Consider the following 72,089-nt stretch of genomic DNA (forward strand, 5'->3'; position numbering starts at 1 on the left):
TTTCTTTTAATGGAGCATCGTATAGTTGGTACTCCTGGATCTCCTAGTTTCTTAGGTATTCCACCTTTAAAAGTATAATTGAAAAGCATAGTGGAAATTTCAGCTTCCGGTATCTTTCTTTTATTTGTAACAATATCTTTCATATACTTAGTATAAGGATTCATTTTAAGCATATCAGTCAAACGCATACACAAAAAGATAGGTCTAATAATCTCAGCAAAGCGCTCAAAATCCTCATCATCCTTTTTCTTGGATGGTTTAGGAGGAAAAGGCATAGGTTTCTAAACCCATGGTTCTCTTTCTTTGCCATGCTTCCTAGCAACGAAGTCTCTCTTATCATAACATTGATTCTTTGATTGTGGGTTATCAACATCAAAAACAGGTTCAATCTCTACATCATTGTTATTGCTAGGTTGATCATCATCATGAACATCATCATTAACATTATCACTAGGTTCATGTTCATTACCAGATTGTGTTTCAGCATCAGAAATAGAAATATCATTGGGATTCTCAGGTGTGTCAACAATAGGTTCACTAGAAGCATGCAAAGTCCTATCATTTTTCTTTTTCTTCTTCTTAGAAGGACTAGGTGCATCAACATTAGTTCTCTGAGAATCTTTCTCGACTCTCTTAGGGTGGCCCTCAGGATATAAAGGTTCCCGAGTCATTTTACCCCCTCTAGTCACAACTCTAACAGCATTATCATTTTTCTTATTATTTAATTCATTGAGCAAATCATCTTATGATTTAAGCACTTGTTCTATTTGAGTGGTAACCATAGAAGCATGTTTACTAATAAGTTTAAGGTCGCCTTTAACTCTAGACATATAATCACTCAAGTGTTCAATCATATAAGCATTACGTTTCAATTGTCTAACAACATAAGCATTTAAGTTTTCTTGTTTAACAATAAAATTACCAAACTCATCCAAGCATTGGCTAGCAGACTTATAACGAGGAATATCACCTTCATCAAATCTATAGAGAGAATTTACCTTTACTACCTGTCGTGGAATTATCACGGCAGATGTCCTAGTGAAAGGACTTAGTCGTGGAGCCATCGCAACTAGGAAGCTTAAAGGGGTTAATCGGGATAAAGGACACGAGAGGTTTATACTAGTTCAGCCCCTTGCGGTGAAGGTAAAGCCTAGTCTAGTTGATGTGGTATTGCTAGGTTTCGATGACCAAGGAGCGAATACGCTTGCTTGGCTCTTGATCTGTTGTTTCCTGCCCTAAGCCGCCGCTGGGTCGTCCCCTTATATACATGGGTTGACGCCCTGCGGCCTACAGAGTCCTGGCCGGCTCATACAACGTGTCCGGCTTGGTGACAACTCTTACATGCCTTACTTTACAAGTCTTATTCATACATGGCGGTTTATACTTACGGGCCTTAATCCACCTCTAGGCTTGGACCTATTATAAGCTTTATCGTAAACCGTCACCCTGTATACTCTTCAGGCTTCACTTAAGTAACCCGCCATTGTGGTTGACCCGGCCCCTCTTGGGCGGGTCATATCTGGTAGTCATATCCCCAACATTAGGCCCCAGGTTGATTTGAACTTTGTTCATGTCAATCTTCAACACTTAGAAAAAATCCATCTACCACTACTGTGAAAACCTTGTAACCCGCCATGACGTCACCTCCAGAATTTTTGGAATCCCGCCACGACGTCATCTCAACGGATCTTTATCTTAATGTCTTTCCGAAAATCGAGCGTCCATCTAGGTGGATAACTTTCATTTGCCTTCCTCATTTTTCGTGCCTGCCTATTCACCTATCTCCTTATAAATAGGCACGGCTGGTCTTCCTCATTCTTCTTCTTCCTTCTCTCGCCACCCCTCTGTTGCTCGAGCTCCGCCGCCGCCGCAGCGCTAACCGTCGTCCTCAACCTTGGCCGCTGCATCAACCTGAGCTTGTCCCAAGAACGGCGGCGATCCTCCATAGCAGAGTTGCATCCGTAAGCTTTTGCTTTTACGCACCGTAGATCCGCATTAGGGTTTGCAAGTTCCTCTATGTTCTTCGCTGTTCATCACAGATTCTTCATAGTTTCTCCACCGCATCCTCTTTTGATCTAAAATAAGTGTAGAACTCATGTGGTAGCTGTTTCGCATCCATTTTAGATGCTAGTAGATCCCCTTTTCTTGCGCAAAGGCCTCCTTAGGACTGATGAACTCCTCTGCACTAGTTTTTTAGGTCTAGATTTATTTTCCTTTTTTGAACAATCTTGATCCAAAATATTAGCAGCAGCCTGTGAAACTTGTTTATCTCAGTACTTAGCCAATTTTTTGTTGTTGGCCTCTTTTGAATATCTTTAGTCATGGCGGCTTATCATGCTGGCTCATTTTTCCTTCATATATCATTAGCCCTTATTTAAGCCGCCATTAAGCATATGTATTGAAAACTTTAACCTGTGATTCCACCATTTAATTTAAGCCGGTAAATTACTTCCTTTTTAGCTTGTCTTCTCACCATGCCGCCAAAGACGATGATAGTTTGCAATTGGGTCCCTTCCACAGTCACTGACGCCACTCTGAAGGATTTCATTACCATTGGATATTTATAGGAGAAGAACATTATGTCTTACCATGCTCCTAACCTGGCCGAAGAAAGACCTCAGCCCAAGGATAGTGAAGTCATCGGCTTTACTGATCATATGAACCGGGGTTTTTCACCGCCCGGCTCAAAATTCTTCAGAGATGTTCTACACTTTTTCAAGCTTCATCCACAAGATCTTGGACCCAATTCCATATCAAATATCTTCAATTTCCAGGATCTCTACGAGGTTTACCTTCAAGAAGAACCTAATGTTGAACTCTTCAGAGAGTATTTTTATTTGAACCGCCAGTATGAAAACACCAACGGCCCCAGCTTGGAACTTGGTGGAATTTCGATTCAGCGCCGACAGGGTGCTGTCTTTCCCTTAGTAGTCTTACCAAGCCATCCCAAGGATTGGAACCAAACTTGGTTTTATTGCAAAGACACGTCGCCAGCGGACGAAAAACCAATGTCGGGTTATCGCGCGGAGCGCCTTGACGCTAAGTTTTTACTCCCTGACAAGCTTACTGCCGCTGAACATAAGAAGCTCATCCCAACCATCAAAAGGATTCAAGCCTTGTTGGGAAACGGCTTAACTGGAGTTGATTTGATCCATTGTTGGATCGCATGGCGGGTCATCCCTCTAAGCCGCCGCTCTGACTTGATGTATAACTATGCCAGAGGACCAGATGACCCTCTGCATCATAGTTCTCTATAACTGACTGAGGAGGCCATTGTTGAAATGTCAACCACCCTCGTAAACAATAAATACGAGGACTACAGTAAAGTTGGATTGAATCCTTTCTGCAAACTTAACCCGACACCAGAGGTAAATCTCCTTGACCTCCTTTTTCCTTCAGTAGTTAAGTACTTGCATGACATTTAACCTGTTATTTTCCTAAAGGCCAAATCTGACTTTTGGAAGGCCAAATATAACCATGAAGATGCCAAGAAGGCTAGAGCCGCCGCCATAGCTGCCAAGAAGACAACCCGAAAATCCAAGAAGAAAAGAATTGCTTCTGATATGTTCAAGTTGGATGATGTTTCTGAGTCGGAGGTAGCCCTTGAATCTCTTGGCCTCCTTTTTAACAACCTTATTGACACTGACTATTGCCAGGATGACACGGGCGCCAGCCAGGCAGTAGAAGAAGAGGTAACTATTTCCTCCGACTCAGCCCCTTTGCCAAGACAGAAACCTCGACTGGTAACCCGGAAAGTAAGGTTTTCACACCCTTTGGCTTATTTGGATCCTCATTTTCTTTTGAAAAAACAGCAACATGAGAGCCGCCGTCAGGCCCGGACCAGTGACGACAATGAACTACCTTCCAGCTTACCAAAAACTCCTCCGAAACGCCAGAATGAGGTTTCTTTCACCTTTGACTTTTGCTTTTGTCAATGAATCTACTTCCTTGCTCTTTTAAACTATGATTTCACTTTTGTAGGAGGTCTCTCGATCTTCTGGTGATTCCTCTCAAACTCAATTTCCGACTTTCAAGACTGCCCCTGGGTAAGGATAATTATCCTTCTTCTGCATCTTTATGTCCGTATAATTATACTGACTCATCAACTTCCTCTTAGTGGTCAAGCAAAACCCAAGAAAGCCAAGGTGATCAAGCCGACTGAAAACCTGGAAACCGCTGAACCGGCACTGCCAACTCCTGCCTCGGGACAACCTAAAGCACCAGAAGACCCTGCTGTCCATGTTCGAATAGATCCTCCTGAGCCGTCTGTTGACCCATCTACTGTTGAACCGTCAAGCTCAGCTAACCTGCCGGCGACTTACGACAGTGACGTTTTAATCACTGGTAGTAGGTTTGTTGAACTAGGCAATCCAACGGTACTAGCCTGTGACGCCCCCAATTTGACCGTACACTAATCATACACGCAATCATGTACGATCAAGAACAGGGACTCATGGGAAGATATCACAACACAACTCTACAAATAAAATAAGTCATACAAGCATCATATTACAAGCCAGGGGCCTCGAAGGCTCAAATACAGGAGCTCGATCATAGACGAGTCAGCGGAAGCAACAATATTTGAGTACGGAAATAAGTAAACAAATTTGCCTTAAGAAGGCTAGCACAAACTGGGATACATATTGAAAGAGGTGCGGGCCTCCTGCCTGGGATCCTCCTAAACTACTCCTGGTCATCGTCAGCGGGCTGCACGTAGTAGTAGGCACCTCCAGTGTAGTAGGGGTTGTCGTCGACGGTGGCGTCTGGCTCCTGGACTCCATCGTCTGGTCGCGGCAATCGGTTATAGAAAGGGGGAAAAGGGGGAGCAAAGCAACCGTGAGTACTCATCCGAAGTACTCACAAGCAACGAGCTACACTACATATGTATGCATTGGTATCAAATGGAATAAGGGTATCATATGTGGACTGAACTACAGAATGCCGGAATAAGAGGGGGATAGCTAGTCCTATCGAAGACTACGCTTCTGGCAGCCTCCATCTTGCAGCATGTAGAAGAGAGTAGATGGTAAGTTCACCAAGTATCATCGCATAGCATAATCCTAACCGATGATCTTCCCCTCGTCGCCCTGTGAGAGAGCGATCACCGGGTGTATCTAGCACTTGGAAGGGTGTGTTTTATTAAGTATCCGGTTCTAGTTGTCATAAGGTCAAGGTACAACTCCAAGTCGTCTTGTTACCGAAGATCATGGCTATTCGAATAGTTTAACTTCCCTGCAGGGGTGCACCACATTTCCCAACACACTCGATCCCCTTTGTCCGGACACACTTATCTGGGTCATGCCCGGCCTCGGAAGATCAACATGTTGCAGCCCTACCTAGGCACAACAGAGAGGTCAGCACGCCGGTCTAAATCCTATGCGCGCAGGGGTCTGGGCCCATCGCCCATTGCACACCTGCACGTTGCGTGGGAGGCCGGAGAGCAGACCTAGCAACCTCCATTACAAAGGAAGTTGCGTTACGCGGTCCAACCCGGCGCGCGCCGCTCAGTCGCTGACGTCACGAAGGCTTCGGCTAATACCATGACGTCGAGTGCCCATAATTGTTCCCGCGTAGTTGGTTAGTGCGTATAGGCCAGTAGCCAGACTCAGATCAAATACCAAGATCTCGTTAAGCATGTTATCTTGAAGTAACCGCGAACGCCGACTAGGGCCAGGCCCACCTCTCACCTAGGTGGTCTCCGCCTGCCCTGTCGCTCTGCCTCAAAGTAACAGGCGGGAGACGTCGGGAACCTAGGCCCACCACTACCTGGGTGGAACCACCTGCCCCTTTAGCCCCCAACATCGGAATCACTTGCGGGTACTCAATGAGCCGACCCAACTTTAGTCACAACATAGCTAGACACTCCGCCAAGCAAGAGGCTTTGGAAAAGCAGAAATTTCGCTTTGACATCTCTCACTATGCTCACCTGAGCATTAGTGATGTGCTATCTGGCTATCTTAGTCACATGCACTCTAGCCGTGACTCTGAAATTGAGATGGTCAAACAGCTGCAATTGAAATATGAGGTATGATCTCCAGTTTTCATTAACTCATATCCTCTGCCAGCCCCCCAAGTCTCCTGATTATGATAAACTTGAATGATCTATAGACTTGTGATATATGTTGACGTTCTGACCTAGATTTTTACAAGTTCGGTTTAGAATGTTTAACCAGAGTTATCTGATTAACATAATTTCATCTATAGTCCCCAAGGGCCGGCTTCATCATGAATGAGCCGGTACTTAAGTTTATAGTTGTCTTGAATCCGTCCAAACTAATATTGTTATCCGGCTCAAGATGAAAAACTTTCTGAATATCGTGCATTATCCCCCAAGTGCCAAGTGTTGTTACTTTGTAAAACACTTGGGACTTTAATCATAGAAGAATCATTTTTGCATTTAAAAATTGCTTTGGCAGACATTAGCCCCCAAGTGCCGAGTGCGTTGTGTTGCAAAGCACTTGGGACTTTAATCATCATGACCTTTATTGGAATAAATTTTGACACACCTGTACCTATCTGTAGACCGCCATAACTGAATTGGATTCTCAACTAACTGATGCGAAAACCCGGTTGGCGGATCAAGAGACTGAGATAAAGAATGCTGACTCCAAACTCCAGTTGAGCCTATCCGAAGCAGAGAAACTGAAGACCAATTTTGATGTAGAGAAAAAATCTGGGGCCGATGAAAAAACCTTGCTGATACAGCGTGCTGAGACAGCCGAGGCGGCTCTCAAAGAGGTTACTGTGGAACTCACCGGTTTAAAGAACCGTGTGTCTCAGATGGTCTCTACAATCTTCGGTGAGTCATTGCATTATTTAATTTAAACTCTATTTCTGCCAGATATATAAGCCGCCTGCTTAACCTTTTAAAATACCCATAGGTCCACGAAGCAGCAATCTGAGCCAAAACAGCTTGATAAAACTCAAGGCGGTTTACACCCTGGTTGAGCAACTGTACACTGGATCTCAACGGGCGCTTGCCATTATTTCCCCAGCCAACCAAGGACCAAGCCTCTTGAGTGATGTCTTAGAGAAATTATCTATCTTACCCGCCAGATTCCAAGAGGTCAAGCGGTCTTGTGCAAGAGCCGGATCCCTCACCGCTCTAAGCCGCTCCAAAGCCTGGGTGCCGGAGCTAGACCCGGCAGATGTAGCCAAGGGGTATCCCGGCCTTAAGGAAGACGGGGCCCCGTTTGATCAAGATGATTTTGCTACTTGTGTGAGGGGAGTTCGTCCTCATGCTGCTATCCTTGGCGACGAGACCAATATTGATAAGTATCAGCCAGGTTTTGATGTTGAGAATAAAAAGATGGCGACTCCTTCGTATAAAGTGACAGATCTCATCCCGCCGGTTCGCCAACACACCTTTGCCCCAGAAATTGACCCGTCTGGTATAATTGATGATGAAGCTGAGTTTGTTGCTCTTCATGGCTTTGATTGGTCCAAGCCCAGTTTCCAACCAGTGGATGAAAATGAACCGGCGAGGGAGGAGTCATAACCATCCAAATAACCCGGCTAAGATTTAATGAACCGGCCTTAGCTTAGCATCTGCTTAGGAGAAAAACAGTTTTAACCTTTTGGGCTCCCAACGCCTTGTAACAGGCTAGCTTTAAAAACTGCATGTTCTGCCTATGCCATCGTGCATATCATACTATGTACGACATTTTTATCTGTCATGTCAATATATGCTTTATATCCTTTATCATATATGTAGCATTTAAATCTATTTCTGCATGTAAAAGATGAGAAACTGTCCTGGCGGTTTGCCGTTGGACGGGTCAAAAACACCCAATACATAAGTATGAAATTACCATAACAGAATAACCAGGGCTATATGTAAAGATAAACAAGGCTAGAAAGCCTTTGATTAAAGAAAAACACAGATAAGTCTGTTTATGAATGACAATGTCATACCTGTGTTCTTTGATTCTGGACTGTCGGCTTATGTGACCCGGACAATAAGGGTGACAACCCAATCGTTTTAGAAGTCAATACTTCCATATGCCTGATGACTGTTATACATTGGCAACTTATTGTCAAAGAACCAAGCCGGCTTAAATTGAAACCATACTGACAGTTAGATTCTAGACAACAAAAACCAGTAAAACAAAAGGGTATCTTTCAAATAATGTAAATCAAGCATCAAGAAAAATTTAGAGGCTTCTGATTCGAATATGATCAGTAAACCGGACCAAAGGGGTTAAGCTAGGATTCGAATACGATCATGTAGCCCCCAGTGGCTTTGGCGTTGCACCGATCAAGAGGGTACCGACAGCTATGTTCTCTTTGGCTCGAATACGACCTATGTTTGAACAGGAAGCCCCCAAATGACCTTGAGAGGTTTTGAACGACCCTGATTCGAATACGATCCAAGTCTGACCCAAAAGGGGTTAAGCTATGATTCGGATACGATCAAGAAGCCCCCTAGTAAGTTTGGCCTTGCGCCGATCAAGAGGGTTACGACAGTTATGTTCTCTTTGGTTCGAATACAACCTATGTTTGAACAGGAAGCCCCCTAGTGACCATGAGGTTTTAACGGCTAGATTCGAATACGATCATGAGCCGGACCAAACGGGGTTAAGCTAGATTCGAATACGATCAGCCTCCACTTGGTCGTCTTATACTTAAGATAACAAAGATATGTGATCATTAAGGAAAAAAGGATAGAGGTCCTGCTTTATTATTTATCATAATATATACAACGTCAAAGTATGTACATTATGAGAGTCGGTGGCTCAAGTGTAGTAAGGCCGAAGTTGAGGAATATTCCACGGCCGGCGGGTCTCCTCCTCCGACTTACATGAGTCTTTGTGCTCTCGAACATCGATAAGGTAGTATGACCCGTTATTCAAGTTCTTGCTGACCACAAAGGGTCCTTCTCAAGGTGGGGATAGCTTGTGCACATCAGACTGATCCTGGACGAGCTGGAGCACCAAATCACCTTCTTGAAAGGTTCTTGACTTAACCCGGCGGCTATGATGACGGCGCAAGTCCTGTTGGTAAATCGCTGAGCGGGCTACTGCTAAGTCACGCTCTTCATCCAATAAGTCAAGCGCATCCTAACGGGCTTGTTCGTTATTAGCTTCAACGTAAGCCGCCACTCAGGGCGAGTCATGAAGGATGTCACTGGGCAGGACTGTCTCTGCTCCATAGACCATGAAGAAAGGCGTATAACCCGTGGATCTGTTGGGGGTAGTATTGATGCTCCATATCACAGAGGGTAACTCTTCCACCCAACAACCCGGCGTCCGTTGTAAAGGGACCATAAGCTGGGGTTTTAGACCTTTCAGGATTTCCTGATTGGCTCTTTCAGCTTGACCATTGGATTGGGGGTGAGCTACTGATGAAACATCAAGCCAGATATGTTCCCGTTGACAGAATTCTTCCGTAGCTCCTTGGGACAGGTTGGTGCCATTGTCAGTAATAATGCTATGTGGAAAACCAAAATGAAATATCACTTTCTTCATGAATTGAATCGTCGTGGCCGCATCACACTTACTGGCCGGCTCTGCCTCAACCCATTTTGTGAACTTGTCCACTGCCACCAAAAGGTGCGTCTTTTTTATCTTTGGATCTTTTGAAAGGTCCAACCATATCAAGCCCCCAGACTACAAACGGCCAAGTAATTGGAATCATCCGCAATTCCTGAGCCGGCACGTGCGCCCGTCGTGCGAATTTTTGACACCCATCACACCTACTGACTAGATCCTCCGCATCGGCGTGAGCGGTTAGCCAGTAAAAACCATGACGGAAAGCTTTGGCCACAAGAGACTTTGAACAGGCATGATGGCCACAATCTCCTTCATGGATCTCACGAAGAATTTCTTGACCTTCTTCAAGAGAGACACAACGTTGAAACGCTCCGGTGACACTGCGATGATACAACTCACCATTGGAAATTGTCATTGACTTGGAGCGCCGGGTTCTCTGTCTAGCCAAGGTCTCATCCTCCGGCAACTCGCCCCGGGTCGTATAAGCCAAATACGGCACTGTCCAATCTGGAATGACATGAAGAGCCTCCACCAGTTGTGCTTCCGGGTCTGGAATAGCCAAGTCTTCCTATGTAGGCAACTTGACAGAAGGGTTATGCAGAACATCTAAAAAAGTGTTAGGTGGCACCGGCTTACGCTGAGATCCCAGCCGGCTTAAAGCATCGTGAAAGTGCGTTATATCGACTAGAGGGGGGTGAATAGGCGATTTTTATGAAAGTCTTCAAAACATGGAAGTTATGAAGACAAACAGTAGAGATATGCCTATTACTATGCAGCGGAAGTTAGACTACACTAGGCAAGCCATGGTCAAGTATCAACAGAGTGAAAGCACAGTGACAAATAGCCGTAGTGTAATTAGGATTAGGTAGGAAGATACTATAAAGCCAAACAGATCATACACTCACGTTGTGAAGACAAAAGATAGAACAGACACGCAATGACTTCACAATGAGTGATCAGTAAGTAAAAGGAAGTGAAGATGAAACCAGTGACTCGTTGAAGACAATGATGTGTTGGACCAGTTCCAGTTGCTGTGACAACTGTACGTCTGGTTGGAGCGGCTAGGTATTTAAACCTTAGGACACACAGTCCCGGACACCCAGTCCTGAACACGCAGCTCAGGACACCAAGTCCTCACCGTATTCTCCTTGAGCTAAGGTCACATAGTCCTCGCCCAATCACTCTGGTAAGTCTTCAAGGTAGACTCCCAAACCTTCACAGACTTCGTTCACTGTCAATCCACAATGTCTCTTGGATGCTCTGAACGCGACGCCTAACCGTCTGGGGATGCACAGTCCTCAAGTGTAATAAGTCTTCAGATCACACAGACAAGAAGACTTAAGTGATGCCCAATGTTCTCTGGCTCTGGGTGGTTAGGGCTTTATCCTCGCAAGGAATTCTCTCTCTCAAAGGCTTCGAGGTGGGTTGCTCTCAAACGACAAAAGCCGTACTCTCAATCTGAGCAGCCAACCGTTTATGGTTGTAGGGGGTGGGCTATTTATAGCCACTTGGCAACCCAACCTGATTTGTCCGAAATGACCCTGGGTCACTAAGGAACTGACACGTGTCTCAATGGTTAGATTTCAAACTCTCATGGCAACTTTACTTGGGCAACAAGCAAAGCTGACTTGTCCGGCTCTGGACAAGATTCGCTCTCATTGTCTTCACTCAAAGACATAGGTTTTTGGTTTAGGCATCACTTCAGTCATTCTGACTGGTTCTCCTGGACCCCACTTAACAGTACGGTGGTTCCTATGACTCAACACAAGAGAAAAAAAAACTACGAAAGATCTAAGTCTTCGAGCTCCATAGGCTTCATAACGTGTCTTCTTTTGTCATAGTCTTCAATGTGAATATCTTCATATACCACCTTTGACTTCAATGTCTTCATACATTTTTAGGGGTCATCTCTGGTAGTAAAACCGAATCAATGAGGGACTTCTACCTGTGTTATCCTGCAATTCTCACAAACACATTAGTCCCTCAACTAGGTTTGTCGTCAATACTCCAAAACCAACTAGGGGTGGCACTAGATGCACTTACAATCTCTCCCTTTTTGGTGATTGATGACAAACTAGTTGAAGTTTTCAATGGGGAATATAGTCTGTCAAATTGTAAAGGATAAGGAATTGTCTTCATAAGTTGCAAGGGCCCCCCCTGAAGATGTGCATACAAGTTAATTTGCTTTTGGAATGCAAATGCACATGGCGGGTTGTACTTGTGGAGATCCACTTCAGCTTATGATGACAATCCACTATGCATGTGAAGATATATGAAGATAATGACATGCATAATGGAAAATGGACGTCTGCAGAATGAGATAAGTGCGGAATTTATCGTCGCACATGCGGAATTTATCTTCGCAAAACAGGGTGGCAAACAAGTAGCAGACGACCATCTGGTTTAAGTGTTACAACTCATAAGAACCAAATGTAGCAAAAAAAACGAGAGTTGTAAGCACGAAGCAAAATATAAGGCACCCGCCCATATGAACCCGCTTGAAGACTATCAATCTCATATGCTTCTCCCCCTTTTGTCAGTAATGACCAAAAAGGTTTGAAGACATAGAGCCTCTACTCGTTCCCATGAGGAGTAGATGAAGTAGCAGGGTTGTTGGCGTTGTTTGGCGGTGCAGAAGAGCTTGGAGGTGCTGAAGTAGGTGGCGGTGAGGTAGCATCGTCTTCTTCCTCAATGATTCTGGCAGTGACTGTGGCAGCAGAGGAAGAAAACTCAGAGTCTTCAAGAGATGGAGTCCCCAGCAGCACAGCTCTTCGAGGAGGTGTGGAGTCAAACTTGAATCTCTCAGTGAAGCCATCCTCTTGAAGATCAGCTTCAGAAAGCATCATCGTTAGCCCTTTCCATGTGCGGCGACAGGTTTCATGGGCAACGAAAGCGTTCTTGGTGGCAAGATTTCGGATGCGATTTACATCCACCAAGAGGCTCTTCATCTGTCTCTTCAACCAGTCATGATGCCTATCCTGCTTTTGATGAAGGGCCACAAGAAGCTCTCGGTCGTTGAGAACACGAGTGCGCTTCTTGGGTCTTGAAGCAGTGGCACTGTCAGTGGCTTCAGTTGAAGCAGGGTGTGGTGCACGTGTAGTGCCAGCCAAAGGATACACCCTGGAGATGGCTTCAACACCTTCAACATTCTGAGTGAAGCTCTGGTGTTCTGCATTCTGAAGACTCAAAGGTTGCTTGGCAGGCTCAGGATATATAGCTTCAGCAGAGGTATCCACATCTGGCAAGAAGATCCGATGGTTGCGGGCTGAGGGCTGATATGAGATCGCAGAGTGAAGCTTGATCAGTCTCATTACCCAAGGAGCATAGAACTTCAAACCAAGTAAATCTGAGCCTGATGCAGCAAGTTGGCGTATGAAGAAGTCCTGTGCGTTGAAGCATTTGCCATGAAGGATACAAAATATCAGAGTCTTCATTGCACCCTCGATCTTGGCATTTGGAGAGTGCCCTTTGATAGGCCAGAGAGTCCGCCGGATAATGTGATAGATGGTTCTGGGCAGGTACTCAAAGTCTTCAACGAAGAACTCTGTTGGATAAGGAGCATCGTGGGGCAATGGCTTCATCATGGAGAGCATCTGACTCATATTCGGTTCAGGCCTCTGGAATATGCTCTTAAGAGCTTCAGTGTGTAGTGGACAGCCTTCCTCGAAGAATTCGCCAGGAGTGGGCAGGCCGGTGAGCTCAATGATATCAAATGCATTGGCTTCGTGATGGACATTGCCGGTCATCCACTCCAGGGCCCAAGTCTTCGGATCTCTGTTGTATCCTTTGATGTGGAGGGTGGCATAGAATTGTAGTAGAAGCTCTTCATTCCAGTGCTCTTCATCAGTTACAAACTGCAGCAGACCCACATGCTTGAAGCAATCCAACGCTTCCTCTAAACAGGGCAGACCAGCAATGGCTTCAACATCAAGGCGCTTGTGCGGGAAGATGCGACCTTGGTTGTATAGGATGCATGAATAGTAGCTGCGCTGAGGATAGCTCCAGAACCTATCTGATGAAATCCTTTCCCTTGAATAGGGGTTCTTGGAGCTGTTGAAGAACATATTATCTGCCTTGAAGCTATTGATGTTAAAGGAGCCAGGTGCTGATGCAGGACCTAGGAACCTTGGCAGCCTTGGGACTGGCTTCTGGACATGAGGCCTGTGCTCAACATGGTAATCAAATTGAGGACCTGCAGCAGACTCAGGAACAGAAGTGTCTGGATCAGTAGCTTTGCTGTCTTCTGAAGCTTTTGGTGGGGAGGGCTCCACATTGGCTTCAGTGTTGGTTGTGGCAGCCTCAATATTTTCAGCCTCCGCTTGACTAGCTAGAGGGTCGGTCACAAGCACGTTCTCCTGGAGAACTGCTTCTTGGTGGAGCATAGGAGTGGGCTCTTGTGGTGCTTCTTCTGCGGCTGATGCAGCCGCCTCATTGTCTTCTTCCTCTTGAGGGCGATCTGCCCATGAAGCATCATGTGCAATTGGCGTCAGTGGACGACCAATGCTGATGAGTTCGCTGTGTTCTAATTGAGGAAGGGCTGCATCATCTTCTACATTGTCACGATGACCAATGTCTTCAGCAGCGATGGGATCAGCTGCTGGAATGTCTTCAGGAACAGGAGCCTCTGTGGAAGCAGGCTCATGCACCGTCAGTTGACGTTCTGCGTCAGGGTGAACCATAGAAATAGGTTCAACTATCAAGGGCTCTGTGGGAGCAGCCCGAGATTTCTTGGTCTTTCTCTTTTTCTTGCTGGGGGCAGTAGGAGAGGCTTCAGAGCTTTTCCTCTTCCTGGCTTCAGCCTCAGCAGTTCTTGTCTTCTTGAGCTCTAAAGCTGTTGACCGGCTCTTTGGCTTTGAGCCAGTCGTTGCAGTTGGGAAGACAAGTGGAACTGCTTCCTGCCTTGGTGCCTCTTATTCAGCTGGAACAGTCTTCTTCTTTTTCTTTGCGGCCATCTTGGGGTTGATGCCAGGACGCCCAAGTGCCTTGCGCTTCTCAGCCTCATTGTAGGCCTGCACACATCTGTCTGCCAGAGTCTTCATTCGCTCCCGCGAACCTTGAGCTTCTGCACGCTTCTTCAGAAAGTTTTCCTTTAGTTCGTGCAACATGATCTTGAAGCTCTTCACTTCTTGCACGCTGAGCTTGGCCATATGCTTCTTGAACTGAGCCTTTTCATGATCAATTTTCTGCTTCAGTTCAACAATGCGCTGGGCAATTGCAAGTTCTGAAGCAATAGCGCCTTGGAAGGCGACGCTGAGGCCAACGGGCAGCTGCAGATCTTCGAAGCTGATGTTTGGTGTGGCAAACCATTCGTCGATGAAGTTGTGGATGATGGCGACATCCAAGAGAGGCAAATTGTTGAAGATTTCAGCTTCTTCTTTGCTCTTGATGAGCTTCTCGAGAGTGTCATCTCCAAGATCTTCATCACTTGACAGATCAATGGCTTTGCTGCGCAGAATGGCAGCAGCTGTGAGCTCTTTGCCGGTGTGTGGCTGAGGCATCTTGGCCTTCTGGGGCTTGGAGACGCGGGATACGTCTTCAGACTGCACACTGTCTTCAGGAGGTGCAGTTGCCAATGGCTTCGCCCTTGAGATTTTTGGTGAAGGGGCCGGCTTTGAAGCTTTTGTCTTCTTCGACTGCTTTGGCTTCGGTACAGCAGGAGCTTCATCAGACTCAGAGTCAGCTGGAGGGTCATTCACGGCAGTCCCTTGGACTAAGATGCGGGTGATGAGGCCCTCAAGGTTGGCATACGGACCGATGATATTGGGTTATGCATCGCATGTGCCATCTGCCCTTGGTGTTGAGGGACCAGGGTTGAAGTCTAACCCAAATTTCTTCTTGTTCTGCTTCGCTGATTGTTGGGCAAACTGGAAGTTGCGCTTGAACAGATTGTCGTCACGACACCAGAGTAGTGACGACGGATGTGCATCATCAGGCTGTGGCCCACGGACCATGCATGGATAGAAGCTTTGGGCAATAGCTTCATCTCTGGACCTGGGTACAAGGTTCTTGTATAAGATGTCTCCCCATGGTCTTTTGATGGCACTTTTCTCAGCATACTCTTGGGTTGTGAAGCGGTATTTGAACCATTGTTCTGCCCAATAGCGTCGAATCCATTGGATTCGGGTCTTGTGCTGCCCATAATTCTCTTCAGGATCTGTTTTATACATTTCTGCCAGTTCATCAGGCAGATCTTTGGATGTTCCTCCATGTCTCTGTCTACCCCCCTTCCTTGCTGCTGTTTCTGAAGCCATAAACCTTAACTTGGAAGGCTTCAAGACGTTCAAAGGCTTCAAAGGCTTTCTTTTGCTGGACCAACAGGAACTGGCTTCAGGAGAATTTATGTGATGCTGTAAGAACTCTGCAAATGAATGCAGACTATGAGAACCAAAGGATTCTCCCACGGACATGTACCTGTGACAGCATTAAGGTGCGAGGGAAGGAGAAGAGGTCATATGCATTCTCAGAAGGTTTTGAAGATTAATCAGTTTAGAAGACATTGACCTCATCGTGCGAAGACATTCACTCATAGATAAGAAGTTGGTTCCAGATTTGTACGAACCCACAGATCAGTACAAGTGAGGAATCTAACTACTTCATGAAGCACAAGTGAATATACTAGGCATGTTATGAGATGCAGATTGAGAGATCTAACTTGTGTGAAGAGAAACTTCTTATGGTAGAAAGTGACAGAACCATGAGATCAAAAGGGGCTGTAAAAAGAAGTTTTATTTACCACACTTGGAACTGCTAGACGGAGTGGGAGATGATGCCGAGCAGTTCAATCCTCCGTGCCCTAACTTGGCGACGGAAGACACCTACGGCGACGGCGGAGAGGACGATGTCCGCGATCGGCGTGAAGACGACGTCGGAGAGGTTGCGGCAGCGAAGCGCTTCGTCGCCGGCATCGTCGAGAGCTAGCGGTGGCGCTAGGGTTCATGCGAGGGTGGAAGAAGGAGATAATGACCGCGGTAAGTGTGAATTTATAGGCGCAGGGGCGGCACTGCGCTATTACTCAGGTGCCCCTGGCGATTCGCATCTGAGGAACGCGTGGCCAGTTTGAGGAAGTTTGGGGTTTGTTCCATGTCCTACGCACGCCTGGATTGTCGGGTGGTCGTTCCTGCTTCTCAGGATTTTATGTGGAGGAATGAGCATTGAAAGCGGACTTTATGGTTGTCTCTATATCTTCTGCTGACAAGGACGCGGTGAAGACATTCGACAGTTTCAATAGAATGCATATGACTTGGAGAGATAGAATTTGAGATAGAAAGCATAGAGAAGTTTGGGGTCCGATCACATTCACTTGGTTCAAAAGATTCAACACGAAGACATAGCTATAAGTGAATGTTGTAGAGGACAGAACACTAGCATATATATATATATAGTCAACACAGTGAAGATAATCATGAAAATATGTTCGAAGCCAAACCAAATGTGAAGACATTGCAAGGTAACGCCATGAGAGAAACACTTCAAAATAGAACGTTTGGTGGTGGCGTTACCCACCGTATAGGAAGTATTAGACCTAGACACGGCGCACAATTATCGTGGCGCTCCGAAGTCAAATTCCACATTAATGTATTCACACTTAGAATGTATGTCTTCATTGATTGAAGATATACTTCACTTCGTGTGTTGCACATCTAAGTCATCAATATGCATAAGGGTTAGGATGTGTGCCTGATCACAGGACATTTGAGGATTCCAGGATATTTAGCTCACACCGTAACTTGCAAAACCTCTTCTCATCCAAGGGCTTGGTGAAGATATTTGCCAATTGCTCTTCAGTGTTGACGTGTATGATATCAATGTCTTCCTTCACAACATGATCTCTGAGAAAGTGATGACGAATTTCAATGTGCTTTGTCTTCGAGTGCTGAACTGGGTTGTTGGCAATCTTGATGGCGCTTTCGTTGTCGCAGTAAAGTGGCACTTGCTTCAGATGAATGCCATAGTCCTTGAGTGTTAGCTTCATCCACAGAAGCTGAGCGCAGCAAGATCCAGCAGCAATGTATTCAGATTCAGCAGTGGAGAGAGATACACAGTTCTGCTTCTTTGAAGACCAACATACAAGTGATCGTCCCAGAAAGTGACATGTGCCTGATGTAGACTTGCGATCAACTTTGTCACCAGCATAATCAGCATCCGAGAATCCAACCAAATCAAACTCTGAGCCCTTTGGATACCATAATCCTAGAGTTGGGGTGTGAGCCAAATATCGAAGAATTCGCTTCACAGCTAAGTGATGCGACTCCTTTGGTGCCGCTTGAAATCGAGCACACATGCAAACACTAAGCATAATATCTGGCCTAGATGCACATAGATAAAGTAAAGAACCAATCATGGAGCGGTATACCTTTTGATCGAACTCTTTACCATTGTCGTCAGGACCCAGATGATGTTTGGCTGGCATTGGTGTTGTGAAGCCTTTGCAGTCTTGCATACCGAACTTCTTCAGGCAATCTTTGAGATACTTCTCTTGAGATATGAAGATGCCATTGCGTTGTTGTCGTATTTGAAGACCAAGGAAGAACTTCAGCTCCCCCATCATGGACATCTGATATTGCTCTTGCATCATATATCCAAACTCTTCACTGTACTTCTGATTGGTGCAGCTGAAGATAATGTCATCCACATATATTTGGCACACAAACAGTTCACCATCATATGTCTTCGTGAAAAGAGTGGGATCTAGGGAACCAGGTATGAAGCCTTTGCTCTTCAGGAAGTATTTGAGTGTGTCATACCAGGCCCTAGGGGCTTGTTTGAGGCCATACAGTGCCTTGTTGAGCTTGTATACCATGTCAGGATGTTTTGGATTTTCAAAGCCAGGCGGTTGTGCAACATACACTTCTTCTTCAATCTTGCCATTGAGAAAGGCACTCTTCACATCCATTTGATATAGAAGTATGTTATGATGATTTGCATAGGCCAGCAGTATGCGTATGGCTTCAAGCCTAGCCACAGGAGCAAATGTTTCATCGAAGTCAATGCCTTCCACTTGAGTATATCCTTGAGCAACGAGACGAGCTTTGTTTCTGACAACTTGACCATGCTCATCTTGCTTGTTGCGGTATATCCATTTGGTGCCTATTATATTGTGCTTCCGTGGATCAGGACGCTTAACCAGTTCCCATACATTATTTAGCTCAAACTGTTGAAGCTCTTCTTGCATAGCTTGAATCCATTCAGGTTCCATGAAGGCTTCTTCAACTTTCTTGGGTTCTGATATTGAGACGAATGCGAAGTGCCCACAGAAATTTGCTAGCTGAGTTGCCCTTGAACGAGTGAGTGGACCAGGTGCATTGATGCTGTCAATTATTCTGTCAATCTGCACTTCATTGGCAACACGAGGATGTACAGGGCGAAGACTTTGCTCTTGCTGATCTGTGTTGTTGTTGGGAGGAACGTCTTCAGGCTGAGCATTGTCTTCATGTTGATCAGGTGCTGAGATGATAAGTTCTTCTTCAGGATGAGCTTCATAAGGTATAATCTCTCCAGTTCCCATTATCTTGATTGATTCACTAGCTGGAATTTCATCTAGCACATTTGGCAGTTGCTCTCTTTGTGAACCATTTGTCTCATCGAACCGCACATCCACTGTTTCAACCACTTTGTAATGAAAGAGATTGAAGACTCTGTAGGAGTGCGAATCCTTTCCATATCCAAGCATAAAACCCTCATGTGCTTTTGGTGCAAACTTTGAGGTGTGGTGTGGGTCCTTGATCCAGCACCTTGCGCCAAATACTCTGAAATAACTGACATTTGGCTTCTTGCCAGTTAGGAGTTCATAAGATGTCTTGTTCAGAAGCTTGTGAAGATAAACACGATTGATTGTATGGCATGCAGTGTCAATGGCTTCAGTCCAGAATTTTCTTGGAGTCTTGTATTCATCTAGCATCGTTCTGGCCATCTCAATGAGTGTTCTGTTCTTGCGTTCGACGACGCCATTCTGCTGTGGCGTGTACGGGGCTGAGAATTCATGTGTGATGCCCAAGGTATCAAGATATGTATCAAGGCCAGTGTTCTTGAATTCAGTGCCATTATCACTTCTCATGTGCTTTATCTTGGTGCCAAAATTGTTCATGGCACGATTGGCGAAGCGTCTGAAGACATCCTGCACTTCAGTCTTGTAAAGGATTATGTGCACCCAAGTATATCTAGAGTAATCATCAACAATGACAAAGCCATAGAGGCAAGCAGTAGTAGTAAAAGTTGAGTAGTGAGTGGGACCAAAAAGATCCATGTGAAGCAGTTCGAAGGGTCGAGTAGTGGTCATGATTGTCTTCGAGGGATGTTTTGCCCTCGTCATCTTCCCTGCTTCACAGGCACCGCATAAGTGATCTTTCTTGAACTTGACGCCCTCGATGCCTATGACATGCTTCTTCTTCGCAAGGGTGTGGAGGTTCCTCATGCCAGCATGCCCAAGCCTCCGATGCCAAAGCCAGCATTCTGAAGCTTTTGCAAGAAGACATACTGCAAGTTGTGGCCCTGCTGAGAAATCTACCACATACAAATCATCTTTTCGATACCCTTCAAACACTAGAGACTTGTCAGATTCCATTAGTACCAGGCAACGATATTTTCCAAATATTACGACCATGTTCAAATCGCAAAGCATTGAGACAGACATTAAGTTGAAACCAAGGGATTCAACAAGCATGACTTTATCCATGTGTTGATCCTTTGAGATTGCAACTCTACCTAGACCCAATACCTTACTTTTACCAGTGTCAGCAAATGTGATGTGGCTCTTGTCGGATGGACGTAAGGTTGAGTCCATAAGAAGGCTTCTTTTGCCAGTCATGTGATTTGTACACCCACTGTCAATAATCCATTCTGAAGACTTTGAAGACGCTGGTGTCGTACCCTACAGTGCAGTTAGGGGGATAGGCTTCACGAAGAGAATTGTGAAGCAAAAACATTTGATGAACCAGTGGGTTATGAAAACTTAGATCCAGATTAGGACTAATAGGGAGAGTAGCATGCGATTCAGGAACGAAGTACATAATGATGCCATTCAGGCATTTTATCTTGTGCCCTACAAGATTTTTAAGGTCCCCAGCAATAGCGTCAGAAGATTTTGGTTTTTTGCTGGAGACCTTTCCCTGCAAAAGAGAGTTAAGCCTTCTTAACCACCCACATCTTCAAGGGTGGCATAGAAGCAATAAGTCTAAGTGCAGCATCTGAGAATTTTGGCTTTAAAGCCTTAGCAAACAGTCTTGCAGGTGGACAATAGTACTCATAAGAATAAGCAGAATAGTTCTTGGTCTTATGAACATAGCGGTTTGATGAACCGCTCTCATATTCATATGACTGAGTATGGTCTCCCTGCAAAACATTTGCGTTAGTGCGACTCAGGTGAGTCCTCTGTTTCTATGAAGCCTTTGGACCGTATGAAGCCTTTGGTCTGAGGTTTGTCTTCTTCAAGTGAGGTGTCATGAAGACATTCATAGGAAGATTTTCCAGACACTTTCTCGAAACCCAGATCTTCTTCATAGGCGGTCCATTCCTGCAGTTAGTACCAATGTACCTGGCAAACACTTCACCATTCTGATTTTTAAACAGTACATAGTTTGCATCAAAGGATTCATCAATGATAATGGGGTTAGCACAGGTGAAGCCAGATAAATTGGATGGATCTGCTGAAGGTTCCTTTGCAGCAACCCACTTGGTTTTGGGGTACTGCTCAGGTTTCCAGTAAGAGCCATCTGCATTTATTTTCCTTACGAACCCTATACCCTCTTTCCTAGGGTTTCGGTTCAGAATCTGCTTTTTCAGGACATCACATAGCGTCTGATGCCCTTTAAGGCTTTTGTACATCCCTGTTTCAAGCAATGTCTTCAACCTAGCATTCTCATCAGCAATAGCAGTGGTATCCTCAGCAGAGGGGTTAGTTACCACATCAACAGTTGAAGATATTGCAACAGCAGTAGCAGTGGAACATTCAGCAACAGAAGTAGCATTATCACGCTCAATGCATTTAAGACATGGTGGTTCAAATCCTTCCTGAGCGGAACTGATCTGTTCGACGCGAAGTGACTCGTTTTCCTTTTGAAGATCTTCATGAGCCGCTCTCAATTTCTCAAGTTCTTGCTTCCTTTGAAGATAATCATAGGAAAGCTTTTCATGAGTTGTTGAGAGAGTATCATGACGATCTTCAAGTTCCTGATACTTAACATGAAGATTTTTTATGTCTTCAATTAAGGATTCAGATCGAGTCATTTCAGCACCCAACAGATCATCGCTTCTGTCTAACAGTTTTTGAATATGTTCCATGGCTTTCTGTTGTTCAGTTGCAATTTTAGCAAGTGTTTTGTAACTGGGTTTTGAATCACAATCAGAGTCATCGTCACTAGATGTTTGATAGTGAGTAGTGCGTTTGTTTACCTTGGCACCGCGTGCCATGAAGCAGTAGGTAGGAGTGGAGTAGTCCTTGTCATTTGCATCGGTGTCGGTGATGAAGTCATTGTCTTCAGTGTTGAACATGGACTTGGCGACGTATGCTGTAGCCAGACTTGCAATGCCAGAATCAGACTCCTCCCCATACTCCACCTCTGCCTCCTCAGAAGCGGACTCCTCCTCTGAATCCATTTCCTTGCCAACAAACGCACGTGCCTTGCCAGATGAGCTCTTCTTGTGTGATGAAGACTTTGAGGAAGACTTGGAAGAAGACTTTGTGTATTTCTTCTTCTTCTTGTCGTCAGAGTCATATTCCTTGCTCTTCTTCTTCTTTCTATTCTCATTGTCCCACTGTGGACACTCAGAGATGAAGTGTCCAGTTTTCTTGCACTTGTGGCATGTTTTCTTCTTGTAGTCATGAGCAGAAGCTTCATCATTCCTTGAGCTTGATCGTGAAGACTTTCTGAAGCCTTTCTTCTTGGTGAATTTTTGGAACTTCTTCACTAGCATTGCAAGTTCCCTTCCAATGTCTTCAGGATCATCAGAACTGCTGTCAGATTCTTCTTCAGATGAGGAAATAGCTTTTGCCTTCAAGGCACGAGTTCGCCCATAGTTTGGACCGTAGATATCTCTTTTCTCCGAAAGCTGAAACTCATGTGTATTGAGCCTCTCAAGTATGTCAGACGGATTGAGTGTCTTGAAATCAGGACGTTCTTGGATCATCAGGGCCAGGATGTCAAATGAACTATCAAGTGATCTCAGCAGCGTCTTGACGACTTCGTGTTTGGTAATCTCAGTGGCGCCGAGGGCTTGAAGCTCATTTGTGATGTCAGTGAGTCGGTCAAATGTGTGTTGGACATTCTCATTGTCATTTCGCTTGAAGCGGTTGAAGAGATTGCGAAGGACACTGATTCTTTGATCTCTCTGGGTTGAGATGCCTTCATTGACCTTGGAGAGCCAGTCCCAGACCAGCTTGGATGTCTTCAAAGCACTCACACGGCCATACTGTCCTTTGGTCAGATGACCACAGATGATGTTCTTGGCAGTAGAGTCCAGTTGAACGAATTTCTTGACATCAGCAGCAGTGACACCTTCTCCAGCCTTGGGAACGCCGTTCTCGATGACATACCATAGGTCGACGTCAATGGCTTCAAGATGCATACGCATCTTATTCTTCCAGTAGGGATATTCAGTTCCATCGAAGACGGGGCACGCAGCGGAGACTTTGATTATCCCTGCAGTCGACATAGCTAAAACTCCAGGTGGTTAAACCGAATCACACAGAACAAGGGAGCACCTTGCTCTGATACCAATTGAAAGTGCGTTATATCGACTAGAGGGGGGTGAATAGGCGATTTTTATGGAAGTCTTCAAAACATGGAAGTTATGAAGACAAACAGTACAGATATGCCTATTACTATGCAGCGGAAGTTAGACTACACTAGGCAAGCCATGGTCAAGTATCAACAGAGTGAAAGCACAGTGACAAATAGCCATAGTGTAATTAGGATCAGGTAGGAAGATACTATGAAGCCAAACAGATCATACACTCACGTTGTGAAGACAAAAGATAGAACAGACACGCAATGACTTCACAATGAGTGATCAGTAAGTAAAAGGAAGTGAAGATGAAACCAGTGACTCGTTGAAGACAATGATGTGTTGGACCAGTTCCAGTTGCTGTGACAACTGTACGTCTGGTTGGAGCGGCTAGGTATTTAAACCTTAGGACACACAGTCCCGGACACCCAGTCCTGAACACGCAGCTCAGGACACCAAGTCCTCACCGTATTCTCCTTGAGCTAAGGTCACATAGTCCTCGCCCAATCACTCTGGTAAGTCTTCAAGGTAGACCCCCAAACCTTCACAGACTTCGTTCACTGGCAATCCACAATGTCTCTTGGATGCTCTGAACGCGACGCCTAACCGTCTGGGGATGCACAGTCCTCAAGTGTAATAAGTCTTCAGATCACACAGACAAGAAGACTTAAGTGATGCCCAATGTTCTCTGGCTCTGGGTGGTTAGGGATTTATCCTCGCAAGGAATTCTCTCTCTCAAAGGCTTCGAGGTGGGTTGCTCTCAAACGACAAAAGCCGTACTCTCAATCTGAGCAGCCAACCGTTTATGGTTGTAGGGGTGGGCTATTTATAGCCACTTGGCAACCCAACCTGATTTGTCCGAAATGACCCTGGGTCACTAAGGAACTGACACGTGTCTCAATGGTCAAATTTCAAACTCTCATGGCAACTTTACTTGGGCAACAAGCAAAGCTGACTTGTCCGGCTCTGGACAAGATTCGCTCTCATTGTCTTCACTCGAAGACATAGGTTTTTGGTTTAGGCATCACTTCAGTCATTCTGACTGGTTCTCCTGGACCCCACTTAACAGTACGGTGGTTCCTATGACTCAACACAAGAGAAAAAAAACTACGAAAGATCTAAGTCTTCGAGCTCCATAGGCTTCATAACGTGTCTTCTTTTGTCATAGTCTTCAATGTGAATATCTTCATATACCACCTTTGACTTCAATGTCTTCATACATTTTTAGGGGTCATCTCTGGTAGTAAAACCGAATCAATGAGGGACTTCTACCTGTGTTATCCTGCAATTCTCACAAACACATTAGTCCCTCAACTAGGTTTGTCGTCAATACTCCAAAACCAACTAGGGGTGGCACTAGATGCACTTACACATCGGCTGCCTCGTTCTTTCTGCGGTCAATGTGCTCCACTTGATAACCCTTGAAGTGTCCAGCAACAGCGTCAACCTCACGGCGATAAGCCACCATGAGAGGATCCTTGGAATCCCACTTACCTGATACTTGCTGAGCCACCAAATCTGAGTCGCCAAGGCACCGTACCCAGCTTAAACTCATTTCTTTAGCCATTCGAAGACCATGGAGTAAAGCCTCATACTCAGCTGCGTTGTTAGTACAAGGAAACATCAACCACAACACATAACAAAACTTGTCACCTCAAGGAGAAGTTAAAACAACTCCAGCCCCTGAGCCCTCCAATTGCCTGGACCCATCAAAATGATTCGCCCAATATGTGTTGCCTGGCTTCTCTTTGGGTATTTGCAACTCCGTCCAATCGTTAATGAAATCCACCAGTGCTTGAGATTTGATAGCTATACGTGGCACGTACTTTAAACCATGAGACCCAAGTTCAATGGCCCACTTGGCGACTCGTCCCGTGGCTTCTCTATTTTGAATAATATCTCCTAAAGGAGCAGAGCTAACCACAGTGATAGGATGACCCTGAAAGTAATGCTTAAGCTTCCGGCTTGCCATGAACATCCCATAAAGAAGTTTCTGCCAATGTGGGTATCTCTGTTTGGACTCAATGAGCACCTCACTGACGTAGTAAACCGGCCGCTGAATCGGATATTCCTTACCAACCTCTTTGCGCTCTACAACAATGGCCACACTGACAGCACGTGTGTTAGCGGCCACATATAACAACAGTGGCTCCTTATCAACGGGAGCAGCAAGAACCGGCGTCTCAGCGAGCTGTCTTTTCAGATCTTCAAAGGCAGAGTTAGCAGCATCATTCCAGACAAAATCATCCGTCTTCTTCATCATTTGATATAACGGTATAGCCTTCTCCCCTAACCGAATTATGAACCGGCTTAAAGCTGCGACACGACCCGCTAGCCGCTGAACGTCATTGATGCACGCCGGCTTAGCCAAAGACGTAATCCCCTTGATTTTCTCTGGGTTAGCCTCAATGCCTCTGTTAGACACCAAAAAACCCAAAAGCTTGCCTGCTGGTACTCCAAAAACGCACTTGGCCGGGTTGAGCATCATCTTGTAGACCCGAAGGTTATCAAAGGTTTCCTTCAGATCATCTACCAAGGTTTCCTTCTCTCTGCATTTCACCACTATATCGTCCACATAAGCATGAACATTATGCCCAATTTGATTATGAAGACAGTTCTGCACACATCGCTGATAAGTCGCCTGGGCACTCTTAAGCCCAAAGGGCATGGACACATAGCAAAGGATCCAAATGGAGTAATGAAAGTTGGCTTCTCCTGGTCCTTAACCGCCATCTTGATCTGATGGTAACCAGAATAAGCATCCAAAAATCTTAAACGCTCACAACCTGCCATAGCATCAATGATTTGATTAATACGAGGGAGAGCAAAAGGATCAGTCAAACAAGCTTTGTTTAAGTCCGTGTAATCCACACACATACGCCAGGTGCCATTCTTTTTAAGCACGAGCACCAGGTTAGCCAACCACTCTGGATGAAAGACTTCAATAATGAACCCGGCTGCCAAAAGCCAGGCCACCTCTTCTCCAATAGCCTTGCGCCTATCCTCGTTGAACCGCCGAAGAAACTGCCTGACCGGCTTAAACATTGGATCAATATTGAGAGTGTGCTCAGCGAGTTCTCTCGGTACACCCGGCATGTCAGAAGGCTTCCATGCAAAGATGTCCCGGTTCTCAAGGATGAACCCGATGAGCGTGCCTTCCTATTTGGGATCCAAATTAGCACTGATAATAAATTGTTTGGATGAGTCGTCGGGCACAAAATCAATCATCTTGGTATCATCAGCTGACTTCAACTTCAGCGCCGGCTCATGCTCCATAGTTGGCTTCTTCAAAGATGTCATGTCTGTCAGGTCAACATTGTCTTTGTAGAACTTTAACTCCTCCGTCACGCAAACAGATTCTGCGTAAGCAGCATCGCCTTCCTCACACTCCAAGGCTATTTTCCGACTTCCATGTACTGTGATAGTACCTTTATAACCCGGCATCTTGAGCTATAGATAAACATAACACGGTTGCGCCATGAATTTTGCATAAGCCGGTCGTCCAAACAGGGCGTGATACGGGCTCTTGATTTTAACCACCTCAAAGGTTAATTTCTCAGCCCTGGAATCATGTTCATCTCCAAAAGCTACCTCCAGCTCAATCTTACCCACTAGATATGCTGACTTACCAGGCACCACTCCATGAAAAACAGTGTTGGACGTCTTAAGACTTTTGTCAATCAACCCCATGCGACGGAATGTCTCATAATAGAGGATGTTGATGCTACTGCCTCCGTCCATGAGCACTTTAGTGAATTTATATCCACCAACCTGAGGCGCCACCACCAAAGTCAGATGACCCGGATTGTCAACCCGGGGCGGGTGATCCTCCCTACTCCACAGAATAGGTTGCTCAGACCATCTCAAATAACGAGGAACCGCCGGCTCAACAGCGTTGACCGCTCTCTTATGAAGTTTCTGGTCCCTTTTGCATAAGCTGGTGGTGAACACATGATACTACCCACTACTTAGCTGCTTTGGGTTACTCTGAAACCCGGATTGCTGCTACTGCTGACCTCCTTGGCCAGATTGCTGATTATAACCACCTTGATTGCCTTGAGGGCCCTAGCCATGAAAACCACCACCGCCTGAACTGCCGCCCGGGCCATGAAAGCCGCCACCACCTGAGCCACTGGTAGGTCCATGATTACAGTCGAACATGTTAGAATTATTAAAAGCCTTCATGATCGTACAGTCTTTCCATAGATGGGTGGCCGGCTTCTCCCGGGTGTCGTGTCTTGGACAGGGTTCATTTAGCAACTGCTCGAGGGTGGGACCTGACCCCCCTGACCGAGGAGGTGGCCTCCCCTTACGCCATTGATTGTTGTCTTGCGCATTTGCTACAAACTCCGAGCTGCTATCAGCCTTACGTTTGTTATTACCTCCTTGACTCGTCGGGTTATGCTGAAGGCCCTTAGTGTTGTCGTTCTTCTTTCCCTTCCATGTCTTCTCTTCACCAGACGTAGGATCTTTGGTACTATCTGAATCGGCATATTTAACTAGAGCTGCCATCAGCTGGCCCATGTCATTACAATCGCGTTTGAGCCGCCCTAGCTTCTATTTCAGAGGTTCAAAACGGCAATTTTTCTCCAAAATTAAGACCGCAGAGCTGGCATCCATCTTATCAGATGAATGTATTATTTCCTTTACCCAGCGCACCCAATGGGTCATGGACTCACCTTCCTCTTGCTTGCAATTAGTCAAGTCCACAATTGACATGGGCTGCTTGCACGTATCCTTAAAGTTCTGAATAAACAGGCTTTTAACTCGGCCCAGGAACCAATGGAATTAGGTGGCAGTCCCTTCAGCCAAGTGTGGGCCGTTCCATCCAACATCATAGTGAAGTATTTAGCCATTGTTGCGTCACTGACCTCCAGCAATTCCATGGCTATCTCATAACTCTCAATCCATGCCCCAGGCTGTAAGTCGGTTGTGTAATTAGGCACTTTCCGAGGCCCCTTGAAATCCTTTGGCAGACGCTCATTACGCAGAGCCGGCACCAAACAAGGGACACCTCCTGTTCTTATGGCCACACCTACTTCAACAGAGGTCGTCGGATAAACCGGGAAAGCTTGGTGAACTATCTGCTCAGCTGCCTGTTGAACCGCCCACTCAGCCTCTTGGTAGATCCTATCCTGGTCAACCAAGTTAAGAGCTCCATCACACGCTGGGTCATGCCTGCGCGGCTGGTTACGGCGCTGGGCGTTGCTTGACACGGCCGCTGAATCCATATGCCTGTTATAGCTTGGGCTCCGGCTTGGGCGAGGGGTTGAATGAATCATGTCTTGACTATAAGAGTATGACTCCTGCTGCGCCAGAGCCGTCTGAAGAAGTTCTCGGACCCTTCACGTTTCGACCGCCGTCGGAGAGTCGCCTTCCATCAGGAGAGCCGCCAAACGTGCCGATGCAGCGATCATATTCTCCAAAGGGTTAGAAAAATGACCCGGTGGTGTTGGTGTATAATGAGGCGGAGCAGTATTCACACGAGGGGGTTCCATAGCCCGTGGCTGAACCAGTGCCCCAGCCCCGGGTGTTGTAATCCGGTTTGCCTCCGGCGGGTTACTGGGACTGGCCTTGGGTGTGTGGAAGAGGTTCCTAGGATCGTACGTCAGAGGAAGACGTGATTGAGCCTTCTGGTGCCTTCTCCTCATGACCTCGTTTGATGCGTTTAGATCCATCATGAGCCGAAAAGCCTCTGATTCAAGCTGCTGAGCCCGAGCGTCCAAAGCCGCCCGCTCTGCAGCCATCCTGACATCCTCCGCCGCCAAGTTTTCCTTGGCTTGTGCTACCTCCCCACGTAACCGTGCCACCTCCGCATCATGCTGAGCCTTATCCGCCGGTTCGACCACAGCAGTCAACAGGGCCGTCATCCTATCCATGAGATCCATCAGCACCTGAGCCGGTGGGTGTAGGATCTAGAAGTAGATGTGTCTAGAGGGGGGTGATTAGACACTTAGTGCTAAAGTTGCAATTTTTAAGCTTTTTCGGTTTAAGTGGAGTTTAGGCACAATTTCAACACACACAATACATATCAAGCAAGCATGCAAAGAGTATATGAGCAGCGGAATGTAAAGCATGCAACTTGCAAGAATGTAAAGAGAAGGGTTTGGAGAATTCAAACGCAATTGGAGACACGGATGTTTTTCCCGTGGTTCGGATAGGTGGTGCTATCCTACATCCACGTTGATGGAGACTTCAACCCACGAAGGGTAACGGTTGCGCGAGTCCACACAAGGCTCCACCCAAGGGCAACGGTTGCGCGAGTCCACACAGGGCTCCACCCACGAAGGGTCCACGAAGAAGCAACCACCCACAAAGGGTCCACGAAGAAGCAACCTTGTCTATCCCACCATGGCCATCGCCCACACAGGACTTGCCTCACTGGCGGTAGATCTTCACGAAGTAGGCGATCTCCTTGCCCTTACAAACTCCTTGGTTCAACTCCACAATCTTGTCGGAGGCTCCCAAGTGACACCTAGCCAATCTAGGAGACACCACTCTCCAAGAAGTAACAAATGGTGTGTAGGTAATGAACTCCTTGCTCTTGTGCTTCAAATGATAGTCTCCCCAACACTCAACTCTCTCTCATAGGATTTGGATTTGGTTGAAAGAAGATTTGAGTGGAAAGCAACTTGGGAAGGCTAGAGATCAAGATTCATATGGTAGGAATGGAATGTCTTGGTCTCAACACATGAGTAGGTGGTTCTCTCTCAGAACATATGAGTTGGAATGGTGTGTGTGTTCTTATGGCTCTCTCTACTAATGAGAAGGAGGTGGAGGGGTATATATAGCCTCCACACAAAATCCAACCGTTACACAGTTTTCCAATCTCGGTGGGACCGAATCAATAAACTCGGTCGAACCGAAAATGAAAACCTAGTGACCGTTAGTGATTTCGGTGGGACCGACTGGATCAACTCGGTGGGACCGATGTGCTAGGGTTAGGGTAAATCCAAAACTCGGTTTGACCGATTACTCAAACTCGGTGGGACCGATTTGGGTAATAAGTGAAACTGAGATTTGGTCAAGCAAACTCGGTGGGACCGATTGCATATCTCGGTGGGACCGAGAATATTGCAATTGGTAACAGAGAGTTTGCAAGCCCATCTCGGTGAGACCGAGATCCCATCGGTGAGACCGAACTGATTAGGGTTTGGCAGTGGCTTATGACAAGTGAAACTCGGTGGCGCCGGATAGGAAGAATCGGTAGGACCGAGTTTGGCTTAGGGTTTAGGTCATATGTGGATATGGGAAAGTAGTTGAGGATTTTGGAGCATATCATTAAGCACATGAAGCAAGAGGCTCATTAAGCAACACCTCATCCCTCCTTGATAGTATTGGCTTTTCCTATGGACTCAATGTGATCTTGGATCACTAAAATGTAAAAGTGAAGAGTCTTGAGCTTGAAGCTTTAGCCAATCCCTTGTCCTTAGCATCTTGAAGGAGTTCCCACAACCTTTAGTCCATGCCACTCCATTGTTGAACTTATCTGAAACATGCTAGATAGAAGTGTTAGTCCAACAAGAGATATGTTGTCATCAATTATCAAAACCACCTAGGGAGGACTTGTGCTTTCAATCTCCCCCTTTTTGGTAATTGATGGCAACATACATCAAAGCTTTAGATAAAGATATAAAGAATAGCAAGTAAAGCTTTGGAAGAACATGTAGCAAGCATAGGCTCCCCCTACATGTATGCACTCATGTAAATATGAAATATAGAGGCATGTGAGAGCATAACCATGACAGAGTAGGCAATGTGTTACATGTATCTTGGCCATATGCATCAGAGCAAAAGATTATCAAGGAAAGTACCTTCATGCTCATGAGTCCTTCTTGCAAACAGTATGTACATAAGCAAGAACTCCTCATACTCATGATTTTGATGCATATACTTACCTTGTGGTCTTGAGTTGGCTTAGGATGGAATGAACCTGCACAAACAAGGTTAGATAACACAAGTACGTCCACTAGCCAGAGCAAACAAAAGAAACCACAAGAATACCAAGACTGGGATGACATGTAGAGAGTGAGTACTAGGTACCACATTGGATTCAACATGTCCCCAAGAATAAAGATATGAAATGAATTTGACTGATTTCTTTCCCTTAGGTGTCTTGCTCCCCCTGAATCTTACATGGGATATTGGGAGACGATAGGAAACAGAAAATCAGAGCTGAAAGATATGAATAGAACTTAATTCAAATGAGTTCATATGAACATGTCTTTCCCCCAAAAAGACATGGCATCTCTCCTCTTGAACATCAAGCATCTGGGATCCTTGAGTAATTTCTCTCCCTGGAAATCTCTCTCTCCCCCTTAACAACATCTGGGATCCTTGAGACTTTCTCTCCCCCTTGAGGTCTCTCTCTCCCCCTTAATATTTTCTCTTGTAGGTTTGGTCCTTGAGACTGTTTCTCTCCCTTGATGTGATCTCTCTCTCCTACAAGCTTTGATGTGATCTCTCTCTCTCCCCCTTTGACATCAATTTCCAAGAAGGTTTCTCCTGGAATCCGTCGAATAGGTTTGGTCCTTGAGATTCAGCACAAGGCAGAGGATAAAATTGTGATGCTTGTGGAGGACAAGATTCATTGAGTGGAGCTGGATCAGAAGAAATGTAGAACAAGTGGCAAACTGTTTTTCTGATTGCAAAGTCGGTGGCACCGAGTGGCATATTTCGGTGGTACCGAAAAGATTCGGTTGGACCGAAAATTGCAAGTCGGTGAAACCGAGTTTACACAGAGAAAAACACTTGTCACCTCAGCTCACTAGACAAGTAAGATCTCACAAAGATTTGCAAGGAATTTGATGCAGAAATATGCAGAACAAAAATCAAAGAGAAAAGAGTGAAAGGTTCTAGATTTTTTTGTGTGAAAAAGAAGGAAACAACTATGCAAGAGACAAATGCAATAACTCAGAAAAGAACACAAGAGAACTTCATCTAGAATTGGGCGGTGACATAGTCACCTATGTTAGAGTATATTGACTTAGGAGTCAAGTGAGGACACTTGATCGTAGGTCATACTCATCGTTTAAGCTCAAAATGGGGTTACCATTTTTCGTTTAAGCATCTTGATGTATTCACATCTTGTTGAGTTGCTTTGACTCATGTCTTGGAGTAAAGCTTCTCTAAGATGGAATGACATACCTTGGGTGGTGATGTGGTTCTTGCTCATGTAGTTGAACTTGTGTGGGTGCTCAAGGTTGATGTAGCTCATCAAGAGTTGGGAGCACCACTTGAAGTTTGAGTTCATCTACCTACATGGGTTAGTTCTTGCAAGGAAGAGCACTTGTGTATCCAAAAACGACAATCATGAAGCTTAACATAGAATTTGTCAAAGGATATGTTTGAATGGTTTTGTGCTTCCTTGTCTTCAACCACTATTGTGTGGAGTCTTGGTCTTGTAGAGATTGCTCAAGACATGAGTGAGTCGCAATCTCATGGAATTAGACTCAACCAAGCACCTACATGGGTTAGACAACATGCAAGGTGCAAATAAATCCAGGACATAAGATAGTTATCATAAGAGATATATCATGGATTAGTCATAAGCTCATGTCTTGCATGTATCCAATGGAGTTTCTACTCCAAGTTCGAAGCATCAATGATGTTCAATTCTCCTCTCAACCTGCAAAACACGTTCTCATCAAGTGGTTTAGTGAATATATCCGCTAATTGCTTGTCGGTGCGAACATGCTTAAGATTGATGTCACCCTTAGCAACATGATCTCGAATGAAATGATGACGAACTTCAATATGCTTAGTTCGAGAATGTTGTACAGGATTATGACCAATTTTGATAGCACTTTCATTGTCACAAAGCAGTGGAACATGTTTCACATAAATCCCATAATCTTTAAGAGTTTGGGTCATCCAAAGCAATTGAGCACAACATGAACCAGCGGCAATGTATTCCGCTTCGGCGGTGGATAAGGATACCGAGTTTTGTTTCTTGGAAGACCAAGACACAAGAGATCTGCCAAGAAATTGACAAGTACCTGAAGTGGACTTTCTATCAACCTTGTCTCTGGCATAATCCGAGTCAGAATAGCCAACAAGATCAAAAGAAGACCTCTTAGGATACCAAATGCCAAAATTTGGTGTATGGATTAAATATCTCACTATCCTTTTCACAGCCTTAAGATGACAATCTTTAGGAGCAGCTTGATATCGTGCACACATGCACACACTTAGCATAATATCGGGACATGAAGCACATAGGTATAACAATGAACCAATCATAGAGCGATAAACCTTTTGATCAACCGGTTCACCATCTTTGGTCAAATCATTATGTCTACTAGTAGGCATGGGTGTAGACATACCTTTGCATTCTTGCATATTGAACTTCTTGAATAAGTCCTTGGTGTACTTTGTTTGACAGACAAATGTACCTTCCTTAGTTTGCTTGATTTGCAACCCGAGAAAGAATTTGAGTTCGCTCATCATAGACATCTCAAACTTCTCTGACATTAGCTTTCCAAACTTTTCACTAAAGAGAGGGTTAGTTGAACCAAATATGATATCATCAACATAAATTTGGCATACAAATAGTTCTCCATTAACCCTTTTAGTAAAAAGAGTAGAATCAATTTTACCAATTTCAAAACCACTTGTAGTAAGGAACTTGGTCAAGCATTTATACCATGCTCTAGGAGCTTGTTTAAGACCATAAAGAGCTTTGTGAAGTTTGTAAACATGATTTGGTTTCTTAGGATTGATAAAGCCGGGAGGTTGTTTGACATAAACTTCCTCCTCTATTTCACCATTTAGAAAAGCACTCTTAATGTCCATTTGGTACAAGGTGATATTATGGTGATTAGCATAGGCAAGTAAGATGCGAATGGACTCAAGTCTAGCAACGGGAGCATATGTCTCACCATAGTCCATACCTTCGACTTGTGTGTAACCTTGGGCGACGAGACATGCTTTGTTGCAAACCACTTGTCCATCTTCATCTTGCTTGTTGCGAAACACCCATTTGGTACCAATGATGTTGTGGTTGTTGTCGGGCTTCTCGACCAATGTCCAAACTTGGTTTCTCTCAAAATTATGTAGCTCTTCATGCATAGCGTTTATCCAATCCGGATCTTCCAATGCTTCTTCAACCTTCATAGGTTCAATGCTAGAGATAAATGAATAGTTTTCACAAAAGTTAGCTAAACGAGTTTTTGAGCTAGTGATTCTCCCGGTTTGTATATCATTGAGGATTTGCTCGACGGGATGATCTTTGGCAATTCTTGCTCGAACTCGTGAGAGCTTTTGCTTGGGTCTTTGTTGAACATCTTCTTCATCTTGTTCTTCTTCTTGGCCTTCTTCATTGTTGACGTTGTCGTTCTCTTGTCGTGGTGGAGAAGGAGGTTGTTGATGTTCATCTTGGCGTACTTCCTCGTTTTCTTCATCTTGGTGTGTCCCACTTGTGGATGCTTCCGTGTCGATTCTTGGTTCACCTTGTCGTGAAGTAGAAGCTTCCACTTGGACGGATGAAGTACTCTCCTTCACCTCCGTTGGACGAACTTTGCCAATGGACAAGTCTTGAATTGCTTCTGAAGGGTCTTTGTCTCCTACATCAATTGGCAATTGCTCTACTTGTGAGCCATTAGATTCATCAAACTTCACATCTACCGTCTCTTCAACCTTTCGGGTGAAATTGTTGTAGACACGGTAAGTGTGAGAGTTTGAGCCATAACCGAGTAGAAAACCTTCATGAGATTTAGGAGCAAACTTTGAACGACGATGCTTATCAAGAATGTAGCACTTTGAGCCGAATACTCGAAAGTATCCAACTTGAGGCTTGTTACCGGTGAGGAGCTCGTATGCCGTCTTGCCGAGTAGCTTGTGAAGATATAAGCGATTTGTTGCGTGACAAGCTGTCTCAACCGCTTCTGCCCAAAAGTGCTTTGGCGTCTTGTATTCATCAAGCATCGTTCTTGCCATTTCGATGAGTGTCCAGTTCTTCCTCTCAACAACTCCATTTTGTTGAGGTGTGTACGTAGCCGAGAACTCGTGTGAAATCCCTTCTTCGTCAAGAAAGGTGTCCACATTTGCGTTCTTGAACTCCGTTCCGTTGTCACTCCGAACCTTCTTGATCTTCACATCAAACTGATTTTGGGCCTTCCTAGCAAAGTTTCTGAAGATCTTCTGGACCTGCGATTTGTCATTAAGAAAGAACACCCACGTAAATCTTGAAAAATCATCAACTATAACTAGACCAAAAGAATTTCCACCGAGACTCTTGTAGGCGTTGGGACCAAAAAGGTCCATGTGAAGTAGCTCTACTGGCCTCCTCGTGGTCATGATGTTCTTCACGGGATGTCTTCCTCCAACCTGTTTACCTGCTTGACAAGCACTGCAAAGTCTATCCTTATCAAATATGACATCATTAACTCCAAGGATATGATTTCCTTTAATAAGCTTGTCAAGGTTTCTCATGCCAACGTGACCTAGTCGTCTATGCCACAACCAACCTTTTGAGGATTTAGCAACAAAGCAAGTTTTAGGTTGTGCCTTTTTAGAGAAATCGACAATGTAAAGATCTCCTCTACGCATACCCGTAAAGACCATTTTATGATTGTCTCGACGAAATACTTGGCAATCTACCTCAGTAAATAGGACATTCAAACCGAAATCAGCAAGTCTAGATACTGAAAGTAAGTTGTAGCCAAGAGATTCAACGAGCATGACATTTTGAATGGAACTATCATGTGAGATGGCCACCTTACCAAGGCCAACCACTTTACCCTTTGAATTATCACCAAAGGTGACATATTTTCGAGGGCCGTTGTTTTCAGCGAGCTCACGAAACATCTCTTCATCTCTGGTCATATGATCAGTACATCCACTATCAAGAACCCATTCCTTTCCTCCTGATTCATATCCCCGAAGATTTGCCATAAGACTAAAATGTCTCATTGCATCATCAAGATCGAAGTCACTATCATCATCATCATAATATTCATGTTCATCATGATCTTGTGAGTCATCATTTCCTAGAGAGGGTAATTCATTAGATAAATGATCAAAGTGGTTACTTTTATGAATTCTTATAGCTTTGAGTATGATATCATTAATGATTCCAACATCTCCTTTAGCATGCTTAAGATTGGCAAGTTCAAAAAAACATTTACCAAAATTAGGATCACTAGAGTTCATCTTACTCAAGGCAATAGATTTATGGAGAATTTCATCCAAAGTTTTCAAGGAATAATTGGAAAATCGTTCCTCAAGAAATTTCCATATGGTATAGGCACAATTGTGAGTAGGCAAACTAGCAATCAAATTTTTGGGCAATCCTCTAATGATGAGCTCAATAGTTCTAAGATTGCGAATCATGTCAATATCTTCATCTAGGGTAGGATGCAAGGGATCAATATGGGGTGCACAAGGGCTAGCAATATACTTGTTCAAATGATATTGATTGAAGATTACAAGCATCTCATTTTTCCACTCATGAAAATACTCTCCCTCAAGAATAGGCACTCTATGTCTAAGACTCCCTAATGTAGACACATCCATCTTCCTCCAATGGTGATTAAACCAAGGCAATGGAGACCAAAGCTCTGATACCACTTGTAGGATCTAGAAGTAGATGTGTCTAGAGGGGGGTGATTAGACACTTAGTGCTAAAGTTGCAATTTTTAAGCTTTTTCGATTTAAGTGGAGTTTAGGCACAATTTCAACACACACAATACATATCAAGCAAGCATGCAAAGAGTATATGAGCAGCGGAATGTAAAGAATGCAACTTGCAAGAATGTAAAGAGAAGGGTTTGGAGAATTCAAACGCAATTGGAGACACGGATGTTTTTCCCGTGGTTCGGATAGGTGGTGCTATCCTACATCCACGTTGATGGAGACTTCAACCCACGAAGGGTAACGGTTGCGGAGTCCACACAGGGCTCCACCCAAGGGCAACGGTTGCGCGAGTCCACACAGGGCTCCACCCACGAAGGGTCCACGAAGAAGCAACCACCCACAAAGGGTCCACGAAGAAGCAACCTTGTCTATCCCACCATGGCCATCGCCCACACAGGACTTGCCTCACTAGCGGTAGATCTTCACGAAGTAGGCGATCTCCTTGCCCTTACAAACTCCTTGGTTCAACTCCACAATCTTGTCGGAGGCTCCCAAGTGACACCTAGCCAATCTAGGAGACACCACTCTCCAAGAAGTAACAAATGGTGTGTAGGTAATGAACTCCTTGCTCTTGTGCTTCAAATGATAGTCTCCCCAACACTCAACTCTCTCTCATAGGATTTGGATTTGGTTGAAAGAAGATTTGAGTGGAAAGCAACTTGGGAAGGCTAGAGATCAAGATTCATATGGTAGGAATGGAATGTCTTGGTCTCAACACATGAGTAGGTGGTTCTCTCTCAGAACATATGAGTTGGAATGGTGTGTGTGTTCTGATGGCTCTCTCTACTACTGAGAAGGAGGTGGAGGGGTATATATAGCCTCAACACAAAATCCAACCGTTACACAGTTTTCCAATCTCGGTGGGACCGAATCAATAAACTCGGTCGGACCAAAAATGAAAACCTAGTGACCGTTAGTGATTTCGGTGGGACCGACTGGATCAACTCGGTGGGACCGATGTGCTAGGGTTAGGGTAAATCCAAAACTCGGTTTGACTGATTACTCAAACTCGGTGGGACCGATTTGGGTAATAAGTGAAACTGAGATTTGGTCAAGCAAACTCGGTGGGACCGATTGCATATCTCGGTGGGACCGAGAATATTGCAATTGGTAACAGAGAGTTTGCAAGCCCATCTCGGTGAGACCGAGATCCCATCGGTGAGACCGAACTGATTAGGGTTTGGCAGTGGCTTATGACAAGTGAAACTCGGTGGCGCCGGATAGGAAGAATCGGTAGGACCGAGTTTGGCTTAGGGTTTAGGTCATATGTGGATATGGGAAAGTAGTTGAGGATTTTGGAGCATATCATTAAGCACATGAAGCAAGAGGCTCATTAAGCAACACCTCATCCCTCCTTGATAGTATTGGCTTTTCCTATGGACTCAATGTGATCTTGGATCACTAAAATGTAAAAGTGAAGAGTCTTGAGCTTGAAGCTTTAGCCAATCCCTTGTCCTTAGCATCTTGAAGGAGTTCCCACAACCTTTAGTCCATGCCACTCAATTGTTGAACTTATCTGAAACATGCTAGATAGAAGTGTTAGTCCAACAAGAGATATGTTGTCATCAATTATCAAAACCACCTAGGGAGCACTTGTGCTTTCAGTGGGCGCGCGAGGTCTCCTGACCCGGCTGCTGTTGTCCCGGTGGTTATCGATGTCGCAACCGTAGAGTTTTGAGCGGGCTGCGTACCGGTCATGAAGATCCCCGCTCTGTTCGGCGGCTCAAAGGGGTCTGGAATACTGGTGCCATCGGAATAGCCCCCAAGCCCACCATCTTGTAGTTGATACAATGAATCCGTCTCACCTGTGGACGACTCACCGTTAGAGTAGATGGTCGTCTCACCGCCATCCACATATCCTTCAGAAAACTCCTCTCCATGGATGCAACCCACGAAGGCACGCCTCATGGCGGGCTGAGTCCGGGCGGGTCTCGCACACTGAGCCGTCTCGATGAGGTCGGTGCAGATGTCCGGCTCAGGGCCCGGCTCGCCGAACCGGCCGATGAAGACGTGGATTCCGCCAAAGGGGACCCGGTACCCGTACTCAATTGAGCCGGTGTCGGGGCCCCAGCCTGCGTCGTCGATGTAGAGCTTGCCGCGATGACTCTTGGTCATCCGGCCCATACTGTATCCCTTGAGCCCTTCGAAGCTGCCCTTCAAGAACTCAAATCCACCGTGCGCTGGCCCCACGGTGGGCGCCAACTGTCGTGAAATTGTCACGACAGATGTCCTAGTGAAAGGACTTAGTCGTGGCGCCATCGCAACTAGGAAGCTTAAAGGGGTTAATCGGGACAAAGGACATGAGAGGTTTATACTGGTTCGGCCCCTTGTGGTGAAGGTAAAGCCTAGTCCAGTTGATGTGGTATTGCTAGGTTTCGATGACCAAGGAGCGAATACGCTTGCTTGGCTCTTGATCTGTTGTTTCTTGCCCTAAGCCGCCGCCGGGTCGTCCCCTTATATACACTGGTTGACGCCCTGCGGCCTACTGATACGTCCATTTTGCATCATGCTTTTATATCAATATTTATTGCATTATGGGCTGTTATTACACATTATGTCGCAATACTTATGCCTATTCTCTCTTATTTTACAAGGTTTACATAAAGAGGGAGAATGTCGGCAGCTAGGATTCTGGGCTAGAAAAGGAGCAAATATTAGAGACCTATTCTGCACAGCTCCAAAAGTCCTGAAACTTCACGGAAGATGTTTTCCAAATATATAAAAAATATTGACAGCAAGAACTTCACCAGGGGGGCCACACCCTGCCCACGAGGGTGGGGGCACGCCCTACCCCCCTAGGCGCGCCTCCCTACCTCGTGGGCCCCCTGGTGGCCCTCCGGTGGCCATCTTCTGCTATATGGAGTCTTTCGATGGGAAAAAAATCATAAGCCATCTTCTCGGACGAAACTCCGCCACCACGAGGCGGAACCTTGGCGGAACCAATCTAGGGCTCTAGCGGAGCTGTTCTGTCGAGGAAACTTCCCTCTCGGAGGGGGAAATCATCGCCATAGTCATCACCAACGCCCCTCTCATCGGGAGAGGGCAATCTCCATCAACATCTTCATCAGCACCATCTCATCTCAAAACCCTAGTTCATCTCTTGTATCCAATTCTTGTCTCCAAGTTCGAGATTGGTGCTAGTAGGTTGCTAGTAGTGTTAATTACTCCTTGTAGTTGATGCTAGTTGGTTTAATTGGTGGAAGATCGTATGTTTAGATCCTATATGCATATTAATACCCCTCTGATTATGAACATGTTTATGCTTTGTGAGTAGTTACTTTTGTTCCTGAGGACATGGGAGAAGTCTTGCTATTAGTAGTCATGTGAATTTGGTATTCGTTCGATATTTTGATGAGATGTATGTTGTCTCCCCTCTAGTGGTGTTATGTGAATGCCGACTACATGACACTTCACCTTTATTTTGGTCTAGAGGAAGGCATTGGGAAGTAATAAGTAGATGATGGGTTGCTAGAGTGACAGAAGCTTAAACCCTAGTTTATGCGTTGCTTCGTAAGGGGCTGATTTGGATCCATATGTTTCATGCTATGGTTAGGTTTACCTTAATACTTTTTTTGTATGTGCGGGTGCTTGAAATAGAGGTTAATCATAAGTGGGATGCTTGTCCAAGTAAGGGCAGCACCCAAGCACCGGTCCACCCACATACCAAATTATCAAAGTACCGAACGCGAATCATATGAACATGATGAAAACTAGCTTGACAATATTCCCATGTGTCCTCGGGAGCGCTTTACATCATATAAGAGTTTGTCCAGGCCTGTCCTTTGCTACAAAAAGGATTGGGCCACCTTGCTGCACCTTATTTACTTTTGTTACTTGTTGCTCGTTACAAATTACCTTATCACAAAACTATCTGTTACCACTTATTTCAGTACTTGCAGAGAATACCTTGCTGGAAACTGCTTATCATTTCCTTTCGCTCCTTGTTGGGTTCGACACTCTTACTTATCTAAAGGACTACGATAGATCCCCTATACTTGTGGGTCATCAAGACTCTTTTCTGGCACCGTTGCCGGGGAGTGAAGCGCCTTTAGTAGGTGGAATTTGGTAAGGAAAAATTTATATAGTGTGCTGAAATTTACTGTCACTTATTACCATGGAAGGTAATCCTCTGAGGGGCTTGTTCGGGGTATCTTCACCCAGACTAGTAGAGCAAAGAGTTGCTCCTCAACCTACTGAACCTACTGAAAATGAAAATAAAAATGCTTGCTTTGAAGTTCCTTCGGGTATGATTGAAAAACTGCTAGCTAATCCTTTTTTAGGAGATGGAACAAAACATCCTGATGAACATTTGATATATGTGGATGAAGTTTGTGGATTATTTAAGCTTGCAGGTGTACCCGGAGATGTTGTTAAGAAGAAGGTCTTCCCCTTATCTTTGAGGGGAGATGCATCGACATGATATAGGCTATGTGATGATATGAGGTCTTGGAATTACAAACGATTGAAATTGGAATTTCATCAGAAGTTTTATCCTATGCATCTTGTTCATCGTGATCGCAATTATATATATAATTTTTGGCCTCGCGAAGGAGAAAGCATCGCTCAAGCTTGGGGGAGGCTTAAATCAATGTTATATTCATGCCCCAATCATGAGCTCTCAAGAGAAATCATTATTCAAAAATTTTATGCTCGGCTTTCTAGTAATAATCGCACCATGCTTGATACTTCTTGTGCTGGCTCTTTTATGATGAAGACTATTGAATTCAAATGGGATTTATTGGAAAGAATTAAACGCAACTCTGAAGATTGGGACCTCGACAATGGTAAGGAGTCAGGTATGACACCTAGTTTTGATTGTGTTAAATCTTTTATGGATACCGATATTTTTCATAAATTTAGCACTAAATATGGACTTGACTCTGAGATAGTAGCTTCTTTCTGTGAATCTTTTGCTTCTTATGTTGATCTCCCCAAGGAGAAGTGGTTTAAATATCATCCTCCCATAGAAGTAAAAGTAGCTACACCTATTAAAGTTGAAGAAAAGACTATCACTTATAATGATCCTATTGTTCCTACTTCTTATGTTGAGAAACCACCTTTCCTTGTTAGGATAAAGGATCATGCTAAAGCTTCAACTATGGTTCGTAAAAGCAATATTAAAACATATACACCTCCTGAGCAAGTTAAAGTTGAACCTAATATTGCTATTGTTAAAGATCTCTTGTCTGATAATATAGATGGGCATGTTATTCATTTCTGTAATGAAACTGCTAGAATTGCTAAACCCCGTGATAAAGATAAACCTAGACCTGTGGTAGGCATGCCTGTTATTTCTGTTAAAATAGGAGATCATTGTCATCATGGCTTATGTGATAAGGGTGCTAGTGCTAGTGCAATACCTTATTCCTTATACAAAGAAGTTATGCATGATATTGCACCTGCTGAGATGGAAGATATTGATGTCACAATTAAACTTGCTAATAGAGATACTATTTCACCAATGGGAATTGTTAGAGATGTTGAAGTCTTGTGTGGGAAAACTAAATATCCTACTGATTTTCTTGTCCTTGGTTCCCCACAAGATAGCTTTTGTCCCATTATATTTGGTAGACCCTTCTTAAATACTGTTAATGCTACCATAGATTGCAAAAGAGATGTTGTTACTATCGGTTTAGATGATATGACTCATGAATTTAATTTTTCTAAATTTAGTAGACAACACCGTGAAGAAGAATTACCTATAAGGATGAAATTATTGGTCTTGCTTATATTGCCGTACCTCCTAGTGATCCTTTAGAACAATATTTGCTAGACCATGAAAATGATATGTTTATGAATGAAAGAAAGGAAATAGAGGAAGTATTCTTTAAATAGGAACCTATTCTGAAACAATTTACCTGTTGAAGTCCTAGGGGATCCGCACTGCTATTGGGTATACTCTTGATGATCTTAAGGGCATTAGTCCCACTCTATGTCAACATAAAATTAATTTGGTTGAAGATGCTAAACCAGTTCGTGATCATCAACGCCGGCTGAATCCTAAAATGAAAGAAGTGGTAAGAAAGGAGATACTAAAGCTCCTTGAGGCAGGTATAATTTATCCCGTTGCTGATAGTCAGTGGGTAAGCCCTGTCCATTGTGTCCCTAAGAAGGGAGGTATTACTGTTGTTCCTAATGATAAAGATGAATTTATTCCTCAAAGAATTATTACAGGTTATAGGATGGTAATTGATTTCCGCAAATTAAATAAGGCTACTAAAAAATATCATTACCCCTTACCTTTTATCGATCAAATGCTAGAAGGATTATCTAAACATACACATTTTTGCTTTCTAGATGGTTATTCTGGTTTCTCTCAAATACCTATGTCAGCCAAAGATCAATCAAAGACTACTTTTACATGCCCTTTTGGTACTTTTGCTTATAGACATATGCTTTTTGGTTTATGTAATGCACCTGCTACCTTTCAAAGATGCATGATGGCTATATTCTCTGACTTTTGTGAAAAGATTTGTGAGGTTTTCATGGACAACTTTCCCATCTATGGATCTTCTTTTGATGATTGCTTGAGCAACCTTGATCGAGTTTTGCAGAGATGTGAAGAAACTAATCTTGTCTTGAATTGGGAAAAGTGCCACTTTATGGTTAATGCAGGTATTGTCTTGGGGCATAAAGTTTCTGAAAGAGGTATTGAAGTTGATAAAGCCAAGGTTGATGCTATTGAAAAGATGCCATGTCCCAAGGACATCAAAGGTATAAGAAGTTTCCTTGGTCATGTCGGTTTCTATAGGAGGTTCCTTAAGGACTTCTCAAAAATTTCTTGGCCTCTGACTAATTTATTACAAAAAGATATACCATTTGTCTTTTAATGATGATTGTGTAGAAGCATTTGAAATACTTAAGAAAGCATTGATCTCTACACCTATTGTTCAGCCACCTGATTGGAATTTACCCTTTGAAATTATGTGTGATGCTAGTGATTATGATGTAGGTGTTGTTCTAGGACAAAGAGTTGATAAGAAACTAAATGTTATTCAATATGCTAGTAAAACTCTAGAAAATGCTCAAAGAAACTATGCTACTACTGAAAAAGAATTCTTAGCAGTTGTATTTGCTTGTGATAAGTTTAGACCTTATATTGTTGATTCTAAAGTAACTATTCACACTGATCATGCTGCTATTAAATATCTTATGGAAAATAAAGATGCTAAACCTAGACTTATTAGATGGGTTCTCTTACTACAAGAATTTGATTTGCATATTGTTGATAGAAAAGGAGCTGAGAACCCCGTTGCAGACAAATTGTCTAGGTTAGAAAATGTGCTTGATGACCCACTACCTATTGATGATAGCTTTCCTGATGAGCAATTAAATGTCATAAATGCTTCTCATACTGCTCCATGGTATGCTGATTATGCTAATTACATTATTGCTAAGTTTATACCACCTAGTTTCACATACCAGCAAAAGAAAAAGTTCTTCTATGATTTGAGGCATTACTTTTGGGATGACCCACATCTTTATAAAGAAGGAGTAGATGGTGTTATTAGATGTTGTGTACCTGAGCACGAACAGGAACAGATCCTAAGCAAGTGTCACTCTGAAGCTTATGGAGGACACCATGCTGGAGATAGAACTGCACATCAGGTACTGCAATCTGGTTTTTATTGGCCTACTCTCTTCAAGGATGCCCGTAAGTTTGTCTTATCTTGTGATGAATGTCAAAAAATTGGTAACATTAGTAGAGGTCAAGAAATGCCTATGAATTATTCACTTGTTATTGAACCATTTGATGTTTGGGGCTTTGACTATATGGGACCTTTTCCTTCCTCTAATGGTTATACACATATTTTAGTTGTTGTTGATTATGTTACTAAGTGGGTAGAAGCTATTCCAACTAGTAGTGCTGATCATAACACCTCTATTAAAATGCTTAAAGAAGTTATTTTTCCAAGGTTTGGAGTCCCTAGATATTTAATGACTGATGGTGGTTCACATTTTATTCATGGTGCTTTCCGTAAAATGCTTGCTAAATATGATGTTAATCATAGAATTGCATCTCCTTATCACCCTCAGTCTAGTGGTCAAGTAGAATTGAGTAATAGAGAACTCAAATTAATTTTGCAAAAGACTGTTAATAGTTCTAGAAAGAATTGGTCCAAGAAACTTGATGATGCATTATGGGCCTATAGAACTGCATATAAAAATCCTATGGGTATGTCTCCGTATAAAATGGTCTATGGAAAAGCATGTCACTTACCTCTCGAACTAGAACACAAGGCTTATTGGGCTATTAAAGAACTTACTTATGATTTTAAACTTGCCAGTGAGAAGAGGTTATTTGATATTAGCTCACTTGATGAATGGAGAACCCAAGCCTACGAAAATTCCAAGTTGTTTAAAGAAAAAGTTAAAAGATGGCATGACAAAAGGATACAAAAGTGTGAGTTTAATGTAGGTGACTATGTATTGCTATACAACTCTTGTTTAAGATTTTTCGCAGGAAAACTTCTCTCTAAATGGGCAGGTCCTTACGTTATCGAGGAGGTCTACCATTCCAGTGCCATAAAAATCAACAACTTCGAAGGCACCAATCCGAAGGTGGTGAACGGTCAAAGAATCAAACACTATATCTCAGGCAATCCCATAAATGTTGAAACCAATGTTATTGAAACCGTAACCCCGGAGGAATACGTAAGGGACACTTTCCGGAACGTTTCAGACTCCGAAAAGGAATAGGTATGTGGTATGGTAAGTAAACCGACTCCAAAACAGTTTTTAAGGCAATATTTCTCCGTTTTGGATTATTTAGAAAAATAGAAAAAATAAGCAGCATTCCGGGAAGGACACGAGGCCTCCATGAGGGTGGAGGACGCGCCCTACCCTACTGGGCGCGCCCCCCTACCTCGTGGGCACCTTGTGTGCTCTTCGGACTCCGTTTTCGTACACGACACGTATTTTGGTCGGTAAAAATTCATTATATAACCTCCTGGGGGTTTTGACTCCCGTATCACGCAAAAATCTCCTATCTTTGTTTTGAGCTGTTTTTTTGATAGATCCAGATTATCATGACGTCTCCAAGTGCCACCAAGGACAAGTTCTTTGAGAATGTCATCAACCCTTACCTCGCCGAGGTGCAGCGACACCCTCAAACCATTAAGATGCGTGATGGGTTGCTGCACATCCGTGATGCTGAGGGACCGAAGGGGACCAGAAGCGTGGAGGCGAGGCTCGAAGCAATGGAGCAACAAGTTTTCAAGAGTCGGGGGATGGTGGAGCATGGACTCAACTCCAACCACATGATGATCGCAGAATTCACCAACAAACACAAGCTGGATGCCGACAACATCGGGGAGACCATCTTCAAGCTTCACGAGAAAATTGAGCACCTTCAAGCTCAAATCTATGACCTACAAAACCAAAACTGTGAGTATGAATATAGATTCAAAAGGATGAGTTTGGCTGCAGATTTCAGGATCCCAGAGACTCGGTCATCTTTCTATGATGGTGAGCCTATGCCTTGGAAGAAGGATGACAAGCCTACGCCATAAACAAAATCACCACCGTCTCCACCAACAAAGAAGAATTGAGTATCTGGTATGGGCACTCCACTTGGCAACTGCCAAGCTTGGGGGAGTGCCCCGGTATCGTACCACCATCACTTTTATCTTTACCGTTTTTCTTAGTTCGATCCTTTTGGTAATATCTTGATCTAGTAGAATAAAAGTTCTTAGTATGATCTAGTTGTGAGTTTTGCTTTATTATCCTTCTATGTAATCGAGTCTGTGAGCTATATAATAAAGATTAGTGTTGAGTCAAGGGCTTGATTATTTTGCCATGATCCTAAGTGAATAAAAGAAAAGAGAAAGAAATAAAAAGTAACAAAGAGATCATGTGAGTCTTATGGAGAGTAATGAGCTCACATAGAAAGAGTATGATGAATAAAAGTTATTGAGGGTTGACAAACACAGTTTTGGTCATCGTTGCAATTAATAGGAAGTAATAAAGAAAGAGAGGTCTTCACATATAAATATACTATCTTGGACATCTTTTATGATTGTGAGCACTCATTAAAATATGACATGCTAAAGAGTTGACATTGGACAAGGAAGACAACGTAATGGGTTATGTTTTCTTACATCTGAGATAAATTATATTGTCTTGGATCTTCCAACATGATGAGCTTGCCTTTCCCCCTCATGCTAGCCAAATTCATTGCACCAAGTAGAGATACTACTTGTGCTTCCAAATACCCTTAAACCAGTCTTGCCATAAGAGTCCACCATATCTACCTATGGATTGAGTAAGATCCATCAAGTAAGTTGTCATCGGTGCAAGCAATAAAAATTGCTCTCTAAATATGTATGATTGATTGGTGTGGAGGAAATAAGCTTTATACGAGCATGTGATATGGAAGTAATAAAAGCGACATGCTGCGTAATAAAGGTCCATATCACAAGTGGCAATATAAAGTGACGTTCTTTCACATTAAGATTTTGTGCATCCAACCATAAAAGCGCATGACAACCTCTTCTTCCCTCTGCGAAGGGCCTATCTTTTACTTTTATCTCCCACATTGCATAAGAGTCATGGTGATTTCACCCTTCCTTTTTACATTTTATCCTTTGGCAAGCACAATATGTTGGAAAGATCCTGGTATATATGGCTAATTGGATGTGAGTTTTCATGAACTATTACTGTTGGCATTACCCTTGAGGTAAAACGTTGGGAGGCAAAACTATAAGCCCCTATCTTTCTCTATGTCCGATTAAAACTCCATACCCATAAGTATTGCGTGAGTGTCAGCAATTGTGAAAGATTATATGATAGTTGAGTATGTGGACTTGCTGAAAAGCTCTTATACATTGACTCTTTCCTATGTTATGATAAATTGCAATTGCTTCAATGACTGAGATTGTAGTTTGTTAATTTTCAATGAAGTTTACGATTCATACTTGATATTGTGATTGAATTATTAATCTAGCATTAGAGATCATATGACAAGAATTATATAAGTTGTTGTTCTAAGAATGATCATGATGCCCTCATGTCCGTATTTTATTTTTATCGACGCCTCTATCTCTAAACATGTGGACATATTTTTCGATTTCGGCTTTTCGCTTGAGGACAAGTGAGGTCTAAGCTTGGGGGAGTTGATATGTCCATTTTGCATCATGCTTTTATATCAATATTTATTGCATTATGTGTGGTTATCTATAATACCTAAATAGTTCATCCCCACTATCATATTTCTCTATACATGCAGCCTATCCACATCAGCATCCATTCCCATGCTGCCATGTCAGACACTAATCTTGCTCCCGCACGGTTTTCCGTCGCTCTCTTTTTTTCATGGCAGCGCCGCCTCTGCTTCCCAGTCGCTAGCCCTCCCGGCCTCCCCCCTTCATGTTCTCTAGAGTCCATTAAATCGCATAGTGTTGAAATCGTGGAAGTGGAAAGGATCCAACTCTATATTCACACGGGGCATCGATCGATAACATCAGAGCCAACAAGATGAGACGTCGAGGTCGAGATTCAAGTCAATAATCAGACAGGCGGCGGAGGCGGAGCGACGGCTCCCCGGCGCGGCGGCCTCCTTCCTCGGCGGTCGTGGTTCAGGTAAAGGTTCAGACAGGCGACAGAGGCGGAGCGACGGCTCTCCGGCATGGAGGCCTCCTCGGCGATCGTGGTTCAGGTAAAGGTTCAGACCGGCGGTAGACACAGAGCGACGGCTCGCCAGCGAGGCGGCTTTTTTGGTGGTCGTGCTCCAGCTGTTGGCGTTGCTGCTCGCGGCCGTGGCCTCCTAATCCCACTGGCTGGTCAACCACGTCAGTTCACAACCGGCTGCTGCCTGCTTCTGATGGACGCTTACCATTTCCTACACATTTGCCGCGCGCTTAACTCACCATGCATCCATTCTCTTATTCTCCTTTGATGCAGGGCTCTGCGGCGCTCTGTCCCACGTACTACCATCACCATCCACAGATCCACCTAATCGACTAGAGTGCACTGCAACAAGCAGTAGCATCAACCGATGGAATTGTTCGCTTGGTAAGGAGGAGATCTGCTGCCTTAGATACTTTTTTGGGACAACTGCATCATGATACGTTGTGATGTGAAGAGACACTAGTAGTCAAGAGCCAAGAGCATATGTACAGTTGTACACCCAAGATACCAGTTAACACTTTCAAGTTTCAGATTTGTTGTTGACCTGATATTTGCTCTAACAGGATGCATCACTCATGTTAACTAAATTTCTTTGTGATATAGTACGATGCTACCATCCACTAGAGGTAACTCTTGCTGCACCATTTTGTTGGTATGATTGCATTAATTTGCAGACTATATTGGCCATCACTAAATAAGAGATCTGAAGAAATTACCCTACAAAAAGGCACAATTCTCTTTTGATTGCCATCGCTAGATAAGAGATCTGAAGAAATTACCCTACGAAAAATGCACAATTCTCTTTTGATCGTATGGCGTCCATAATCTGTTTTGTGTTTTCAACACATCTTCTATTTTTGTAATTACTGATGTGTTCTGAACTTATTTCTAAATAATCAAAATATCTTTGTGTTTGCAGGTTACTTTTGTCAGGGTTACAGGGGGAAAAGCTTTTGTCTGGATTAGTTCTCTTCCAATCTTGCTCTCAGCGTCATCAACTCTTCTTACACACACCATTCCTTTTCCACTTTTCAAGTGTCATCGTTCTATTCCTATTAATATAGAAGATTGTTTGTTGTCTTTGCCAGATGAAATAATTAGTGAGCTATGATGCGAGCAACTAAGAATCATTACCACCTTCCAAGAAAATCATTAATGCCTATTTGATTTGTGGTCTATTTATTTGTTCTTTGTGGGCGAGATGTTTCTGATGCACGAATGCTTGGTGGGGTCACTATATTTTTTCAATGGGAACTGAAACCACTAATGTTCATATGTTTTTGAAAGGAAATGTTATGTATATTGTTCAATCTCATGAAATAGTTATATTTTAGATGAGAGATGACATGGTTATCAAGAATATTTCATTTGCGGATTTGCCTAATGTACCCCTTTTTCTTGCTACAGTTCCCGCAACAACGTGCGGGGTATTATCTAGTTACACATTATGTCACAGTACTTATGCCTATTCTCTCTTATTTTACAAGGTTTACATAAAGAGGGAGAATGCCGGCAGCTGGGATTTTGGGCTGGAAAAGGAGCAAATATTAGAGACCTATTCTGCACAGCTCCAAAAGTCCTGAAACTTCACGGAAGATGTTTTCCAAATATATAAAAAATATTGAGAGCAAGAACTTCACCAGGGGGGCCACACCCTGCCCATGAGGGTGGGGGCACGCCCTACCCCCCTGGGCGCGCCCCCTACCTCGTGGGCCCCCTGGTGGCCCTCCGGTGGCCATCTTATACTATATGGAGTCTTTCGATGGAAAAAATCATAAGTCATCTTCTCGGACGAAACTCCGCCGCCATGAGGCGGAAACTTGGCGGAACCAATCTAGGGCTCTAGCGGAGCTCTTCTGCCGGGGAAACTTCCCTCCCGGAGGAGGAAATCATCGCCATCGTCATCACCAACGCCCCTCTCATCGGGAGAGGGCAATCTCCATCAACATCTTCATCAGCACCATCTCATCTTAAAACCCTAGTTCATCTCTTGTATCCAATTCTTGTCTCCAAGTCCGGGATTGGTGCTAGTAGGTTGCTAGTAGTGTTAATTACTCCTTATAGTTGATGCTAGTTGGTTTAATTGGTGGAAGATCATATGTTCAGATCCTATATGCATATTAATACCCCTCTGATTATGAACATGTTTATGCTTTATGAGTAGTTACTTTTGTTCCTGAGGACATGGGAGAAGTCTTGCTATTAGTAGTCATGTGAATTTGGTATTCGTTCGATATTTTGATGAGATGTATGTTGTCTCCCCTCTAGTGGTGTTATGTGAACATCGACTACATGACACTTCACCTTTATTTGGGCCTAGAGGAAGGCATTGGGAAGTAATAAGTAGATGATGGGTTGCTAGAGTGATAGAAGCTTAAACCCAAGTTTATGCGTTGCTTCGTAAGGGGCTGATTTGGATCCATATGTTTCATGCTATGGTTAGGTTTACCTTAATACTTTTGTTGTATTTGCGGATGCTTGCAATAGAGGTTAATCATAAGTGGGATGCTTGTCCAAGTAAGGGCACCACCCAAGCACCGGTCCACCCACATACCAAATTATCAAAGTACCGAACGTGAATCATATGAATGTGATGAAAACTAGCTTGACGATATTCCCATGTGTCCTCGGGAGCGCTTTACATCATATAAGAGTTTGTCCAGGCTTGTCCTTTGCTACAAAAAGGATTGGGCCACCTTGCTGCACCTTATTTACTTTTGTTACTTGTTGCTCATTACAAATTACCTTATCACAAAACTATCTGTTACCACTTATTTCAGTACTTGCAGAGAATACCTTGCTGGAAACCGCTTATCATTTCCTTCTGCTCCTCGTTGGGTTCGACACTCTTACTTATTGAAAGGACTACGATAGATCCCCTATACTTGTGGGTCATCAGCTATGGAGTCCCGGCCGGCTCATACAACGTGTCCGGCTTGGTGACAACTCTTACATGCCTTACTTTACAAGTCTTATTCATACATGGCGGTTTATACTTACAGGCCTTAAGCCACCTCTGGGCTTGGGCCTATTATAAGCCTTATCGTAAACCATCACCCTGTATACTCTTCAGGCTTCACTTGAGTAACCCGCCATTGTGGTTGACACGGCCCCTCCTGGGCGGGTCATATCTGGTAGTCATATCCCCAACACTACCTGTGTCGGGTTATCAAGGCCATGTATTTCTTCAATAGGTGGTAAATTCTTAACATCTTCAGCTTTAATACCCTTTTCTTTCATAGATTTATTTGCCTCTTGCATATCTTTAGGACTGAGAAATAGAATACCCCTTTTCTTTGGAGCTGGCTTAGGAGTTGGTTCAGGAAGTGTCCAATCGTTATCATTACTCAATATATTGTTCAATAGCAATTCAGCTTGCTCAACAGTTCTTTCCCTGAAAACACAACTAGCACAACTATCCAGATGGTCTCTGGAAGCATCGGTTAGTCCATTATAAAAGATATCAAGTATTTCATTTTTCTTAAGAGGATGATCAGAAAAAGCATTAAGTAATCGGAGAAGCCTCCCCCAAGCTTGTGGGAGACTCTCTTCTTCAATTTGCACAAAATTATATATTTCCCTTAAGGCGGCTTGTTTCTTATGAGCGAGGAAATATTTAGCAGAGAAGTAATAAATCATATCCTGGGGACTACGCACACAACCAGGAGCAAGAGAATTAAACCATGTTTTAGCATCACCCTTTAATGAGAACGAAAATAACTTAAGGATATAGTAGTAACGGATTTTTTCCTCATGAGTGAATAGGGTGGCTACATCATTCAATTTAGTAAGATGTGCCACAATAGTCTTAGATTCATAGCCATAAAAAGGGTCAGACTCAACCAAAGTAATTAACTCAGGATCGGCAGAGAAATCATAATCCTTATCAGAAATACAGATAGGTGAAGTAGCAAAAGCAAGGTCAATATTTCATTCTAGCATTCAAAGACTTTTCTTTTAGCTTAGCTAACAGTTTCTTAAGATCATATATATCTTTGCAAGGTAAAAGAACTCTAGCAGTTTCTTCATCCATAACATAACCCTCAGGCACATCAGGTAATTCATATCTAGGGGGAGAATCTTCATCATCACTTTCATCAATATTATTAGTTTCAATAATTTCATTTTCTCTAACCCGAGCAAGTTGTTCATCAAGAAATTCACCTAATGGCACAGTATTATCAAGCATAGAAGTAGTTTCATCATAAGCATCATGCATAGCAGAAGTGGCATCATCAATAACATGCGACATATCAGAATCAATAGCAGGAGTAGGTGTCGCAAGTTTACTCAAAACAGAAGGAGAATCAAGTGCAGAGCTAGATGGCAGTTCCTTACCTCCCCTCGTAGTTGAGGGAAAAATCTTGGTTCTTTCATCTTTCAAGTTCCTCATAGTGATCAACAGATATAAATCCCAAATGACTCAAATAATAGAGATATGCTCCCCGGCAACGGCGCCAAAAAAAGTCTTGATAACCCACAAGTACAGGGGATCGCAACAGTTTTCGAGGGTAGAGTATTCAACCCAAATTTATTGATTCGACCCAAGGGGAGCCAAAGAATATTCTCAAGTATTAGCAGTTGAGTTGTCAATTCAACCACACCTGGAAGACTTAATATCTGCAGCAAAGTAATTAGTAGCAAAGTAGTATGAAAGTAACGGTAACGGTGGCAAAAGTAACAGTGGTGGTTTTTGTAGTAATCGTAATAGTGGTAACGAAAAAGTAGCTAAGCAAAGATCAATATGTGAAAAGCTCATAGGCAATGGATCAGTGATGGATAATTATGTCGGATGCGATTCCTCATGCAACAGCTATAACATAGGGTGACACATAACTAGCTCCGGTTCATCAATATAATGTAGGCATGTATTCTGAATATAGTCATACGTGCTTATGGAAAAGAACTTGCATGACATCTTTTGTCCTGCCCTCCCGTGGCAGCGGGGTCCTATTGGAAACTAAGGGATATTAAGGCCTCCTTTTAATAGAGTACCGGACCAAAGCATTAACACTTAGTGAATACATGAACTCCTCAAACTACGGTCATCACCGGGAGTGGTCCCGATAATTGTCACTTCGGGGTTACCGGAGCATAACACATAGTAGGTGACTATTGACTTGCAAGATAGGATCAAGAACTCACATATATTCATGAAAACATAATAGGTTCAGATCTGAAATCATGGCACTCGGGCCCTAGTGACAAGCATTAAGCATAGCAAAGTCATAGCAACATCAATCTTAGAACATAATGGATACTAGGGATCAAACCCTAACAAAACTAACTCGATTACATGATAAATCTCATCCAACCCATCACCGTCCAGCAAGCCTACGATGAGATTACTCACACACGACGGTGAGCATCATGAAATTGGTGATGGAGGAAGGTTGATGATGACGATGGCGATGGATTCCCCTCTCCGGAGCCCTGAACGGACTCCAGATCAGCCCTCCCGATGAAGATTAGGGCTTGGCGTCAGCTCTGTATCATAAAATGCGATGAATCCCTATCTCTAATTTTTTTTCTCCCCGAACATGAATATATAGAGTTGGAGTTGACGTCGGTGGAGCCTCAGGGGGCCCACGAGGCAGGGTGTGCGCCCCAGGGGGGCGCCCTGCACCCTCGTGGACAGGGTGTGGACCCCCTTACGCTAATTCTTTCGCCAATATTTTTTATAAATTACAAACCATGTCTCCGTAAATTTTTAGGTCATTCTGAGAACTTTTATTTCTGCACAAAAATAACACCATGGTAATTCTGCTGAAAACAGCATCACTCCGGGTTAGTTCCATTCAAATCATGCAAGTTAGAGTCCAAAACAAGGTCAAAAGTGTTTGGAAAAGTAGATACGTTGGAGACGTATCAACTCCCCCAAGCTTAAACCTTTGCTTTTCCTCAAGCAATTCAGTTGAAAAACTGAAAGTGATAAAGAAAAACTTTTACAAACTCTGTTTGATCTTTTTGTTGCAAATATGTAAAGCCAACATTCAAGTTTTCAGCAAAGTTTATGAACTAATCGTATTCACAATAACATTTAGGTCTCATGTTTACTCATATCAATGGCATAATCAACTTGCGAGCAATAATAATAAATCTCAGATGACAACACTTTCTCAAAACAATATAATATGATATAACAAGATGGTATCTCGCTAGCACTTTCTGAGACAGCGAAACATAAATGCAGAGCACCCCTGAAGATCAAGGACTGACTAGACATTGTAATTCATGGTAAAAGAGATCCAGTCACAGTCATACTCAATGTAAATTAATAGCAATGCATGCAAATGACAGCGGTGGTCTCCAACTGGTGCTTTTTAATAAGAGGATGATGACTCAACATAAAAGTAAATAGATAGGCCCTTCGTAGAGGAAAGCAGGGATTTGCATAGGTTCCAGAGCTCCAGTTTTGAAACAGAGATAAATAATATTTTGAGTGGCCTACTTTCATTGTCAACATAACAACCAAGAGATCTCGATATCTTCCATGCTACACACATTATAGGCGGTTCCCAAACAGAATGGTAAAGTTTATACTCCCCCACCACCAACAAACATCAATCCATGGCTTGTCCGAAACAACGGGTGCCTCCAACTAACAACAATCCTGGGGGAGTTTTGTTTGCAATTATTTTTGATTTGAGCATGGGACTGGGCATCCCGGTTACCAGCCATTTTCTCGTGAATGATGAGCGGAGTCCACTCATCTTGAGAATAACCCACCTAGCATGGAAGACATAGACAACCCTAGTTGATACGTGAGCTATTCGAGCATACAAAACAGAATTTCATTTGAAGGTTTAGAGTTTGGCACATACAAATTTACTTGGAACGACAGGTAGATACCGCATATAGGAAGGTATGGTGGACTCATATGGAATAACTTTTGGGTTTATGGAAGTGGATGCACAAGCAGTATTCCCGCTTAGTATAAGTGAAGGCTAGAAATAGACTGGGAAGCGACCAACTAGAGAGCGCATGAGTAGGATATAAATCACCATGAACATAAATATCGTGGAGGCTATGTTGATTTTGTTTCAACTACATGCGTGAACATGTGCCAAGTCAAGCCACTCGAATCATTCAAAGGAGGATACCACCCTATCATACCACATCACAACCATTTTAATAGCACATTGGTACGCAAGGTAAACCATTATAAACTCCTAGCAAATTAAACATGGCATGAGCAACTATAATCTGTAATTGTCATTGCAAACATGTTTCATTCATAATAGGCTGAATCAGGAACAATGAACTAATCATATTTACAAAAACAAGATAGATCGAGTTCATACCAGCTTCTCTCATCTCAATCAGTCCATCATATATTGTCATTATTTCCTTTCACTCGCACGACCGAACGGTGTGGATAATAATAATAGTGCACGTGCATTGGACTAAGCTGGAATCTGCGAGCATTTAATACAAGGAAGAAGACAAGGTAACATGGGCTCTTGGTTAAATCAACAATAATGCATATAAGAGCCACTCAACACTTTCATCATGGTCTTCTCCTCTCGACCCCCAAAGAACAAGAAAAGAAATAAAACTATTTACACGGGAAAGCTCCCAACAAGTAAAAGAAGAACGAGAAATCTTTTTAGGTTTTCTTTTAATTACTACTACTACAAACATGGAAAATAAACTAGCTACAACTATTTTTTTTGTTTTAAACACACAAGAAGAATGCTAGAAAAGAAAATGAACTAGCATGGATAGTAAAATGAAAAAGTATGAGCACCGACAACTGGAATGAGTGTGTGAACATGAATGTAATGTCAATGAGAAATGCGTACTCCCCCAAGCTTAGGCTTTTGGCCTAAGTTGGTCTATGGCTACTGCTGGCCTGGTGGATATCCAAAGTCGTAGCTGGGGTTGTAGTGAGATGCGGCAGCTACTGCCTGAAGAGCTGCAGCTTGGAGGCGAGCTGCCTCCGTCCTCCTCTCGTACTCGTTTGCCTCCTCCCTGGTGATAACATATCTCCTTTTTTCCTGAAATTTAAAGAAAGTAGGAGCAGGGAGAGCAACATGGACAGCATGTTGTGTGTCAAAGATTAGTCGGTACTGGAGGAACTATTCATTCCTCTCAACAAACTGATGGCGAACCATAACATTATAATCTAGATAAGCAGGAGGCAATTCCATATCATTTGCATGTATGGGCACATCAAGATAATTAGCTACACGAGTTGCATAAATTCCACCAAACAAATCTCCACTTATACCGTTAAGATGCAACCTTCGTGCAATAATGGCCCCCAAGTTATATTGTTTATCACCTAATACCGCACTCTTGAGGACACTAAGATCTGGAACGCACATGTGACAAGCCTCATCTTTACCTTTAATGCATCTACCAATGAAGAGAGCAAAATAATGTATGGAAGGGAAATGAATGCTTCCTATGGTAGCTTGTGTGATTTCCCTAAATTCCCCCCACAGTGATACTAGCAAGAAAGTCTTTATATTCAAATTTGCGAGGTTCACTAACATTACCCCAGTGCGGGAGTTTACAAACAGTATTAAAATCCTCTAGGTCCATGGTATATGATTTATCATAAATATCAAATAAAACAGTGTGAGAATTACGCGAGGATGTAAATTTAAACCTCCTCACAAAGGAATCAGTTAGGTAGCGTTACTGCCGGCACTTATCTGACACGAAGTCCTCAAGATCAGCATTACGCACATATGCGTCAAATTCATCCTTGATACCTTCTTGGACCATAGACTCCTCTGACGTCCATTCACAAGGACGCACTTGGGCTTCCCTCGGTGGTTCATCGTCCGGCTCACGTATCGCGAGCCTCGGTCCTTGCTTCCTTGAGGAACCACCTTGGTACATTTTCCTAAACATTTTTCTCCCTCTCAAAATAAAAGTGAACCAAACTCAAAAAGATTGATAGCAACTACTCCTACAAGTGCCTAGAGGCCATATCATGCATTAAAACTACTTTGGACCATATAAATTTGACATGCAAGCTCAAGAACAGGGGCACCTAAGTAGCAAAAATTTGCAATAAATAAAGCACTAGAACAAAAACTAATTGGAGCATTAGAGGAGTCACATACCGAAGAACAATCTCCCCAAATAGTTTTGTGAATGGAGTTTTGAGCAAGGAGATCAAAAATGGCAGCAAGATGAGCTAGAACACGGGTTTGAGCTACGGATGATTTTTTTGGAGGAAGACAAAGTGTGTGGGTGCTGGAATAAGTGGAGGGGGTCCACGTGGGGCCCACGAGGCAGGGGGCGCCCCCTGGACCCTCGTGGCCAGATGGTCGGTCCCCCTGGTGTGTTCTCAGTGCCAATAATTCTAAAATATTCTACAAAAATGCATATATCGTTTTCAGGGCATTTGGAGAACTTTTATTTTGGGGGTATTTTTTATTACAAGGATAATTCAAAAAACAGACAGAAATTATTATTTTTGCTTTATTTAATCTAAATAATAGAAAGTAAAAGGAGGGTACAAAGAATTGTGCTTTCTAACTTCATCCATCTCATGCTCATCAAAAGGAATCGACTAACAAGGTTGATCAAGTCTTGTTAACAAACTCTTTCCGAATAACATGAAACCGGAGAATTTTTGAATAACACTAGGTTACCTCAGCGGGGTTATGCACGTCCCCAGCAATAAGAATATCATATTCATTCTTGACAGTAGGAAGAGGGAATACAAAACCTCCAATTGTAATCATTGAAATTTTTTCAATAGAATTGATACTATGGACTTGAGGTTGTTTCCTCGGAAAGTGTACCGTATGCTCATTACCATTAACATGAAAAGTGACATTGCCTTTATTGCAATCAATAACAACCCCTGCAGTATTCAAAAAGGGTCTACCAAGGATAATAGACATACTATCGTCCTTAGGAATATCAAGAATAACAAAGTCCGTTAAAATAGTAACGTTTGCAACCACAACAGGCACATCCTCACAAATACCGACAGGTATAACAGTTGATTTATCGGCCATTTGCAAAGATATTTCAGTAGGTGTCAACTTATGCAAATCAAGTCTATGATATAAAGAGAGAGGCATAACACTAACACCGGCTCCAAGATCACATAAAGCAGTTTTAACATAGTTTCTTTTAATGGAGCATGGTATAGTTGGTACTCCTGGATCTCCTAGTTTCTTAGGTATTCCACCTTTAAAACTATAATTGAAAAGCATGGTGGAAATTTCAGCTTCCGGTATCTTTCTTTTATTTGTAACAATATCTTTCATATACTTAGTATAAGGATTCATTTTAAGCATATCAGTCAAACGCATACGCAAAAAGATAGGTCTAATAATTTCAGCAAAGCGCTCAAAATCCTCATCATCCTTTTTCTTGGATGGTTTAGGAGGAAAAGGCATAGGTTTCTAAACCCATGGTTCTCTTTCTTTACCATGCTTCCTAGCAACGAAGTCTCTCTTATCATAACATTGATTCTTTGATTGTGGGTTATCAACATCAACAACAGGTTCAATCTCTACATCATTGTTATTGCTAGGTTGAGCATCATCATGAACATCATCATTAACATTATCACTGGGTTCATGTTCATTACCAGATTGTGTTTTAGCATCAGAAATAGAAATATCATTGGGATTCTTAGGTGTGTCAACAATAGGTTCACTAGAAGCATGCAAAGTCCTATCATTTTTCTTTTTCTTCTTCTTAGAAGGACTACGTGCACCAACATTAGTTCTCTAAGAATCTTTCTCAACTCTCTTAGGGTGGCCCTCAGGATACAAAGGTTCCTGAGTCATTTTACCCCCTCTAGTCACAACTCTAACAACATTATCATTTTTCTTATTATTTAATTCATTGAGCAAATCATCTTATGCTTTAAGCACTTGTTCTACTTGAGTGGTAACCATAGAAGCATATTTACTAATAAGTTTAAGGTCACCTTTAACGCTAGACATATAATCACTCAAGTGTTCAATTATATAAGCATTACGTTTCAATTGTCTACCAACATAAGCATTGAAGTTTTCTTGTTTAACAATAAAATTACCAAACTCATCCAAGCATTGGCTAGCAGACTTATAACGAGGAATATCACCATCATCAAATCTATAGAGAGAACTTACCTTTACTACCTTTGTCGGGTTATCAAGGCCATGTATTTCTTCAATAGGTGGTAAATTCTTAACATCTTCAGCTTTAATACCCTTTTCTTTCATAGATTTCTTTGCCTCTTGCATATCTTCAGGACTAAGAAATAGAATACCCCTTTTCTTTGGAGTTGGCTTAGGAGTTGGTTCAGGAAGTGTCCAATCGTTATCATTACTCAATATATTATTCAATAGCAATTCAGCTTGCTCAATAGTTCTTTCCCTGAAACACAACCAGCACAACTATCCAGATGGTCTCTGGAAGCATTGGTTAGTCCATTATAAAAGATATCAAGTATTTCATTTTTCTTAAGAGGATGATCAAACAAAGCATTAAGTAATCGGAGAAGCCTCCCCCAAGCTTGTGGGAGACTCTCTTCTTCAATTTGCACAAAATTATATATTTCCCTTAAGGCAGCTTGTTTCTTATGAGCGGGGAAATATTTAGCAGAGAAGTAATAAATCATATCCTGGGGACTACGCACACAACCAGGAGCAAGAGAATTAAACCATGTTTTAGCATCACCCCTTAATGAGAACGGAAATAACTTAAGGATATAGTAGTAACGGATTTTTTCCTCATGAGTGAATAGGGTGGCTATATCATTCAATTTAGTAAGATGTGCCACAATAGTCTCAGATTCATAGCCATAAAAAGGACCAGACTCAATCAAAGTAATTAACTCAGGATCGACAGAGAAATCATAATCCTTATCAGAAATACAGATAGGTGAAGTAGCAAAAGCAAGGTCAATATTTCATTCTAGCATTCAAAGACTTTTCTTTCAGCTTAGCTAACAGTTTCTTAAGATCATATCTATCTTTGCAAGCTAAAAGATCTCTAGCAGTTTCTTCATCCATAACATAACCCTCAGGCACATCAAGCAATTCATATCTAGGGGAGAATCCACATCATCACTTTCATCAATATTATTAGTTCCAATAATTTCATTTTCTCTAACCCGAGCAAGTTGTTCATCAAGAAATTCACCTAATGGCACAGTATTATCAAGCATAGAAGCAGTTTCTTCATAAGCATCATGCATAGCAGAAGTGGCATCATCAATAACATGCGACATATCAGAATCAATAGCAGGAGTAGGTGTCGCAAGTTTACTCAAAACAGAAGGAGAATCAAGTGCAGAGCTAGATGGCAGTTCCTTACCTCCACTCGTAGTTGAGGGAAAAATCTTGGTTCTTTCATGTTTCAAGTTTCTCATAGTGATCAACAGATATAAATCCCAAATGACTCAAAGAATAGAGCTATGCTCCCCGGCAATGGCGCCAGAAAATAGTCTTGATAACCCTCAAGTATAGGGGATCGCAACAGTTTTCGAGGGTAGAGTATTCAACCCAAATTTATTGATTCGACACAAGGGGAGCCAAAGAATATTCTCAAGTATTAGCAGTTGAGTTGTCAATTCAACCACACCTGGAAGACTTAATATCCGCAGCAAAGTAATTAGTAGCAAAGTGGTATGAAAGTAACGGTAACGGTGGCAAAAGTAACAGTGGTGGTTTTTGTAGTAATCGTAACAGTGGCAATGGAAAAGTAGCTAAGCAAAGATCAATATGTGAAAAGCTGGTAGGCAATGGATCAGTGATGGATAATTATGTCGGATGTGATTCCTCATGCAACAGTTATAACATAGGGTGACACAGAACTAGCTCCAGTTCATCAATATAATGTAGGCATGTATTCCGAATATAGTCATGCGTACTTATGGAAAAGAACTTGCATGACATCTTTTGTCCTGCCCTCCCGTGGCAGCGGGGTCCTATTGGAAACTAAGGGATATTAAGGCCTCCTTTTAATAGAGTACCGGACCAAAGCATTAACACTTAGTGAATACATGAACTCCTCAAACTACGGTCATCACCGGGAGTGGTCCCGATAATTGTCACTTCGGGGTTACCGAAGCATAACACATAGTAGGTGACTATTGACTTGCAAGATAGGATCAAGAACTCACATATATTAATGAAAACATAATAGGTTCAAATCTGAAATCATGGCACTCGGGCCCTAGTAACAAGCATTAAGCATAGCAAAGTCAAAGCAACATCAATCTTAGAACATAATGGATACTAGGGATCAAACCCTAACAAAACTAACTCGATTACATGATAAATCTCATCCAACCCATCACCGTCCAGCAAGCCTACGATGAGATTACTCACACATGGCGGTGAGCATCATCAAATTGGTGATGGAGGATGGTTGATGATGACGATGGCGACGGATTCCCCTCTCTGGAGCCCTGAACGGACTCCAGATCAGGATCAGCCCTCCCGATGAAGATTAGGGCTTGGCGGCGGCTCGGTATCATAAAACGCGATGAATCCTTCTCTTTAATTTTTTATCCCCGAACGTGAATATATAGAGTTGGATTTGACGTTGGTGGAGCCTCAGGGGGCCCACGAGGCAGGGGCGCGCCCCAGGGGCGCCCTGCACCCTCGTGGACAGGGTGTGAACCCCCTTACGTTGATTCTTTCGCCAATATTTTTTATAAATTCCAAAACGTGTCTTCGTAAATTTTCACGTCATTCCGAGAACTTTTATTTCTGCATAAAAATAACACCATGGCAATTCTATTGAAAACAGCGTCATTTCAGGTTAGTTCCATTCAAATCATGCAAGTTTGAGTCCAAAACAAGGTCAAAAGTGTTTGGAAAAGTAGATACGTTGGAGACGTATCATAAAGCATGGTGCACTAAACTATCAAGTAGTCATCATACCGAGCTTGTCAAACATTCATAACATCTGCATCTGCTCGTGCAATAGGTCTGTCACTTAGCGGTGCATCAAGGACATAATTCTTCTGTGCAGCAACGAGGATAATTCTTAGATCACGGATCCAGTCCGCATCATTGCTACTATCATCTTTCAACTTAGTTTTCTCTAGGAATGTATCAAAAATAAAACAAGGGAGCTATACGCGAGCTATTGATCTATAACATAGATATGCAAATACTATCAGGACTAAGTTCATGATAAATTAAAGTTCAATTAATCATATTACTTAAGAACTCCCACTTAGATAGACATCCCTCTAGTCATCTAAATGATCACGTGATCCATATCAACAAAACCATGTCCGATCATCACGTGAGATGGAGTAGTTTTCAATGATGAACATCTCTATGTTGATCATATCTACTATATGATTCATGTTTGACCCTTCGGTCTCAGTGTTCCGAGGCCATATCTGCATATGGTAGGCTTGTCAAGTTTAACTCGAGTATTCTGCACGTGCAAAATTGGCTTGCACCCGTTTTATGTGAACGTAGAGCTTATCACACCCGATCATCACGTGGTGTCTCGGCACGGCGAACTGTAGCAATGGTGCATACTCAGGGAGAACACTTATACCTTGAAATTTAGTGAGGGGTCATCTTATAATGCTACAGTCGTACTAAGCAAAATAAGATGCATAGAGGATAAACATCACATGCAATCAAAATATGTGACATGGTATGGCCATCATCATCTTGTGCCTTTGATCTCCATCTCCAAAGCACCGTTATGATCTCCTTCATCACCGGCTTGACACCTTGATCTCCATCGTAGCATCATTGTCGTCTCGCCAACTATTGCTCCCACGACTATCGCTACCACTTAGTGATAAAGTAAAGCAATTACATGACGATTGCATTTCATACAATAAAGCAACAACCATAAGGCTCTTGATAGTTGCCGATAACTTTTACAAAACATGATCATCTCATACAACAATTTTTATCTCATCACGTCTTGACCATATCACATGACAACATGACCTGCCAAAACCAGTTAGATGTCCTCTACTTTGTTGTTGCAAGTTTTACGTGGCTGCTACGGGCTTCTAGCAAGAACCGTTCTTACCTACGCATCAAAACCACAACAATTTTTCGTCAAGTGTGTCGTTTTAACCTCCAACAAGGACTGGCCGTAGTCAAACTTGATTCAACTAAAGTTGGAGAAACAGACACCCCCGGCCACCTGTGTGCGAAGCACGTCGGTAGAACTAGTCTCATGAACGCGGTCATGTAATGTCGGTCTAGGCCGCTTCATCCAACAATACCACCGAATCAAAGTAAGACGTTGGTGGTAAGTAGTATGACTATTATCGCCCACAACTCTTTGTGTTCTACTCGTGCATATATCATCTACGCATAAACCTGGCTCTGATACCACTGTTGGGGAACATGGTAATAAATAAAATTTCTACGATCACACAAGATCTAACTAGGAGATGCATAGCAACGAGAGGGGAGAGTGTGTCCACGCACCCTCGTAGACCGAAAGCGGAAGAGTTTAGTAACGCGGTTGATGTAGTCGAACATCTTCACGATCCAACCGATCCTAGCACCGAATGTACGGCACCTCTGTGTTCAGCACACGTTCAACACGATGACGTCCCTCGAACTCTTGATCTAGTTGAGGACGAGGGAGAGTTTCGTCAGCACGATGGCATGGCGACGGTGATGATGAAGTTACAGGCGCAGGGCTTCGCCTAAGCACTACGACGGTATGACCGAGGTGGTGAACTATGGAGGGGGGCACCGCACACGACTAAGAGATGTCTGTTGTGCCTTTGGGGTGCCCCCGCCTCCGTATATAAAGGGGGAGGAGGAGGTGGCCGGCCTAGGGGCGCGTGTAACACCCACAATGCGGCTATATCTCCCACGTGTCGGGGCACGACTTAGAGGCATAGCCGCATGGTAGGTTTGTCACAAGAGGGGTAATCTCACACATCCCATGTACTGAATAAGAAAGGGATAAAGAATTGGCTTACAATCGCCACTTCACACAATACATAAATTATTCATACATCATTCAAAGTACAATCAAAGGTCCGACTACGGAACCAAAATAAAAGAAGACAACCCCAACTGCTAGATCCCCGATCGTCCCAACTGGGCTCCACTACTGATCAAAAGGAAACAAAACAACGAACAAGATCTTCATCGAGCTCCCACTTGAGCTCGGTTGCGTCACCTGCACTGGCATCATCGGCACCTGCAACTGTTTGGAAGTATCTGTGAGTCACGAGGACTCAGCAATCTCACACCCGCGAGATCAAGACTATTTAAGCTTATGGGTAGGAGAAGGTAATGTGGTGGAGCTGCAGCAAGCACTAAGCATATATGGTGGCTAACATACGCAAACAAGAGCGAGAAGAGAAGCAACGCAGTGGTCGAGAAGCTAGAAGTGATCAAGAAGTGATCCTACAACTACTTACGCACAATCATAACACAAGAATCGTGTTCACTTCCCGGACATTGCCGGAAAGAGACCATCATGGCTACACACGCGGTTGATGCATTTTAATTAAGTCAAGTGTCAAGTTCTCTACAACCAGACATTCACAAATTCACATCTGACTCATAACCACGGGCATGGCTTTCGAAAGTTTATACCCTGTAGGGGTGTCCCAACTTAGCCCATCACAAGCTCTCATGGTCAACGAAGGATATTCCTTCTCCCGGGAAGACCCGATCAGCCTCGGAATCCCGGTTACAAGACATTTCGACAATGGTAAAACAAGACCAGCAAAGCCGCCTGGATGTTCCGACAAAACCCGATAGGAGCTGCACATATCTCGTTCTCAGGGCACACCGGATTGTCCAAGCTTCCGGTAGGCCAGCCCAGAGTTGCCTCTGGTGGCCACCAGCGACTGACAGGTTGGACCAACACTCAGAGGAGCACTGGCCCGGGGGGTTAAAATAAAGATGACCCTCGGGCTCCGGAAACCCAAGGGAAAAAAGGCTTAGGTTGTTAGGCAAATGTAAAACCAAGGTTGGGCCTTGCTGGAGGAGTTTTATTCAAAGCGAACTGTCAAGGGGTTCCCATAACACCCAATCATGTAAGGAACACAAAATCAAGGAACATAACACCGGTATGACGGAAACTAGGGCGGCAAGAGTGGAACAAAACACCAGGCATAAGCCCGAGCCTTCCACCCTTTACCAAGTGTATAGACACATTAATTAAATAAGAGATATTGTGATATCCCAACATATCCATGTTCCAACATGGAACAAACTTCACTTCACCTGCAACTAGCAACGCTATAAGAGGGGCTGCGCAAAAGCGGTAACATAGCCAAACAACGGTTTGCTAGGAAGGTGGGTTAGAGGCTTGACATGGCAATATGGGAGGCATGATATAACAAGTGGTAGGTAGCGCGACATAGCGATAGAGTGAACAACTAGCAAGCAAAGATAGAAGTGATTTCGAGGGTATGGTCATCTTGCCAGAGATCTCGCAAGGAAGAAGAACGAGTCCATGAAGAAGACAAACAGACGTAGTCAAATGGATCCTCACAAATGCAATGTTACCAGAATTAACAAGAGGAAGCAACACCGGAAAGAAGCAAACAACATAGTAAACAACCATCACATAAACATGGCATGATGCACAATCAAGTATGATGCATGTTCGGTTTAAAGAGGCATGGCATGGCAAAGTGCACAAGCAAAACTACAAGTTAAATGGAGCTCAATATGCAACGAGTTGCATATTAACGAAACACCACATGACTTATTTAGTTCTCTCTCATCTAGGTACCCATCAATATTAAATGTTCTTAAACATGGCAAGGGGTGAAGCAAATGAAAACTACCTATCTAGGCAAGTTTAAATGAGGCCGGAAATAACAAACAACAATTCCGAAAAATCCTCATATGCAATTTATGGATTTGGTACTGTTCTGCCCTAAACCATATTTTAGAGTTGTTAAACATGCAAGATGAGTGCACCATGTTAAACTAGGCATTTTTCCACCCCATTTACAGATAAAGTTTGTTAGGTTTGGAGCTACAGTTATTTAGTTATGAATTAAATCATTTTAACATGGCATTTAGGAAAATTAATGCAAGCAGCAGTTTAACCATTTTTAACATGGATGAAAGTGGCATATTATGAAACTAGATAAAATTCTAAACATTTTACATATATATTTTGTTTTAATATGATGCACGGCTGGTGAGTTATTAAATGCATGATGTTGGAGGGCTTTACTGGAAAACTGTTTTACTCGGGATAATAGCCAAAACACAGAGAGGAAAAAGGGACATGGGCCGAATCTGGTAGGCCTGGAAGTGCACAGGGATCAGGGAGGCTTCTCACCAGCGTGGCCACTGGGCCAGCGCGAGCTGGGCCTGGCCCGGTCGATGGGGGAGGCAGGCTGGACTGGCCTGGGCCTGATGCGCGCTTGCCACCCAGGAGCACGACGAGGAAGCGCGCGTCCTCTGTTCGAACGAGGACGATGCAGAAACAGGGCAGGGGCGCAGGGACTTGGCGCTCGAGACGGACAGGAGGGCGCCGTCCTTGTAAGGAACCATTAAAGACGATGGCGACAGGGACTGCGGCAGGCAACGACGCAGCTTTGGTGTCGGAGCTCGTCGCGGAGGGGCGGCGCGGTGGTTCATGGTGGTCAACACGCAAGAGCGGGACGAGGCATGTCCCTCATCTCCTGGACGAAGCAGAGGAGGAGGCGCGGATGGAACGATGCTAGTCGAGGCGGAGGAGGCTCTCGAGAAGGCGCGGGGCGACGAGGAGGAGGCCGCAGGTGAGGGAGGCGCTCGACAAGAGGCGAGGTAGGAGAACTTGGCGCGGCAGTGGCGAAGGCGAGGGCGACCAGATCCCGGGGCGAAGGAAGCAGTCGAGGACGACAGCCTCAGGTAAGGGGAGCTCAGGCGCAGGGGATGGGATACTGATGCCTTGGGAGCTCGCAGAATCGAAGGTCATCGGGCGTTGGAGTTGTCGCGGGCTCGAGGAAGCAGCAGAGGAGGCAAACAACGACGGGCTTGGCCGGCACGAGGCTGAAGATGGTGGGGCATGACGCTGGTGACCTGCTGGTACGTCTCCGGCAACGAGCTGCCGGTGATGGCGCGAGGTGGTTGAGGAGGACGGCGTTGAGGAAGAGCTCGAAGGTCGTCCATGGCGTCGGGTGCTCTCCTGATCGTTCCTGGTACAGAGACGGAGAGGGAGTGAGAGAGGAGGAGGAGAAGGAAACGGGAAGGAGGAAGGGTAGGGCGACGAGGATGGCCTGGTGGCTTCTGCTGCTGGCGGGGAAGCACCGGCGAGGAGGAGGTGCTCGGGCAGCGGCTTGGGGTCGAGCTCCTCTCGATCTAGATCGAGGAGGGAGCGGGAGGCAGGGAGCTGCGGGAGGCTCGGGTGCTGCTGATGTTCGCCGGCAATGACTGGATCAGGATGGGGCTTGCTTTGGCGAGATGCGTGCAGAGGAGGCGGGGGTCGAGAGGCGCGGAAAGTGACGAGGCGGCGGCAGCTCTCTCGATCCCTTCGGGGATCAAAGCAGGAGGAGGGGGCTCACTGGTTGGTCCGGGATGGATCCCGAGGAACCAGGTGGAGTGGCGGCGGAGAGGAGGTATGGATGGGACATCCATCCTAGATTCTAGGGTTGGACTGCTATATATACTAGATGGTAGGTAGGAGGGAGTTTGGGGCAATCTAAACCCTCCGATCGTAATCGGGCGGCGGAGAAATAAATAGAAGGGGGTCTAAAAATAAGAAAACAGAGACGTTTTATAGATGTTAGGGGATGATCTGAATCCAACGGTGACGACTGCCCGGGTCGGGTCCGGGACAGCTTTCGGACGCGCACACGAGGAGGGCTGTGGGCTGACGAGAGAGGTTAGGTTGGCCTGGCGGTGAGTGGTGGTGGGCTGTGCAGAAAGCCTTGGGCTGAGAGAAGAGAATAAAGAGACCCGGCGACTGTTTCCGGAGACCGAAAACGTCCGACGTTTGACTGGCTACTATTGCCACTATATTTAACCGTTGGGGCGTCAAACGGACTCCGAATGTGATGAAACTTGGCAGACAACCTACAAACAACATAACAACACCGCATGCCAACTTTCAACCCATTCCGAGAACATTTTCCAGCCACTTATAAAATAATATTTCGGACATGCTGCGGGCGCGTCAAGTGTGTATGGGCTCAGAACGGACAACGGAAGGAACGGGGAGACCGGGATGGATGCAAGTTTTGAAAAACATGACGATGCAATGCACATGATGATATGGCAATATGCAACATGCAAAAAAAGACAAGGCAACAACAGCGAATAACTGGAAGACACCTAGCGCAACAGTCTCTGGGCGTTAAAACACTCCACCACTACAAGAGGATCTCGTCCCGAGATCTAGGGATGGGACCGGAGAGAAACGGAAGAGGAATGGAAGAGGAAAAACTAAGTTGCTTCTTTGACGAACGAGTGATACCAAATAACCTTGCGAGGTTGAACAAATTAAAAGAAAGAATACAACGAAGATGAACAAAGTTGAAAACACTCCGTTAGAAAAGAGGAACAAGGAACATTACGAGAACCTTGTAGGTTGAAAGACATAAGAAAAATGTTACAAAGGACAAGAAGTACATGCAATCACTCCGGATGAAATGAGATTTACAAGGAACGATAAAGATCAATTACGACAAGACTCCGGTTGGAAATGGAAGGCAATAATATGAACTTGGCAAAATGAAAGCACTTGGATGAGAGTCCAGTTAGAAGAGGAATGATAGACACAACACTCCGGTTAAAACAAGATAGAGAAGGAATAAGAATGATATAATTTGGACAGCACTCCGACTGTAAATGAAAGGAATTGAATATGAACTTGACAAAACAAGATGATGGGTCGAAGAGAGCAACATCACAATGCCTCCGGAACAAATGTAAGAATGGAATCAAAGGAACGAAGGAGAAAACAACATCTTCTACCTCAAATGAGCTTGAAAAGGCATCTTTAGGAGAAGGGTCGAACGGAGTTGTTGGAAAACCAACAACGAAAAGAGTAAGTGTGTTGTGGGTTATGGAAAACATCTCGAAATTTGAGGTAAAATTCTGCCACTAACGGAAACAACAGATTGGATAGATATCAATAAGGAGACGAGAAACTTATTTCACCAGAAGGATAAATGAAGAACTTGGGTCATTTATAAGCACCACAAATAGCAACAATCCTTAGGGAAAGCTTTAGGTGAGATATAACCCAAGATAACTTCAACGAAGAGATTTATGGATTGCAAAGGATCTCACTAACGAATTGAAAATGATGGGTTTAAAATATCTCATTCTTAACAACTGTTGAATCATGACATACGAAGGGAAATTGTCAAGAGTGGCATAACACCACCTCAAAAGATAAGATAGGAAGAACTGCACTTCAGAATGCAAGATGATGAATGCTTGAACTCCTCAAAACAAGACATGTGTTGAGCACCATGTTTATTTGAGAGTATAGCTTGGCGGACCATAACTTCAAGAGAAATCTTGAAGAACAATAGAAGAATGCAAAGAATCCTTGACGAACTACCATGTAGAGCCTCCATGAAGAACTCCGGTAATAAAATAAATGGTAGGAAGGAAGAGAAATTGAAAAACACAAGGTGAAGCCTTGCAATGATTTAGATGGATCTTTGTGATGATATAATTGAGAGAGATTGGAACTTCGGAAAAGAAAAGATGAAACAATTGAAACCGAGAATTTATTCATCATGAACAAACTCTGAAAGAATGAATCCATCATTTGGATGAAGCAAGAATAAGAATTATGTTGTGTGTATCCTTCACCAATTTAAATTGATGACAACTAACGGATTTGGCATACTACTTATTCTTGTAGAAAGGATTAAGATAGATATTGCAAAAACTTGGGAAGGTCTTCAATGAACCACCGGTAGGATTTGGAAAGAATTAATGAATTGATATGATAACGAAGGAAGATAAATCTTGAACGAACCACCATAAGAATTGAAAATGAAAGTAGCAAAGGCACAATTCACCGGGAAGAATTGGAAAACGAAAGATGATACTTGAGGGAATTTAGATACATGAGAACGAAGAGATCGCAGACTAATTAAAGAATGCTTGAATGATGCACCGGTAAGATTTGGAGAATGAGAGCAGAAAGCTGAAATGAATAATTCTAAGATGATGGGCTCCGGAGAATCAAAATGAAAAGACTCCTGAATTGCTCCGGATGGGTGAAAAGAATTCTCAGAATTGCAAACAATTATGAGAGGATGGCAATATGCTATCACCACCATTCTTCGGGAGAACGGACAAGATTTAGAGGAAACCCTTCTTCGGTCTTCACAAACCCGAGAATGACGACGAGAAACAACACCATGAATTGTTGAGACACTCCGAAATAATGACGAATATGAAGGTTGAATCAAAAATGAAAAGATTTTGAAAGATCTTGGAGAAAGACATTTGACTGATGACAATTCATCCTTACGTCAAACTTTGAAACGAATTTGAAAATAACTCTGGAAAATTAGAAGAGTCAGGTAAGATCCTAGAAAGAAACATGTGGGTTAGGGCCCACTCAAAAGATACACCATTGAACGATTTAAAAGATAGATTGTGCCGATTGAATTAAATGACTCAAAAGAGATAACATCCTCAAAAGAACTTGAACGGATGCAGAGTGGAAACACGAATCTTCGATATATCTTCAGCACTCTAGAACAATTGAATAGCGAGAAGTGGATGATTAAGAGGTGCACCGATATGAGAAAACATTTGAAACGAGGAAAGGATATGATCGACAATGCTTGACTTGAATCCACCGGAGAAAAAAGAGTACGAATAATGATGAACTTGAGGCTCCGTTAGTATCTTCCTGAGAATCACCGGATAAGAACATTGACGGAAAAGAATGGAGAGGCTTCCCATCAATAAGATGGATACTTGATTAAGAAATCTAAGTCCTTGAATAAAAAGGGTGGGAGGGCGGGAAAACAAAGACAACTTGGCATGGATGAAACAAACACCGTTAAGAAGACTTAGAATTGATCTTGCGAATGTAGAAATGATCGGATCCACTTGAAGAGAAGCATCCCGGTAGGAAATAGAATTGACATGACAATCTCGATAATCATGAAGGATTAGCACTCCCATAGAAATATGAGAACATCATTTAGGAAAAAGGTATGGATTCAACATTTGACATCGAAGCAACTCGAATACCACAAATAAAAGAAAACAAAGGATTGGCTTGCAGAATAAGACGGAAACAAACATATAATAGATCCCATATCGTATCATGTGTCTGTTGGAAATATATCCTACGTGATACTTGAATTCCCACTTATAAACTCCCCAAACTTTCTGGTTATGCAATCAGGTGTTGGGGATACAAGGGAAGCATAATATCTCACCCAAACTAACAATCCCTACATCCAGCTGTATCCATCCTTCAACACATAACCAAGAAACCTTCGGAAATCATGTACCTCAACCTTCGAAAAGCATCCGTTATACGAGTTATGGCAATACTCCCGAACTCCCGCCCCAGTACTGGGTGGCGTCGAGGTTATCTCACCAACAACTGCATAAAAGAGATTTTTGATGTCGGCGAACTCAGGTATTCCAGAACTGCAATGATAAAATTGTGACGACAACACCTCGGAGCTCAACTCCCCGGACACTGCCACAACCCCTAAATGTCAGGAGGCACCAAGAACAATGTTCTCGT

Source organism: Triticum urartu, chromosome 1A (genome assembly GCF_056163025.1).
Source record: "Triticum urartu cultivar PI428250 chromosome 1A, HENAU_Tu73, whole genome shotgun sequence".
In the NCBI taxonomy this organism is placed as follows: Eukaryota; Viridiplantae; Streptophyta; class Magnoliopsida; order Poales; family Poaceae; genus Triticum; species Triticum urartu.